Raw genomic sequence first — 60,948 nt, forward strand, 5'->3', positions numbered from 1 at the left:
GCATTTCCCTCTGATCAAAGAGCAAAGCTGAAATGATGGAGCCCTTCAATCCTGAAGGGGAATAAACTTCGTGAGGGAGCTGCTCATTGCTTTGTTATTCACATCCTTCTCGTGGATGGTTTTTAATACACATTTCTCTTGATGTTTGAGTCAAATTGGCATAGAGTGGGTTGAGAAGCATCATGAGACCATCAGCAATCCCTCAGCAGAAAGCACAGAACAGTGGAATGAAGTTTTATATTTAACTTACATCTGAGATAAACATAAACAGGAGAGTTTTGCCGGCCAAGGAGTCCTGAGAAAGCTGAATTAAAGGGCAGCTCCTGTGTGTGCAGCCCTGCATGTGTCTGCTGTGCTGTGTGTCACCAGAGGCTCCCTGTGTGCACCCACCCTGCTCCAGGGACAGTCCTGGGCTGCACAAACACACATTCCCCACCCCAGTGCCACCATCCAGGGCCCTCTGGCTTCAGCCTTGGCATGGGCAGCTGCTTGTGGAGCAGTCCCAGCCCAGCACATGCAGGATCCCCTCCTGTGGCCTCAAATGCATGTTTTTATTTGCAGGGACACGGGCTCTGTGAGATACTGCAGTCACAGTTAATGAAGTCCTTAATGAACTGACAGCCCTGCTCTTATCTCACTTATGCCAGATTTAAACCTATGTAACTCCATTAACTTGGTGAGTTGATCCTAATTTTACATAAGTGTAAAAAAGATGAAAACCAGGCGTTTTATGTTCTCATTATCTAAGAGAATACAAAGTATGGAGTTCTTGAAAATCTTTTTTCTGTTTTCTCTCAGTTGCAAAGAGATTTAAGGGCTCCTCCACCTTTGACCCTCCCCACTTTCCCTATCCCTGCAGCTCCTTACTCTGTTTCCCAAGTTAGTCTGATCATGCAGGTTTTGATCTCGTTGTGGTTTGGTACCTCCTGAAATGAGTTTTGTAAACTTTGTTCCCAGTGAGCACATTCCTCCTGGCATGAATCAAAACTCTGCATTCTTCCCCCCTTCCCACGGAGCCTCTTCTAAGAGTTCAGCCTCCCCCAGAACATTCATGGCTTTCTTTAATGCAGAGAAATTACCAGCACAGAAACCAGTCACACAACTGGGGTGTAAAATTGTGGAACTGAAGGCAAAATCATTTTCCTCCTCACAGGTTACCTCTGGAGATGTTTAATCTTGGCCGCTTGTTCTCAGCCAATTCTGCTGAACTTTCTCTGCCTGCAGTAGTTTACTTTGCACTTGAACTCTGGAAGATCAGTTTTACCCCAAGGAAACACTCTGTGTACACAGAGAAAATTATTTCAGATGTTTTTGGTTGGCTTTTATTGTGTTTTGATATTGATACGATTTCCAATAGAGCCTTGCAGGGCTCTGCCTCCACAGGCAGGCTGAGATGGCAGTGTGAGCCTGATCTTGCAGAAAGCCAAGGCAGGGGGGAGCTCAGTGCCAGCAGGTCCTGTGCCAGCTGCCTGCCAGCACAGCCCCCAGGGAACGGCAGAGGTGGGCAGCACCACCCAGCCAGACATGTGAAATGCTGAAAGCACGACTCCCAGCTGACCTCCCGTGTCAGCACTGCAGGAATGCCTCTGACTTTGATGGAGTCACTCATAATTTACAGCTCTGGGAGATCAAACCCGCAGCCCAGAGTACAGAGATGTTAACAGGGACAGTCCCTGTCACAGGAGGGCTGCTGGATCTAATGGTACCTCCTGTCACTCAAGCCACACGCTGCGTGTCACTTCTGGGGACAACGGGTCACCCTTGTCCCTCCGCTCTGAATGGGATTAAAAATATCAAAATGAGAGGCAGAGTGGGGGAAATGAACTATCAGGAAAATAAATAAGAGGACTGGAAAGCGAAATCAGGAAGAGAATGAAAGGCAGGTGCCCTGCAGAGCCCCCAGGCGATTTCCCCGGGCTGGGCAGAGGGTGAGGGGCTGCTGGTGAAGCCCATCCCTCAGCTGGGTCACAGCACCCATCCCTCACTGCAGCCCCAGGGCCAGGCTCCTCCAGGCAGGGCCACGGCAGGCAGTGGGAGCTCCAGCATCCCCCTGCAGCCACAGCCAGGCAGGGAGGAGGGCAATCCTCCTGTCCAGGAGAGCTGTGTCAGAACTGTAAATCACTGCCTGGACAAACACCATTCAGGGAGCCAGCTGAAGGGGAAACAAAGCAAATTTGGGATGTGAAATGCTGACCAGGTGGTTGTTTCCCCTCTCTTTGGTCCTGCAATGTGCCCGACCCTTTCCATTTCTCATGGCAGTGACCGAAGGTTAAAGTGAAGGCTGATACCCCTTTTGGGCCCTTTAGCATGAATTAACACGACTTTTTTTCTTTTCCTGGAAAGAATGAGAGGGCTCAGGTCCATTGCTCATCAGTAGACTTCTCTGTACCCATTTTCAGTCCTAGACGTGCTGAGAGCTCGCATCAGTTACAGATCTGTGACCTCTGCTCTCTGCCACAACCTCCCAAAACTGCCAAAACCCCTGAGTCTGCAGGGACTGCAGCAGGATGGGCTCAGCTCTGAGCCCCGTGGGAGGAGCAGCTCTTGGGAGAGCTCCGGGAGCCTGCAGCTGCTCCTGCAGCCTGGGGCACTCTCTGGGGGGAGCACAGCCCTGGAACACTGCTGGGACACAGCTCTGGCTGGGATTTTGAACCTCTGCAAGGTGCAGGAGATTCCCAACAAGGCAAGGTGGGCACGATGAGGTTTTCAAAGCTCAGCAACACCTGGGTATGACCACCACCACAGAGGGGCTAATGCTGCTGGGCAATTCCCTGGGAGGTCTGTGCAGTAGAAGTTCAGTTCATTAACTGCTGCTGCTACCTCCAGAAGTCAGTTCAGGCTGGTTTCCTGAAATCAGACCTGAACCCAGGTGGCAGAGGTGAACCTGCCTTGCCAGCCTCCACCAAGAGAGGATGCAGGTTCAGAAACAATATTTATACTCCCAAATCTCCATCGCTCTCTCCTTTTCAAGCTTATTGAAATTAAAACCTTGACCTGCCACATTACATCAAAACATGATGTAACTTCTTAATTTTAAAAAAGAGCTTTAATTTATGATTTTGTATTATGCCACAAAAAGCTTTTGTTTTCCCCAGAGAAACTATAAATTTTTTCCAGTGACTCTTTCCCCAGTATCTTTGGCAGACTGAAGCAGTGAGGTTGGCAAAAAGCAGATATTTAACAGCTCCTGACGAGCAGCTCATGAATCACCAGGCTGGGCTGCTGGCACACAGCTCCTGCAGGTACTCTGAAACCCCCCAGCCTCCTCCTCCTGCTCCCTGCAGTGACCCTGGGATCTGACTGCCCCACAGCTGACCCTCTGCAGCCTCTCCAGCCCCTGATTTCTGCAGGAAAGCCTCTCTGCTCTAAGTGCCACTGCAGCCCCTGCCAGCAGCAGGGTCCAGCACGGATTTCTACTGATCAGGAAAACGCTTCTCGCTGCCCTTGGCATGAAATGTTCTGCAGGTAGAGGAGTGGAAATGCCCTGTGCAATCCCTGCACCTCTGCAGCTCTGCACAGGGAGCTGAGGCAGCAGGAGGTGAGAAAAGCCAGCTCTGCCCTGCTGGTGCCTGCACCTCCAGGTGATGGATTCCTGAGCAGCCAGGACTGGATGGATTCCTGGCTGCTCCTCGTGCCCCTGGGCCAGCCCAGGCCATGGAATGGGGTCTTTGCTGGCCTGGGGCTCTCACAAACTGATGATTTTTTTGGGAATGCTCTGGCTGAAGTGAAGCCCAGTGGAATTGAGAACAGGGATTGTTGCTGTCCAAAGCAGGGGTCTCAAGGCCCTGCTTTCCACACAATTGCTTTATGGGCATGGTCAGGCTGCCTTAACTGTCCCACTCAGGCTGGGCTTATTTCTCACCAGCTGCTAAAAGCCAAGACACTGTGCTGGCTGGGCTCAGCTTTCTCTGAGTCCCAGGGGGTGATCCATGGTGCCCACGAGGGGAACAAAGCCTTCCCAAAATCACAGCCCCTTTTCCTGGGGCACAGTGTGCCTTGAGTTACACTGAGCCCCCCAAACACAATTACTGCTGGGCCAGTGCTGTGAATGGATCTGTTTGGGGTGGATATTCCTCTTTGGAAGGGTAATTCTAATCCTCTTGGTGATCACTGCTTGTACTGAATAACCTGAGAGGGCTGGGAAAGGTCCTGGCGTGCTTTGGGTGTAAATGTGCACAGAGATCTTGGGGGAAAGGGGCCAAGGTTGTGTCAGGTTCGTGGTGGAGGAGTCACTCTGGGTGCCCCACTGAGAGCCAAGGCACAGGGTTTGTGTCCTGGAGAATCCTGGGACATTCCCTGTCCCACCTCAGGGTCAGCCCGGGGAGAGTTCTGCCTCCACCCCCTGCCCAGGGGCAGGAACCCTCCCCTGGTGCCACTCCTGCCTGGAGCCCCTTCCCCACGCCTGCTGTGTCCTGCACTGGGGGCTGGGAATCACCTGGGGGGTTTTACACCATCACACCTGAGAGGTGCCACAAGGGCTGGGCAAAGCCTCAGCTGCCAGGGCACCAGGCTGAAAGGAGCTGGGGCTGCTCCAAACCCAGCTGGGAACCCACAGCTAAAGTGCTTTGTCCCTCCACAGCCTGGAGGACACTGAGAGGAGAAGGAAGGGCTCTCAGGTGAGTGGATGGAGCCAGGCTAAAAACCTCCAAACTCTCTTCCAAACGTGGAAGGAATTGTCTGGGATGAGTCTCCTCTTGACTTGACATAGGAGGTTTCAAGTTTCATGGCATCTTACATTATTGTTTAAATTTGTTTCAGGCAAGAAACACACTTTTTAAGGCCAGGAATACAGATTTGTGAGATGCTAAGACACCTGAAATGCAAGAATACAGATTGTAGGATGAATATTTCACAGAGTAATTATTTAAATATATTCAAGTATGAACATCTTTAGATCCTAAATTTAGTATTCCTTAAAAACATAATATTACAATAAAATCCAGCCCGCTCTCACATTGCTCCTCACATCCCAATTCTCTGTTTGAACCAGCTGGGTTTTTTTTAATTGTGTCTTGGTCGCTTATTTAAAGCATCCCACTGATATTTTTGCCCCAGACTTCAATTTTTGGCATGGCAGTGGCACACGTGGTGCTGCTGTGTGCAGTGTGCTGGGTGTGCAGTGTGCAGTGTGTGTGTATGCAGTGTGTGCAGTGTGCTCTGTGTGTGCAGTGTGCTCTGTGTGTGCAGTGTGCTCTGTGTGTGCAGTGTGTGTGCAGTGTGCTGGGTGTGCAGTGTGCTGGGTGTGCAGTGTGTGTGCAGTGTGCAGTGTGTGTGTGTGCAGTGTGCTGGGTGTGCAGTGTGTGTGTGTGTGCAGTGTGTGCAGTGTGTGCATGTGCAGTGTGTGTGCAGTGTGTGCTGTGTGTGTGTGTGTGTGCAGTGTGCTGGGTGTGTGCAGTGTGCAGTGTGTGTGTGCAGTGTGTGTGCGTGCAGTGTGTGTGTGTGCAGTGTGTGTGTGTGCAGTGTGTGTGCTGTGTGTGCAGTGTGTGTGCAGTGTGCTGGGTGTGTGCAGTGTGTGTGTGTGCAGTGTGTGTGTGTGTGTGCAGTGTGTGTGTGTGTGTGCAGTGTGTGTGTGTGTGTGCAGTGTGCTGGGTGTGTGCAGTGTGCAGTGTGTGTGTGCAGTGTGTGTGTGTGTGTGTGCAGTGTGCTGGGTGTGTGCAGTGTGCAGTGTGCAGTGTGTGTGTGTGCAGTGTGTGTGTGTGTGTGTGCAGTGTGTGTGTGTGTGTGTGTGTGTGTGTGTGTGCAGTGTGCTCTGTGTGCAGTGTGTGTGTGTGCAGTGTGTGTGTGTGCAGTGTGTGTGCAGTGTGTGCAGTGTGCAGTGTGTGTGTGCAGTGTGCTGGGTGTGTGCAGTGTGCAGTGTGTGTGTGCAGTGTGTGCAGTGTGCAGTGTGTGTGTGTGTGTGTGTGCAGTGTGTGTGTGTGCAGTGTGTGTGTGTGTGTGTGTGTGTGTGTGCAGTGTGTGTGCTGTGTGTGCAGTGTGTGTGCAGTGTGTGTGTGTGTGTGTGCAGTGTGCAGTGTGTGTGCAGTGTGTGTGTGTGCAGTGTGTGTGTGTGTGTGTGTGTGTGTGCAGTGTGTGCAGTGTGTGTGTGCAGTGTGTGTGTGTGCAGTGTGTGTGTGTGCAGTGTGTGTGTGTGTGTGTGTGTGTGCAGTGTGTGTGTGTGCAGTGTGTGTGTGTGCAGTGTGTGTGTGTGTGTGTGTGTGTGCAGTGTGTGTGTGTGCAGTGTGTGTGTGCAGTGTGTGTGTGTGCAGTGTGTGTGTGTGCAGTGTGTGTGTGTGTGTGTGTGTGTGTGCAGTGTGTGTGTGTGTGTGTGCAGTGTGTGTGTGTGCAGTGTGTGTGTGTGTGTGCAGTGTGTGTGTGTGCAGTGTGTGTGTGCAGTGCGCTCTGTGTGCATGTGCAGTGTGTGTGTGCAGTGTGTGTGTGTGCAGTGTGCAGTGTGTGTGTAACATCAGGGCCAGAGAATGCTCAGCAATTCTGCGTTTGGGCCCAGCTCTGGCTTTGGTAGCTCAGTTTTAGGGAAGGAGCTGTTGGAGTCACAGGAGCAGGCCCAGTCCAGCCCAGAGGTTGCCATTTGGAGCTCTGATTTTTTTTCCCGATTTGTTTCCCAGTTTCCAAGCCCTGCACTAACCCAAAGTGAACCTTCCCTACCAGACAGGCCCTTTCTCCTCCCAGCTCAAAGCAGAACTCTGAGTAATTTCAAATACAAATGTGCAATGAGATCTCAGCCTGGGTGATGCTATGAGAAGGAAGAGTGTGCAGTTTGCTTTATGTGCTTTTTGCTGTTCTACCCTACACTGCAACATGTGCACCCACTCTTGTAACCTTTACTGCTGTGCAAAGATGATCTGTCATTTCTACAGGAGATATATATATATTTATTTATATATTTATTTCTTCCCAGGCAGCTCCGAGTCCTGACTGCCCTCTAGAGAAATTCTGCTGCAAAAGCTCAGAGCCACAGAGTCAGCAAAAAATAATTGCAGCCCTAATCTTGAACTGCAGCAGCTGCACAGGGGGCGGGTGACAGGATCTGGAGGAGCAGAAATGCACTCCAAGGATGATTCCTCCCACTGTCCTTGGGAGCTGTGGCCAGGCACAAAGACCCCAACCCAGCCACTGCCTGGGAAAGCTCAGCCAAAACTCCTCTTCCATCTTCCACTGGCTGAAGTGGAAAAGAAATGAAAACAGTTTTGGTGAAGAAATTAAAAGCTGTCATTCAATTGTCTGGCACGTGATGCTTAAACTCTGGAAGCTGCACACCTGAAACTCTGTGTTCCCACCTTGTTCCCACCTTGTTCTCACACTGAATGTGCTGAGGACGGGCCTGGCTGTGATTTCCTCTCTGCAGACATCCCAGCCCCTCCTGGATGTGTTCCTGGTGGCCCTGCCTTGCACTGGAGCATCCCCAGAGCTCCCTCCCCCAAATTTGGGGTTCAGAGAGGGGCTGAAGGCCAGGTGAGCTCCCACAGGTACCCCTGACCCTGCAGGGACTCCAGGAGCAGCTTTGGGCAAGATTCATTTGTGTCAAGATCACAGCACCAGAAGAGAGTGCACGTTTTGCAGTGCTGGGAGATGTTAATCCCCATGCTTGGGTCAGCACAGGGAAAATGGCATTTCAGCCATGAGGAACAGTGCAGAGCAGCTCAGGATGCACTCAGCAAACTCACATCCTCTTTGGACCTGACAAAAAAAGAGAGAAAAAATGTAAAATGTGTGTTTCTGCATGTATTTTTTTTTCCAAAACAGCCAAATCCTGCTGTCCTGCAGGATCTTCCTCATGGACCAGGCTGTCACTGCAGGTTCCTGTGCAGAGGGGTCTGCCCTGCCCACACAGAGCCCAGGAGGGGTGAAAGGTGGCACAGGAGCCAGCCTGGAGCAGCCAGGGCAGCCCTCTAATGGCACCTGTGCCTGGAGCACACCTGGATCCTGCTGGGATGTGCCAGAGCACTCCTGGATCCTGCTGGGATGTGCCAGGGCACACCTGGATCCTGCTGGGATGTGCCAGGGCACACCTGGATCCTGCTGGGAGGTGCCAGGGCACACCTGGATCCTCCTGGGAGGTGCCAGAGCACACCTGGATCCTGTTGGGATGTGCCAGGGCACACCTGGATCCTGCTGGGAGGTGCCAGGGCACACCTGGATCCTGCTGGGATGTGCCAGAGCACACCTGGATCCTCCTGGGATGTGCCAGAGCACACCTGGATCCTCCTGGGAGGTGCCAGAGCACTCCTGGATCCTGCTGGGATGTGCCAGGGCACACCTGGATCTTCCTGGGATGTGCCAGGGCACTCCTGGATCTTGTTGGGAGGTGCCAGGGCACACCTGGATCCTCCTGGGATGTGCCAGGGCACACCTGGATCCTGGATCCTGCCTTGTAGAAAAAAAATGCTCCAAACTTTTCTGAAACGTTCGAGAGGTTCTGCTCAGTTTGAGGCAAAGTTGCACCCAGGGTTTTGCTTTATCTGAACCACCTTTTCTTCCCTAGATTTATTAATTGTCCTTTCCATTGACTCCTTCTCCTCTTCTCCACTGAGTTATGTGGAAATCTGCAAAGGCTGAGTGGAAGGTTTGGGCTCAGTTTGAGTTGTGTAGACATTTTTATTTATTTCCCCAGTATTTCTGATTTGAGGCAAAGGTTGCTTTGCTCTCTGATTTTGTTTTCACTGCTTAAAAATGCTTCCTGAAGATCCCCTGCTTTTTCCTCAGAGCAGTTCAGAAGCAAAGCTCCTGTTCCAAAACTCCTGCACCGACTTGGAAAGCCCAGATCTGAAAGGACCTTGCCCTGCCTGGGCAGGAGTTCCAGAGATGCCCACGGGAAGGGACCAGGATTATCTGGTTCCACCTCACAGGAACTCCTTGTCCGGGCTCCTCACCACTGCAGAGGTCAGGAACACCTCCCCAAACATTGACTTTTTCCTGTTTTTCCCAACGATTCCCCTTTGTGCTGGGCAGTGTGGGGGTGGGGAGGGCAGCTGGAGCAGGGGGTGTTGAACTGGAAGTGGTGAGGGTGGGCAGAGGGGCTTGCAGCTAAGTCAGCCCTGAGCTCCCCTGGATCCATTAGCACCCCGGCCCTGCTGGGAGGGGAATTACAGCACCACGTTTCTGCTTGCCCTGCCACCAAAACCAGCAGCAAACCCCTCTGTTTCCTGGAGTGGCACTTTGGCAGTGTCCCCTTTCTCCAGCAAGCAGGAGTGGGTGAGGGATGGACAGTGGGACAGAGAATGCACTGGGAAATACTCCAGAAATTGGGATTGCTTCTTCATTTCTCTCTGTTTGCTCTGTGTCAGGAGGTCATGCAAAAGGTGAATTTTAACAAGCATCCAACCTCACAGAGGCATCTGAGCTCACGTCCCCAGAGCTGGTGAGTGACTTACCTACCATGGGTTCTGTGGTTTTGCTTTGGACTAGAAAATCTTCCTGAAGCTCAAAAAACCCTCCTGGCAAACACTTATGCCTTTCCACACAAGAAAATGGTTAAAATAATGAATAATTGGTATAAATAGGTTTAAACACTGAATAATTCCCAGTGAAAACTTGTTCAGGCAAGAAAACACCCAGCTAGCTCTATTAATTGACCAATCCTGCCCTGGCAGTGCCACCTGAGCACAGCGTGGGCAGTGCCTGCTCAGCTCACTGGGAGCACAAACTGACCCCAGAGGAGCCTTGGCTGTGACCAGTGTCCCTCTGTCCCTCTAGAGGAGCCATGGCTGTGACCAGTGTCCCTCTGTCCCTCTAGAGGAGCCATGGCTGTGACCAGTGTCCCTCTGTCCCTCTAGAGGAGCCATGGCTGTGACCAGTGTCCCTCTGTCCCTCTAGAGGAGCCATGGCTGTGACCAGTGTCCCTCTGTCCCTCTAGAGGAGGCATGGCTGTGACCAGTGTCCCTCTGTCCCTCTAGAGGAGCCATGGCTGTGACCAGTGTCCCTCTGTCCCTCTAGAGGAGCATGGCTGTGACCAGTGTCCCTCTGTCCCTCTAGAGGAGCCATGGCTGTGACCAGTGTCCCTCTAGAGGAGCCATGGCTGTGACCAGTGTCCCTCTGTCCCTCTAGAGGAGCATGGCTGTGACCAGTGTCCCTCTGTCCCTCTAGAGGAGCCATGGCTGTGACCAGTGTCCCTCTAGAGGAGCCTTGGCTGTGACCAGTGTCCCTCTGTCCCCAGAGGAGCATGGCTGTGACCAGTGTCCCTCTGTCCCCAGAGGAGCATGGCTGTGACCAGTGTCCCTCTAGAGGAGCCTTGGCTGTGACCAGTGTCCCTCTGTCCCCAGAGGAGCATGGCTGTGACCAGTGTCCCTCTGTCCCCAGAGGAGCATGGCTGTGACCAGTGTCCCTCTAGAGGAGCCTTGGCTGTGACCAGTGTCCCTCTGTCCCCAGAGGAGCATGGCTGTGACCAGTGTCCCTCTAGAGGAGCCACGGCTGTGACCAGTGTCCCTCTGTCCCCAGAGGAGCATGGCTGTGACCAGTGTCCCTCTAGAGGAGCCATGGCTGTGACCAGTGTCCCTCTGTCCCTCTAGAAGAGCCATGGCTGTGACCAGTGTCCCTCTGTCCCCAGAGGAGCATGGCTGTGACCAGTGTCCCTGTCAGTGACCCCTCCTCACTGCAGCACCCCCAGCAGCCAGCCTTGGCCTCTCTTTGTTTCCCGTCCTGCCTCCCCTGCCTCTGTCCAGTCCCGTTTCTCTGACCCCTTCCTGGCCCAGCTGGGGGCTCACAGCAGTGTGGGATTTGTTGCTGAGGCCATGCTGAGTGGCAGCTCAAACAGGAACTGCCTGGGGTCTCCCAGAGCAGCTGGGGCTGCCCCTGGCTCGGGCAGTGCCCAAGGCCAGGCTGGACAAGCTGGGCTGTGGGAGGTGTCCCTGCCATGGAATGGGATGGGATCCCAGGTCCTCCCAGCCCAAACCATTCTGGGATGTTATGGTTCTGTGACTGAATTTCTGAGGCATCCCACCCCTGGCCCGTGATGTCAGACATGGAGTAAATTGGGTGCTTTGGGGTGGAGTCCAACACTGGCAAATTTTCTTCATTGCACTTGTCAGCTGCATTATTCAAAACAGCTTAATCCTGTCTGGCTCCTTGCACACAAATGTAACATGCTGATAATATCCATTCCCTTTCTTCTGTACCTTTGTCTCTCTCCATTATCATAATTCTGTCTTCCAGCTTTTTCCTCTGCTGAGCTTTCAGAGACCTCCCTAATCAACATTTGACACAGAGGGAAGATGGGTGGCACCAGGGTGGGTAAAAGGCTGTGCTGCAATTTGAGGGGCTCTGCAATCATCTCCAGGAGTGACAGCACAACCCAAGCAGCAGCTACAGCTCCCTCACTCTGGGGAAAAACTATTTGATTTTAGCTAGAAATGTATTTATATTTATGTGCATATGCTTGTACACGTCAAATATTAATTTCTTTTATTCTAATTTCCTCTCATTTCCATCAGTCCCTGCTCCTCATCAGGCTGGGGCTGGGCTGGCTCTGCTCAGGCTTTGCTTTGAGGTGGCACAGAGCATCATTCCAGGCAGGAACTGTCCCCAAAGGGCCACTCCTGCTCTGTCCCCAGCAGGGGCTGTGGGGCCCTGCTGTGGCTCTGGCACCCAGTCAGTGCTGGGAACACTGGGAGAGGAGCTCTGGGACCAGCACTGGGAGGAGCTGGGGCTGCTGGGGAGAGCCCAGAGGAGCTCCAGGATGGGCACAGGGATGGAGCAGCTCTGCTGGCACAGCTGGCATTGTTCACCTGGGCAGGAGGAGCTCGGGGTGAGCTCAGGGTGGCCTGGAGGAGCCAAGAGCAAAGGTGGAGAGAGGATTTCCAAGGGATGGTGGGACAGCACACAGGGAATGGCTTCAAATGGACAGAGAGGAGGGTTAGAATAGAGGTAAGGAGGGAATCCTTCCCTGGCAGGGTGGGCAGGCCCTGGCACAGGGTGCTCAGAGCAGCTGTGGCTGCCCCTGCATCCCTGGCAGTGCCAAGGCCACCTGGGACAGTGGGAGGTGTCCCTGCCATGGCAGGGGTGGGTGAGGTGATTTTTAGGGTCCCTTCCAAGCCAAACCCCTCCACGGTTCCATCCCAGGAGCAAGGGAGCCAGAGCCCCATGGGCTGTACCCAGAGCCCCCAGAGGTGCCAGGCTGTGCCCCCTGCTCTGGAGGGGCACAAGGAGATGCCCTGCAGGGCCTGGAGCAGTGAAGGCAGAGCAGGAGCCCCTGGCCAGGCTGGGAGCCCAGCCCTGACCCCACAGAGGGACTGGCCAAGCCCAGACATTACATGTGACCCCAACACCTCCCATTTCCAGCCCCTGTGGTTTGTAACCCTGTAACAAATGTTCCCATCACTTTTGATGTGTGTGTGAGATCCCTCCTGGCCCTGCAGGGGAAGGATCACCTGGCTCCCTGCAGGTTAATCCCTGCTCCAGGCACGGATAAAGAGGAGGAGGAGAGGAAAGAGCAGGTCAGGCAGTGGCAAAGGTGGAGAAGCTCTGCTTTAAACACTTCATGGGGAATTGTAAAACTTCTAAACAATTTAATGGATTAACTTCCCCTCTCAGTGGCATCAGTAAAGCTGAATTATCATCCTCCCTTCTAACTGATGCCCAGGCCCAGTAGCCATCCATCAGGGATCACTACTGATGAAGCAATCAATCCTGCCCGGTGCTCGGGGGACAAACTGCTCCAGATACCATCACCAAATGTCCTCCCCACCCAGAGCTCTCGGGAGGCTTTGGCAGTGAAAGTGCATTTGTCTGCCCTTATCTGCTGCAGGAGATGCAGAATGCAAAGGCAGGAAGGGAAATCTGCATTTGATGGGCAGGGGCAGAGAGCAGCCAGCCTGGGGGCTCTGCCCTGCCAGGGGCTGAGCCCAGCCCCTCCCCACCATTCAGGGACCACCCTGCAGAAACACACCACGGGCAGGGCTGGAGGGGAAAGGAGAGAGAATGGGGGAAAAGGTGTTTCTGTTATCCTTGGTTTAGGACATCTTCCATGACTTGAGCCAGAGCCTCTAAAACCCCAGTTGTCTTCTCAGAGATGCAAACTCTGAGTTTGCATCTCTGACTCCTCCCTGGTACCAGGTTTGGGCTGGATGTTTGCCTTTCTCAGCTATTAAAAGTCTGGTTTATTTATCTTTATATCTTTCAAAAAGAACTGGGGAAATTTATGCAAGTTTCTGTAACTATTTTAATCAGCAATTGGATTGTGTTAAGGTCTGTCCTAATGAGCACAAGTATAATTTCAATAAATAACTTCAAAAATATTCCTCTTACTAAAAATATCCCCACTTGTCCATTTCCACTACAAAACAGGGAGATTTTTGGCAATAGGAAATCGTGTTTGACTGAAACATAGAATAACTTATTTGCTAAAATAAGAACGATTTTTAAATGATTGATTTTCCTGCTCATTGTAGTTGCATTTCTCTATTATTTGACCATAAGGTACAAAATCAGAGCAAGTCTGTTTCTCAGCCAGATATGAACTGTACTGACACCAAACTCCTTGGATATTTGTGGATGATAATGTGGCCACTGGAGCAAAGAGAAGTTGGGATTTTCATCAACAACCAGGTCCAGGGTAAATTAAGAGGTTCAGTGTAGCAGAGTTCTTCAAAGGCTTTCTGGTTGTTCAAGTCCAATTAAAAGTCAATTGAATTGGACATTTCATTCCATTTGTGTCTATGAAAATCTCTCTTCTGCAATGTCCTGGGTTACAAATCTGAAAGAGCTGGAAAAGCAGGGGCACAAAAATGTGTAAAGAATGCAATGAAATATTTGTTTTGGGCAGAATTATGGTATTTACAATATTTAACAAAGAGCATCTCCACAAAACCACACACACCACCAGATAATAACAAATTAAGATTTTAATATTTGTATTTATGTGTGTGATCTATCAGCCAAGAAATTGTGTGGGTTTTATGTCCAGAAAATAGGTTTTCTGTCGTGTGCCAAAGGCAGCTGATGGAGGACAGCCAGCACAGCCCTGCTGGTGGCACAGAACTGAGCAGCTCTTCCAGGGAATTAACAGGGGCAGCAACTGGAGTGGAGCTCAGAAGTGATGACAACAGAAAACTCTTCAGGGAAGACAGTCTGACTCTGCAGAAAGTTACTGACATATGTAGGACAGGAGGAACAGCCCAGCAGCAAACACAAACCCTGCCTGAAGGTGCCGTGGTGAGGTGCATCAGAAGGAATCACAGGAAAGATGCAGAGGTAAGGAGCCAGGCAGGGCTGTGTGTGCCTGCTGCAGGGAACCCAGCAGGGCAGAGCAGGGCAGGGAAACCAGCAGGGCAGAGAACCCAGCAGGGCAGAGCAGGGCAGGGAAACCCAGCAGGGCAGAGCAGGGCAGAGAACCCAGCAGGGCAGAGCAGGGCAGGGAAACCAGCAGGGCAGAGAACCCAGCAGGGCAGAGCAGGGCAGGGAAACCAGCAGGGCAGAGAACCCAGCAGGGCAGAGAACCCAGCAGGGCCAGGACAGGGCAGGGAAACCAGCAGGGCAGAGAACCCAGCAGGGCAGAGCAGGGCAGAGAACCCAGCAGGGCAGAGAACCCAGAAGGGCCAGGGCAGAGAACCCAGCAGGGCAGAGAACCCAGCAGGGCAGAACAGGGCAGAGAACCCAGCAGGGCAAAGACGCCCAGCAGAGCAGCCCTGGAGGGTCCAAGCCCACCATTCCCCCCAAACACCTCGGGGTGTTCTGTCTCTCAGGGGGTGAGCAGCCAGAACTCACCGTGGGGATTCTGATCTGGGGAGAGATTCCCAGGGGCTGAAGGATTTCCCTCCCTGAATCCTGGGGTGTGAGTAAGGGATCCTCATCCCCTGGGAACTGACCAGCAGCAGCAGATTTGAACAGAGGAAAGACAAATATGAAAGAGGAAAGGCTCACAGCAGATTCCCAGAGCAGCCCAGGGCAGTTTCTGTGGTTCACTCCTCACAACAAACCCGGGGCTTCCACCAGGGCTCTGTTTCTGTTCAGTTCAAGAGGGAAGACCCAGCGTGCCCAGGTGCCCCCAGGTCCCATCCTCTGGGGCTCTGGCAGCAGGGCTGTGTGCTGAGAGCCTGGAAACCCCAGCCTGGGACAGAGTCTGCAAATGCACTCTGCAATAAGCACCATTTGCATACACCAAGCTGACTTCTGGCATCAATAACTTTCCCCTGAAAATCTGATCCAGACTGTCTAGACAAGTCAAAAGGCTCACTTGTACTTAATGTTTTATAATTTATTATTTTGTCTTCCATTCAGATTAATTTGGAAAGGGCTCCTAGCAAAGCTGGAGTGCTGGGAGGATGTGATTTTTGTGATTCTTGTGATTTTTGTGTTTTTTGTGATTTTCCAGGCCACTCACACGATCCCCCTGCTCTGGTCAGACAGACCCTTGGAGTTTGCTCTGGAGCTCACACACAAAAGCTCAGCCTCATAAATCTGACTCTACCTGCACTTCAGACATCCCCAGTCCATCCAAAAGCACACATTTGCTTTTTATTTCCTCCTACCACTTTTTTTTCAATAGGAGCTTTGTAAATGTTTCAGCAGGTGAACATTGTAGAGCCAAAAGAAATCTCAATGTGCCTCGTGTTTGCTAAGCAAAGATACCCTGGCAAGACACTGCCACACCTTTACAAGGGTCTGTCTCCCTCCTTCTTACTCAAAATAAGCTTTAACAAATATGACACCTGAAAATTAAAATGTTTGTTTTGAAAGTAATAGCCAGGATCATGACTGATGTTTCTGTGATCATTAATGTTTGAATTTTGAATAATGTATACTTAGATATACATCCACCAAAGGATGCAGTGTGGGGTTAAAGTCACATTATTTCCCCTGTACCAAGTGCAGGAGCAGCTTTATTTGCAGGAGTCCCTTGCAGGGATGCAGTAGCAGATTACAGATTAATTCTTTGTTTCCTGGGGGTATCCACGTGGGGCTCTGTCCCTCTGCACCCACGGGAGGCCCAGACTCAGAACAGCCTCTTTTAAAGCTGGCTTTGAAGCAGCTCCTTCCCGAATCCACTCAGTGCATGTGCTCCTCCTCAGAGCTGCTCCTCAGCACAGGTTTTCTCCCTGGGGAGCACAAGCCCTGCCAGCAGCCCCAGGGATGGTCTGCCTGTGCCTGGCAGTGCCAGGGGGTGACAGGGGGTGACAGCTCCTGCCCCGTGCTGCTCCAGGGTGAGCACAATGGCCAGAGACTCAAACACGGGACACTCCCTCCCCAGCCAAGCAGCCTGTGGCCAGACAGGCTCTGCAGCCCTGCCAGGAGCTTCCAGCAGGGCTTCCACAGCTCCTGATCTAAACTCCAGCCTGGGAGCTTCCAGCAGGGCTTCCACAGCTCCTGATCTAAACTCCAACCTGGAGCTTCCAGCAGGGCTTGCACAGCTCCTGATCTAAACTCCAGTTGTAAATAATTGCAGGTGAAATGTGCACCCTTAATTATTGTTTTGCTCACACACCAAAAAAAAAGCCCTGCTGGCATTTGATCCTTCCCTTTCTCTTGTTTTTGTTACACAGCACAACCTTCCCTCTGCACTGTGCACAGACCTTTCACCCTGGGAGCCTCCAAAGGAGCACCACGCCCGGGCAAGGGGCCTGGTTGCTGTGTCCAGGTGAGTGTGCAGGTCCTGCAGGAAGGCAGGAGCAGCCCTGGGAACCTCCCTGTCCTGCTGGAAGTGCCACTGGGATGCTCTGTGCAGGGACGTGCCCAGGGCGCTGCCGGGGCTCCGGCAGGGAGCTCAGCTGTGGGGCTGAGCAGGGCTGGGGCAGCTGCTGCTCTCCCCAGCCCCACACCCCGAGGGCTCAGCCAAAGCCTGCCCCGTGCATCACACACAGCTCCGGGCTGGGGGCAGTCCCAGTCACTCCTGCCAGGGGTGGCTGAGGAATTCTCTGCTCAAGAGAGCAAATCCCATCCGTGCCTTCACCTCTGCTTTGCCAGAGTCCCTAATTAAGGGGGTGCTGCTCAGGAATGAGCACTCACAGAGCACTCACAGACACACTGAGGCAAGGCAGACATCTCTGGTTCCTCTTCACGTGGATAGGATTTCTAAAAATTCACTGTAGTAATCACAAAGAGCTGCTGCAGAGAATTACTTGAGAAAACCTTCTGAGATTTCAGCCTACCTGGTCCCTTTGTTTCATAACTAGACTGAGCATAATGAATGCAAAAACTCTGTGAATAGAGCTCAGCAGGGCCTACTTTTTTCTCCTGGCTCCTGTGATAATAATAATTTGATTTTATAGGTGTCTATCCTCAGACCTGGCGAGGGAGCAATCTTTACTGAGTCATGAACTTTCACATCATTAAATCCCTCCACATTTATTTTAAACATATCAAAAGTGTCAAGTAACTTTAGATCCACTAAATTTTATGTGCTCTGGGTGGAATGAAGTTTGGCCACTGGGGAAAAGGAGTGGGATGGTTTCCTGAGCAGCTGGGAAGGGATTTGGGAGCAATTCCAGCCTCGGAGCAGAGCAGCAGGTCCCTGCACAGGCCGAGTGTGCACAAGGACAGGAACCTGAGTAATCTCCTCCCAGGCTGAAGGGAATATTAAACTCTCCTGTCAGTTGGATCTATATTATTTATGGCCCTTTTTTTATTGTTGTTGTTGTTGATTTCAAAAAATATTTCTTTGTTGGTGCAACGCTGACTCCCGATAGAAAGTGATGAAATGCCCAATATGTTAAAAAACCTTATCACTAAATCAGAGGCAGAACTATAAATTTGGGCTTTTGAAACTGAACTGACTGTTGAGGATCATTTTGCTCCTGAAATATTACAGCAGTGATCAATTTGCTGTAAAATTAAGCAGTTTAGCTCTGCAATCTATAGATGGAAAACATGTTGTTCTTGAGCAAAGTTTATGCCCTGCCCAAGGGATAAATTAAATTTTATGGGTAAGACATGCATTATTATACGCTTATCTGTTTAACATATCATTCTTTTCCACATCAGTATTATAAATATTTTTAATCATACATTTGATCTCTTGTGCATATAGCGATATGGTAATTCCCCCTGCCCCCCTCAAAAATGCAACCAAACACAGCTAATTCATCACAGAATGGGGGAGAATATTCTAATCTTCCCCAGAAACGGGCTGAAGGGAAGCTGAGCTTCTTGGAATTGGGGCCACTGTGCAATCACTGAGTGGGATAAAATTTTCCTGAAGGAAGGGGTGGAACTGCGTTCCCAATTTTTATTACAGGTGTTATTATTGAATATTTCTCTCACAAGGCTCCAATCAAACCTGGGGGCTGCAGTCCAAGACAATTCAGTCACAGAAGTTTGGCCAAGTGGTGAAATATGTCCATTTAGCAAACCTGTCAATAATGGTTTTATAGATTTCTGCTGGTTTTCCTTGAATTCTCCAAATGGGAGCCAGAGCTCTCAGACTGGCCCAAGCCCTGGCTTCCAACAGTGGGAAGTGTGTACAGAAATGGATCTTCTGAAGGCAGGAGGGGGAGGGAGAAGCTGGGAATCCTCTGCCTTTCCCAGAGGAGAGAGCAGAGAGAGCATCAAAAAAAAAAAAAAAACCAGGGAGAAAAAAGTGTCTTGAAGAAGAAACCATCCACCTGTGGAGAAAACATTATTATTTATATTACACATCCACTGTATATTTACAACTGAACACGTCTGGAATTTCCCACCTGTCAAAGCCATCCTGCAAGAGCTGCTCCATCCCCAGCTCCTGGGGAACCTGGGTCAGGACAAACCCCAGTTACTGCAGCAGGATGTTGGCAAAGCCCAGCCTGCCACTGAATTCAGCTTGCCACTGTCCTGGATTCTGGAACGAGTCCCCAGCTGGGACAGCAAAATTCCTTCAGGCTCCTCTTTGTCTCCTGGAGGAGAGCAAGACAAAGGAGGTGGTTCCAGACCCAATATCTCACACAACTCAACTACACTTGATTATTATTTGCTTCTCTCAGCCTGAAAAGAATCCCACTCCCAGATTTGTCTGTCTCAGCCCTGCTGAAGCTCAGCACTTTCATACATATGTATGGATAGCTTAAGTTTTTATGAGCATAATTTGGGCTTTTCAAAATAGTGACACAATAACAAAGCAAAATTGAGACACGCATGTAATTTGAATACTGATTTGGTTTTATCTTTTCCTGGTGCTGGCACTTTTGATGCTGCTCTTTTCCACCCCATCTTCCCTCTGCTCTTATTTCCCAATGAATGGGATAAGTTGGGAGGGCACCAAACCCAAGCCCAAGCCCAAACCCAAGCCCAAACCCAAGCCCAAACCCAAGCCCAAACCCAAGCCCAAGTCCAATCCCAAGCCCAAACCTAAGCCCAAACCCAAGCCCAAACCCAAACCCAAACCCAAACCCAATCCCAAACCCAATCCCAAGCCCAAACCCAAGCCCAAACCCAATCCCAAACCCAATCCCAAACACAATCCCAAACCCAAACCCAATCCCAAACCCAAACCCAAGCCCAAGCCCAAACCCAAACCCAAACCCAAGCCCAAACCCAATCCCAAACCCAAGCCCAAACCCAATCCCAATCCCAAACCCAAGCCCAAACCCAAGCCCAAGCCCAAGCCCAAGCCCAAGCCCAAGCCCAAGCCCAAGCCCAAGCCCAAGCCCAAGCCCTGCTCCATGACCTCCCTGGGGTTCTGGAGAGCTGCTGCTCCCTGAGAGTTTCCCAGCAGCTCTCAGATGCTCCTGATGCTCTGTCAGACAGGGACACCTCTGGCAGATGCTTCTGGCCCCGTTCTGTGCAGTTCCAAAGCACAAGCCCTGATTTTCATTTCTGCACTCTGAGGGTGCTCCAAGGACCTTTGCTGGTTGTGTTTTGGGTCCTACACCCCCAGAGCTGTTTGCATGCCCCTGCAGGTGCAGGACAGGATTCCCAGTGCTCCCCAGCCAGGTGAGCAGCACAGCAGGAGCCAGGGCTGTGTCTGGGGCATCTCCCAAGCTCGGAGAAGCAGAAATGCTGAAGCTCTGACCTGTCTCCTCACCCTTTTCTGAGGTTTCTGAGGCAAACCCCCAGCCCTGTCACACCTGAACAGCAGCACAGAGGCCCCTCAGACAGATCTGAGCAGTTTTGTGTCGTGGAGAGTCTGATCCTCAAAATTATTCATTAAAAATACCCACTTAATAATTTCAAAGAGAAAGCTGAAAGATGCTCAGGGGCAATCTGCGAACAGAAAAAGGGGGTTAAATTCACCTAATGAATTATTTGCAGACTGAATAATTCATGGGAAATCCAAGGCACATTTAGAGGGGTTTGATGGGGGCTGTCAGCTCCTCTGGAATGGGAAGACACCTCAGAACCTGGCGTTTTCTGAGGCACCATTTCAGTGCAGCAGAATTTCCACCTGGAACCAGACATGTGGGGGAAGTTTCCTGTCCCTGACCCCAGCCAGTGCCTGGTGGCAGAGGGAAAGCCATGAAAAACCTCACAGCTGGTTTATCCTGTCCCCATCTAACTGGAGGCTCCTGGCAGAGGGAGAAATGGGAATGAAGGGTTTGGTACAGCCTGGCAGCCACGTCCACGAGCTTGAACTTTACCATGAGCAGATTAAATCTGAGCAGATGTGGGACCCAGTGTGAGGGTGCAGGTGTGGATCATTTCCTGGTCACCTCCGGGATTGCTGTGCCACAGAGAGGCTTCAAACTATCAGACAGAAATGTAAATGAAGATCCAAGACCTTTCTGGAGGCTTCCTCTCGTGGCAAAGGGTTAAACCCAGCACTAGCACTGGGTTTATTTTAACTTGGGATAAAGTTTCCAAGAGGTCCATGAAAATAAGCTGAGGTTTGTCCAAATGCAATGGAAAACCTGGAATTTTAGTACATGAAGCAGGCAACGAAAGCAGCACATGAAACTTTGTAAACAGAGGTGTTAAAACACATTTAATAATAGACTTTTTAAACTCCTAGATCACTGTCAGAGTATATATGTGTTAAAAGACCTATAAATATATTTTAAAACAATCTATTTTCCTTTCACTTAGCTGCCAAGATCTCCATTAGGAGGTTTGTGTTTCCTTCCAACATTAAAGAATCTCTCTAACATCTGTAGCGATGAGCAGTGAAGAGTGTCAGCTCTGCTTCTGAAACAAGCAGTGCCACCATCTGAAGGAGGAAAAATGTGAAATAATGAATATGCCTCTGCAGATCAGGCTGCTGTGTGTACCAGGAGATGTGCAGAGCCTCGTGCCAGCCTTGATCTCCCGAGTTTCTGCTCTCCACCTCTAAGGACTGCAGGTAATTATGCAAAACTTGGAGAAAGTATTGCCCAGAGATGGGAACCCTGGCACAAAGAGCCACAGAGCACTGCACAGCCTGGGCTGGGTGCTCCCCTCCTTCCAAGGCCTGAGCTTTTTTTGGGATCACCAGGACAACCTGGCTGCCACATCCACGTGTTTGAACCTGATAATGGGAGCAGGTTAAAGTTCATCAGATGCAGGACCAAGTGTGATCATTTACTGCTCCAGGTGTGGATCATTTCCTGATATCTTCCTTCCAAGGGCGGTGCTGGGTGTTCTCTTCCTTCCAGGAGAAGAACAGAGAGGGATCCCAACACAACAGGAGCCAATATCAGCTTCACTGGAGCAGCCATGACTTCAAAAATTCTCTGCTTCTTTCCATGAAGGTTCCCAGGCCCCAGGACAGCAGCGTTGGATGGAGGGTTCAGGAGGTTTGGGAATGTTATTATTATTATTATTATTGCTATCACAGAAAAATAGAGTGAAAGGGACCTGAAAGCTCCACCCCTGCCATAGCAGGGACACCTTCCACTGTCCCAGGCTGCTCCCAGCCCTGTCCAGCCTGGCCTTGGGCACTGCCAGGGATCCAGGGGCAGCCACAGCTGCTCTGGGGATTCTATTCTATTCTATTCTATTCTATTCTATTCTATTCTATTCTATTCTATTCTATTCTATTCTATTCTATTCTATTCTATTCCTACCCACCCTCACAGGGAACAACTTCCTCCCAGTCTCTGAAACAAACCTTTCCTCTGGCAGTTTGAAGCCATTCCCCCTTTCCATCACTCTCTCCATGTTCTTTTAGGCTCCCTTCAGGCTCTGGAAGGGGCAGTTAGGTGACCCCAAAACCTCTTGCAGCAGCTCTGCCCCTCAGGAAGGGAAGCACCCCGTTTTCTGTGGTGCAATGACTGATCAGGTGGATGTGGGAGCGATGGCTAAGAGCTGAGGCCCTGCAGGAGCAGGAAATGTCACACTGCTCACAGTCACAAACACTGACAGGAGCTTTACCCCAGCTCTGCCACCACAGCACAGGCAGGACTCGTCCCCACAGGTACCTGCCAAAGGAAAATGTCTGATCTAGACCCAGAAGTGTCACAGGACCTGCAGGACCTCCTTGGCCAGCAGAGCTCACAGACACCTCCAAGCACAGACCTTGCTCCTCACTTCAAGAAGGAAGGGCAGAGCAGCCCCTGGGGGTTTTGATCTCTGTAAATGGTGTGGAATGCTCAGGAGACACAGCTGATAAATGCTCGTGCTGCCTAAAACTGCAGCACATTTACAGCATGAGGATCTGCACAAATATCACAGATATCCCCAAGTTTTATGCTGAAAATTGCAATTATGCATGGAAATGTCTCTTACTTAATCTAGACAGGGTGTCCTGCCACTTCAGCAGGGGAGAGAGGGCATGGACTGCAGTGAGACTCAAAGAGAACCAATTTTTAACAACTTTCAACAAAATCTTCGGTTGTATTTAACCTCAGGACTGTCTTACCTGGCAGTACTCATCCTTTCAGCTGCCCTGAATTGGAGAGTTTTATACCCAAATGCACAGCTACCACGATGAGTGTGTGAGATGTAATTTATAAAGACATAGGGGGATTCAAACCACGACATTTGCAAATCTGAAGGTTTTTAAAAGCTGATTCCCAGGACTCCTGTGTCAAAGCCAGAGGTTCAAAACCACAGTGGTTTAAAAGAAGAGAATAAACTGCTCACTACTTGACCTTAACTACAGTGAAGAGGGAAAATCAGTGTTAATCTTGCTACACAAACCTTAATCTATTTTATTTTTTGCTGAGCTTTCCTTTTTTCAGCATCCATATAATTTTATACATAAGATATGCAAGGGTTTACATTTATTATCTGTACATACAATCAGCCCAAATTGCTAATTCATCCTTAATTTTTTTGGTTCAAGTTACACACTCTGTGTTATTTTAACATAAGGCTTTTTTGTAATGTAATGATATTTAATTTGCATTAGCACAAGTGACATACAATAGATCATGCTATTATCATGATTGATATCAGATGAACTGGCATAAATTCAACGTTATAAATTGAGCCTATAAATGAAACTCTGATTTTACAGGAATTACTGGAGTAGAAAGGCTAAGGACCCTCAAGTCAACCTTACTCAAACCCACTCTTTAGAGCTTTATATGTTTTATGCCCGCAATAAACGCTTTTGTGAAAGCCCATAACCTGCAAAAAATAGAAAAAAAAGTCATTGGAAGTCTATTAATTATAATAATCCCATCCAAAAAGCTGTGAGGGCTTATTTTTGTGACATCACTCTTTGATTTCTTACTGCCTTAAATTATCCCTTTGTTGGCTGGGTGAGGGTAACAGTCATACTTTTGTCATTAAATATAAGGAGTTTTAAAGCCTGATCCACCCCAGCTCTAATTGATATTGCTTTCATTTGGCAGATAGTGACCTGATTTATAATTTAAATATGCATCATTATATGCACCTCTTCTGTATAATGAAAAAGTGAAGTTACTCTCATCTTCTCCTGCAATGTTAACATCAAGGAAAAGTATCTTCCTTTTTTCCCCTTTTATACTTAGAGCCTAATTGAAAACTGTTCATTGAATTTCAACATGATAGAAAAGTCTTTTTATCTCTCAATTTGTCCATTAGCTATTATAATTGAAGTATCTGCTCCACTGCTGAATTGATATTGTTCTTGTTTAAATTCGGGATTTCTCTAAATCCTCCATGAGGCAGCAACTCAAACAAAGATTGGGCTTGGGAGGAAGGAGTGGGCCTGGGGTGTGAGCCCTGAAAGGGACCTGGAGCAGCAGAGCCCACGTGCAGAGCTCCCCAAGCAGGGAGCCAGGGCTTCTCCTGGAGAACGTGTTGCATAATAATCCCACCAGCGTGGCCAGAAGGTTTGCTAATTGCCACATCTGTTCAACAGCTGTCAGATGTTTGCCATATGCTGCCATCAATATTACAGCAGAGTACATTACAGGGAGTTTTATTGTGTTCCACTGTTATTTATTTGCCACAGACATTACCACAGCCAGTGACGTCTGTTGGTGTTAGATCACTAATTATATTTTAGAAGCTGCATGCAAAATCCCGGGGTTTCAGCCTCCTCAGCCCCCATTTCTGATGATGTCAATGAGAATGTTTCTCCTACACATCTCTGAGCTGGTTTATAAACTTCTATCTCTTCTCATGGTAAATAATTCTTCTGCAAAATAACTTATTTATGTTGTTTTTGAGGGATGTCTCTAAGCCCGCGTTATGTTTTAATGGTGATGCTTGTAAAAACTCAAACTTTTCTCAGAACCCACTTCATTCCATGGTTTTTTCCATCAGGGCACAGGGCAGGGATGGAGGACAATTCAGCTTTGCAGCTCAGAAGGCTGATACCCCAATTCTGCTCCCAGACCTGCCACTGACTCATCCCATGGCCTGGATTCTTGGTGTGACCCTGATTTCCCAATCTGTGAGCCAAAGCCCTGCTGTGCCCTCAGAGCTGGCTCCTGGGCAAACTGTGGGGTGAGCCAGCACCTCCCCAGCCACCAATCTGCCTGGGTTTGCTGCTCTTTTCAGCGTTCTTGCAGGGAGTTTGGAGACAACTCTTTTCAAGTGACTTTTTTGTCACCACGGCAGGGAAAGAGGAAGCAGAGATTGACAATGTGCAGACGAGGCAAAATCTGCATGATGTGATTTAATGTGAGTTGATAGGTGTCACTGATCTCTATTATAAATAGACTGTGTGAATTCCATATGATGTATTATTTATCTGTTGTAGATGCCTTTTTGTTTCATTAATAAACCTGGAAATCAGACGTATACATTTCCAATGATGAGATTTTGGCAATACAAGGCATTGTGACATTTGTCTGCAATTGCTCAATTATTTTGATGATTTTCTTCTTCTTTCTCTATAAATGATTAATGCTTGAGATGTTTGTTCAAGATTCTCCTGATTTTAGCTCATTTGTCCGGCTGAGTTCTTTTTTCCCCCTCTAATTAGGGAAGATTATTGCAGTGTAAGGACTCCCAGTGTGACCTGGATTCCAGTTCCTGGGAGATGCTGCACTGGAACACACGACAGGGGCCCCTGGCTGGGGTCTGGGGGGTCTGGGACATCCAGGAAATCTCACATTAACCATGAGGTTTTCATTTAAATCTGCCTCAGAGCAGAAACTCCTCTGCTGTTATTCTACCTACGCTTGAAAACATTTCCATGGTATTCCTGTGCTTGAGAAAGTTCAGAAAACACTTTGCTGTTCACTCAGATAGCAAAGGACTTGAACTTCTCCCTTTTCTGCAGAGAACAAAAAGCAGCAGCCGGAGCCTTCCACTCGTGCTTTCTGAAGGAGCACAAGGACATCTCTGAAGAAAATCCAGGGCAAAGAATGGTGAGGAAAAGGTAAAGCTGGGGGTTGTTCCAGGAGCCAAAGTGACACAGCTCAGGGTCCCTGGGATGGGTGAGGACAGGGAAGGAGGGAAATGAGGCTGGGAGCTCAGGCTGCATGTGCCTGCAGGAGCAGGAGGTGCTCAGCTCCCACGAGGAGAGGAGTGCCTTGCCCAGCTGCCTCCATCAGTAATCTGAAATTTGTCTGCCTTCTGCATTTGATCTCCTCATTTTCCTCTTCTATGCCTTTTTAATGCTGTTTGTAGCCATTTCAATTATGTGATTTCCTTATCTGTGTACCATGGAGAATACTGTACAAGGCTTTATAAACAGCTCCTAAGTTTATCTGCCTGTCATTTGCTTTTCATTATGCAAGATAACAATCTTCCTCATATCTTATAAGAAGATAGAATGTGATTGTTTTGAAATGGGGAGGGGGAAAAGAGTCTGCTCTGCATTATCCTCAGCCCATAGCATTTGTAACGTCACCAGTGTCAGCACAATCTCCAACATTTTTCCTTGCTGTGGTCCAGGAAGAATTATCTCCGTAGTTTCTTGTGCCTGCTGCTATCTCCTCTTTTTCTCCATTTTAGACACAGCGAGGTTCTTATCTGGAGCGTGGTTCTGCAGCTACAGACTTGCCTAAGTTCAGTGTGATTGCTCCAAACCCTTTGGAGGAGCTCCTGCACCGAGGGGAAGGGTGGGAGGCAATTGTCAGCAGCTCGCTGGATTAAATATGGACAGATATTATTCATGTCATTTGACAGTTCCTGACTTTCAGCTGTATAATGACAGAGCAACAGTAGGAATTCCAGCAGCCCAGCTTCTGTCTTACTTCAAGATAAGCTTATCAACCATAGCCTGAATCCATTCAGCTCCTCAGCAGATCAGAACTCGTGTCAGGCTGAGCTGCTGTGCTGATTCCTGCTGCCTGCCCTGCTCTGCACGTCCCTGTGGGCTGGGCTCTGCCAGCTCACAGCTGCCTTGCAGGGTTTTTAGCAGACAGACTGTGCCCTGTCTGTGCTCAGCCCCGTGTCCAGGGCAGCCCTGGAGCAGAGCAAGGCAGGGAGGGACCAGGGGATGGCCAGCCCTGCTGGGGTTTGCTCTCTTCTGCAGCTCCTTGAGCCACAAAGAGCACCTGCTTTGTTTGGCTTCTTAAGGTGCAAACTTCATCCTGAGGTTTCTCCTGTGCCATTCATCCCAGAGATTCAGAGGGATCTCAGAGCAGTGCAGGAATCACAGCTGTCACTGCACACTCCAGTTTAGGTTAAGAGTTGACCACGTCTCTGGAATTTCTCTGTGTGCCCCCCACATCACAGCACTTTCCAAACTTGTGGGACTGGTGTCAGGGGAGAATCGTGGGTTCAGAGAACTTCTGGTAGGTGAATGTTCAATTTAAAAAAGAAAAAGCAAAGTTGTGAAAGGAAATTCAGTGGGTTTGAGCATACGGGGTTTGATCAGCCAGAGTTTGATCCTACAGGAGCTGGAACTCCTCCAGGCTGGGATTATCATTCTGGCTCTGCCTGTACAATGAAGAGCATAAAACATACAAAAATGTACAAATGTTGGCACTGGCTGTGGCCACAGGCCAGTGTCCAGCCCTTGTCCCCTCACTGCTGTGCCCAGTGTCCCCCTCCAGCTGGCAAATCAGGGACACCAAAGAAAGTCAATCACTCCAGACTTCTCCAGAATATTTTCAAATCATTTATTAAATCCTTGGTGGTTTGGTTTTTCTGCTCTGAATGTGGTCACTTTTTGAGGAGCAGCAAACAAAAGTGATCAGAAAAATGGAAGATATGGAAGTTTTTGCAGTTTCTTATCAGTGGGAAACTCTTTGCTGCTTGACTTTTCCCTGGAATACGTTGGTAGAAATATGAGTTCGTGTTTCAGAATTAAATGCACGCCTCAACAGCTCAGTTTATGCACTCATAATTATATTTACAATTAGAAACAATGTAATTGGGGATAGAACTTTTTTTGTTGGCTGAGTGCACAAAATTTGAGTCGTGGAGAAAATGTCGTTTTAAGCCGTGCTTTCTTCCCCACAATTCAGGAGCATTTAAGCTTCATCTCCGACACACATGAGGAAATTAGGGGCTAATTAAGTCCACATGGGGCAGTACTCGGGTGAAAGACTGCTGGGTCCCCCCCGAAATTCCCTTCTGCACAGCAAAGCCCCAAAGGCTGGCACACGACAGGACACACACCCACCCGTGCCGTGGTTCCCGGCAAGGATTTTAATTCTTTCAGAGCAGAAAAGCCAAGCTTTAAATGGAAATGCAGATGGGGAGAGGGCACGTGGCACGGAGTAATTGAGAATTCCCTGCCCTGCCAGGCGGGGTTAATGGGCAGTGCCCTGCAGAAATCCGGCTCCTGCGAATCCTTGAAATGTCACAGCGCTACAAAACAAGGCGCTGATCCAGGTCCTCGCCGTGCTAAGTGGAGGCTGCAGGGCAGCTCTGAACCCAAACGCATAATTTGTAGACACAGGATGTCATTTACGATTGCTTACCTCTCATTAAAACTAATCAGAGCGGCTTTCTGGTAAAAAATTGATTTTTAATTGGAAAAGTTACATCTGTGAACCTGTTTTCTGTTCCCCTGAAAAGCTGGGGACTGATGGACAATGTCCTTGTCTGCTGAGAGCCTAAAGAGCTCTGAATGACCTTTATCCCCTTCAGATTTTAGCCAAAACTAGCATTACAAATATTTGTTTGTATGCTTTGCAGGATGATTTTAGTGAAAAAAGTTATTTTCTATTAAAAAAAAAATTTTTCCAGGGACGTTTTCCCTTGCCAGCTTGGGAAGCACATGGATGCTGGGATGCAAGCAGGAGGGCAGGACCCTACAGTGGCTTCCACACTTCTCAGGTACCTTTCACCAGGTCTGTCACTGGCAGCACAAGGTGCAGCAATGTCACTTTTAATTAAAACCTTTTGTTTTAGCTCACACAAAGCAGCTGCAGCATCCACAGCAAGGACAAGGCAGGGCTGTGGAGTGGAAAAGGAGACATTGGTCATGGGAAGCCCCCCAAAGCTGGTTTGTGCCAGAAATCCCAGAGAAGGCTGATCACTTCTCCCTCTCTGGGCTGGTGGCCAGCTGGGGATCAGACAGGATGATTCTGGGAAACAGCTGGAGGGCTCGAGTTCTTTGGGAATTTCAATACAGACCCCACCACAAAGAGATGCTAGCTCCCATTAGGTCCCTGAGGTGTGCCAAACCCTGAGGGTGACCCTGTGGGAGAGGAGGGCTCTCTGAACCCTGAGGGTGACCCTAGGGGAGAGGAGAGCTCTCTGAACCCTGAGGGTGACCGTGCAGGAGAGGAGAGCTCTCTGAACCCTGAGGGTGACCCTGCAGGAGAGGAGGGCTCTCTGAACCCTGAGGGTGACCCTGCAGGAGAGGAGGGCTCTCTGAACCCTGAGGGTGACCCCGCAGGACAGGAGAGCTCTCTGAACCCTGAGGGTGACCCTGCAGGAGAGGAGGGCTCTCTGAACCCTGAGGGTGACCCTGCAGGAGAGGAGAGCTCTCCTTGCCCCACTGCTGGAGTGTGCACCCAGACCTGGTGGGGGCCCAGGAGCTGTTTTGGGGTGACTGTCACAGGCCAGCAGGAGCTGCTCTGTGTCACTGTCCCTGTTTTACCCATCCCAGCCGAGCAGGGTGAGAACTCCCTTGGAAGCAGAAGGGTCCTGCCACGGCCCAGCCAGCTCTGGGTGTTCCAGCCCTGCCACCCCAACTCAGGCAGGGACCTCACAAGATCCAGTGGGGCAGGGAGTGTTTCCAGGGCTGGCCCGGGTGCTGGAGGTGGGAATGTCCCCACAGGGAGCGGGGACAAGGACCTGGAATGGCAGCTGGAGCACAGGAGGAGGTTTGCCCCAGCGTGGCACTGCCAGCTCCCCTCTCCTCCCTTCCCAAAAACAGGTAAACACTCACCTGCAAGGGGGCGAGGCTGTTAATGAGATAACAACACTCAGGTTATTTTAAACAGAACAACTGCTGTGCAAGGAGGGTTTATTTCTTTGTTTTGCTGAGATGTTTTTTCCCTTTGTGAGCGCTCCCAGAAACCTCCTTGCAGGATGTGCCTCTCATTTTCCCGAGGATTTTCTGAAGACCCCAGGGAACAGAAGTCTATTAGCTGAAGTCACCTTTCTGTCACTAGAGCCAGGTAACAGCCAGGCAGGAGACACAAAGGACCTCTGGAATTTAAACTTCCTTGGTGTTCTGCTCAACACAGCTGAGCAAGAATTTCTGCTGGCACCGAAGTTCTCACAGCTAGGCTGTGCTATTTAAAACGGGATTTCGTCCTAATGAGCCTAAAATAAAACTGTGTGTGGAAGGAGATTTCAAAGTATCCCCAGTCGGATGGGGGGCTCGGGAGAAGGAGGAAAAAACGCCAAAGCCAACCAAAGAGCACCCTCTCCTGGACACCGCGCCCGCAGAGAACGGCGAGCGCTCCTCCTGCGAAGCCGCCGCTCCTCAGTGACAAGGTAAGCTGCCCTGGAGAACGCTTCCCATCCATCTCCCGCGGAAAACACTGGAAATATCCACCCGCTTTGATTTTTCCTCTGGGTTTTCTTTTAAATCGTGAAAAATCACCAGAAGCAGGGGCTCAGTTTGCTGTAAAAGGAGGTGTTGGTTATGAAAGGCTCATTTTCAGCACGGTTTTATCATTAGTGGAAGATCTTTCAGGTGGGTCACTCAGCACATCGGGGTTAATCATTTCCTGTATCCAACAGACTCTGCATTTTGACCCATTTCCAAGATTATTATAAAAAGATTTTTTTTTCCACTATAGAAAAATAGCTTGTGGAGATACATTTTATTTTGTAATACTTTAAGAGAAAATAGCTTTTATTTATTTGATATTCTGCCTTCTTCAGGAAGATTCTCTTCTGTTTCTGCCTCTTGACCAAACAGATTTGATGGTGAAGTTTTCAAAGCACATTTAAAATCTGCTCTCCATGAATACCCTGCCACGTTCTCTGAAATTCACAGATGAATGAATTTTTACAGGATTCCTGGAAAGCAAACACATCTGACCACAGGGAATATTAGCTTGATAAAGATTTAATTGTAAAATGACAATGAGCAGCAGTTGAAGTTCAGATAGTATTTCCCTGGCTGTCATTTCTGCGTGCAGACATTATTCTAATAGCAAACCCTCTCATCTTTGTTACCCTTTTCATGATCTTTTCAGTGCCTGAAAAAGTCAAGTACCAATATCTTGTGACATGAACACAAAGCAGAAGCCTTTTTTCCAGAAGGATTATTTTTTTTTTCTTTTTTTCTTTTTTCTTTTTTTTTTTTTTTTGTAGTGGGTGATACAGAGTTCATGAATAGCAGCATTGAGTTGTGATACTAAACCAAAATTTATTATTATTATTATTATTGTTGTTGTTGTTATTGTTATTATTGTTATTAATTTCACACCAGGACTGACTAAGCTAAATACCTGCTAACTAAGGACCAGTAAATCAGATTTTTTTAGCTGGAATATCCCAGGATGCTCTGTACAACAGCAAAGCTCAAATTAATTTCTGATGAAGAACATGTGCAGTCACACTAGTTCTCTGTGCCATATCTGAGTAAATTAAAATCTGCACACAAAGAAAGTGTCTCCCATACTTTGTTCATCATTCTAACATTATCAAATGTCATCCAGAGTAGCATAAATAGAGATTCAACTCCTGGACAAAACCACTAAAGCTAGCACAGGACTTTCCTTCCTGTAGCTCCAGTGCTGTGGGAGGTGGTATTTAATAACTGATGGATAATTAGGGAGTGCAAAAGGAATTCTCTTTCTATCTACCAGCAGCTCGTTCAGTGAGGGAATGCTGTCAGTTAGAAGCTGGAGAGGGCAGCTCTACCAGGCAGGAAATGAGAAGTGCTGCTGTCCCTGCCAGTGAAACACCCCATCTCTGACCCCACAAGGTGTTTCTGTGCCTCATTGACAGGCACTGCTTGTCCCAGAGCTCTGCAGCCTTCTGGAAGCACAGACCTCGTGAAGGAGGGCAAGATTTATAGAGCAAAACTGAAGGCAGAAGATTATTTTTTGTAAGCTTGGGAGTGCATGGATTAATAAATCCTGGTTGTCCCAGCTCTTAGGAATTCCATTCTGTCTAAATTTCAGTTTGGTTTTCTGCTTTCCCCCCCAGTAGAGCTGAACCTGGGAACAGCATCACTCAAAGGCTCGTTAGTTTGATGAAGTGGCAAAAGTGACTCCAGCTCCCGTGGGTACTCCCAGCTCCGAAACATTTACACATCCCAAGGGAGTTCTGAAAAACACCACCAAGCCTTTAGGTACTGAATCACAGGAAACTATTTTGAATCTTTAATTTTTTTTTTCTATATTCTTTTCTATGAGGATGTCAGAACTAAAATATGGAATATGCTTTTCCCACTTGGTTCCTATTACTTGTAAAGCATTCAAAAGCTTCCAGAATAAAATTACCTCTATGCCCTGCCAGGGAGCAGGCAGAGCTCCACGGAGTATCAAGGGAGTCCCTCTGCTGGTGTTGCTTTCCATTTTTAACCCAAATATAATCATAAAAATGACTAAATGTGAGACTGGAGCTGTACAGCCTTAGATTCAGCATTTATTTGTTATCATGTTCATCCCAGTGGAGTTTTACAGTGCTTTTATATTTATACAAAAAGTGCTGAAATGTATTCCATAAATTAAGGAGTTCATTTTCAGGTGTGACATATTCATCATCACCACCATCATCATCATCATGTGAGTTTGTTTTCAAACTCTGCTCGAATGAGAGCAGCCAATTTGCATTTAGGGGAAAAAAAAATTGAGAGAAATGCCAAGAGATGAGAGATGCAGGAAGCTGAATTCTGCCCTGAAATGATATCCCTTCCTTTTCTATCCCAACTGCACATTTTCCATGGGGGGAAAGGCACTGAGGCACATTTAACCCCATAAACACCTGACATTTCCCCTGGGTGGATTTGGGCCTGAGTCCTGACAGTGAAGAATTAAACAACTCAACAAAAAATACATTTCTACTTTGTTCCAGTATTCGTTTGAGGCTTAATCACAGTTGTCAATGTGCCACTGCAGTGAATAACATTTTCATATTGAGTTATTTTACAGTTCCTACAGCAGTAAGGAATATCTTAGGGTACTAAACTGATTGTTTTGGGTTTATTTATTGTACAGGAAAGCAATGACATTGAAAATATTGTATAAACAGCAAATACACTGAGCAGCAAAATCCCTACCCTGCATTATGAATTGAAATGACATTATTTTAAAACATTTGGAAAAAATCATCATAATTATATGTTCTCAACACAGAGACAAATTACCTATTATTTTAACATAATTAATTAGAGCTCAGAGCATTTATGTTGCTGTGTGTGTCATTATCCATCAAAATGCTAAAAATTGGGGACTGAATCTTTAAGGTTTTTTCTCCAAATCTATCATTTATTTCTCTCCACCTTCAATACCTTTAAGTTTTAATGGCAGTTGACATTTCAGTTTGTTGTCTGTCCCCTAGGCCACATTTCCAAGCTCACTTGGGATGATCTTGCACCAGGGCCTTCAGGAGAGAGCTCTCCCTCTTCAGTGACCTCAGGTTTGTATCCCTAGGATACAGATGGGGTTTTAGGGTTTTTTGCATCTTTTTGGTATATCCTGATCGTTTATTCATTTATACTGCTGGTTAATGCACTTTTCTCTTTCTCTTTCAAGCGCACCCTCCTCCCTCTGACAGGCAAAGGGAACAATGAATGGTGTCACACTTCAAGGGTCGGGTTTGTTCTCCTGGCTGCCCAAACAGGTACCTCTCTTCCCAGCACCTGCACCTGCCCTGGGCTGCGTTTTCTCTGAGCTCAGGGAGGGATCCGCTGCTCCTGTGTGGTCTGGGGTGACAGGAGATGGATGGAAGCTCTGCATGAAGGCAAAAGCCACCCATTTCTTGTTGTCCTGTCTCCAGGAGAGCACTGAGGCCACAGCTGTCCAAACTGTGCAGGGAAGGCCTGTCTCCGAGGCTCTGACGAGCTCTGACTTTTTTATGCCTCTGATTTCCTTCTCCCTTGTCTCTCATGATTGACATTTGTCGTTTCTGGGCCTTGTTTGCTTGCACTGCACTTGTGGGGAGCCTGGAGCAGAGCAGTATTTTCATGTCAGCGGGGTTAAGGGTGAGGAACATTACACATGCACACTGATTTACGCCTCAGAGGCTGCAAATCGTGTCAAGTGTGATCTCAGCACAGCTCTGCTCCATGACTCAAGTGCTCAGTGCACTCTCAGACATCAATCCTCAGCCAGGCAAGGGAGAACTCCTCCAGAGCATCCAGAAAGTCCTGGGCTGGGAGAGTTATTAGTTATTCATGAGATAATAATGGTGTTTGCAATATTCATGCCAAAGCCAGAATCCCATCATCACTGAGGCTGGAAAAGACCTCCAAGCTGTGCCCAGGGCCCACCCTGTCCCCAGCCCGGAGCACCAAGTGCCACCTCCAGGAATTCCCTGGACACCTCTAGGGATGGGCACTCCAACCCTCCCTGGGCAGCCCCTGCCAAAGCCTCACCACCCTTTCCAACAAATTCCTCCTGATGTCCACCCTGAGCCTCCCCTGGCACAGCTTCTTATCCTGGTCCTTCCATAATTCTATTTTGCAGGGCCATATGTCAGGAGCTCCTGGGGGTAGCTGTGGGTCTAAAAGCTGCTTTTCTCTGCAGCAATTTCTTCAACATTTCAAGCTCTGTGTTGTGTTGAAATCAGTGCCAGTGACCAGTTTTTCTCCTTCTGATCATCCCTGTAGAGAACAAAGCTCAGAGAGAGGGATTTGACAGTCACAATTCCCTCGGGACACCGAAGGCCTTGGCCCACAGGCGCCTGCCCAGCCACTGCTGCTTCTGCTGCTTGTGCCTTCTCCCTTCTGCTTTTAACCACATAGAGCTGCCACGACCTGAAAAACCTTTCCCAGCACAGCCTTTATCAAATTCAGCAATCTCTATGAAAAGCATTAACTCGGCCCCACCTCATGTTCTCCCTGAAGGAAAAGAGCTGAGAATTCCCACATTTGCAGCGTGCTGGGAAATTCCCGAGGTGAGAAGCGCAGCACAGGGACCGAGCAGCGCAGCTCGCTCCTGAGCGAGCCTTTCTGCAGGACAGCAGGGAGGAGAGATGGAAAGGGTGCAGGAATTCCTCTTTGCCATGCCACAGCGGCTCAGCTCCTCTGAATCTTCTCTATGTTAATTTAACACATCCCGTTGGTAGTGTGCTATTAATAACGCAGCAAGTAATGCACCAGCACACCGGGGGTTCAGCCTGGGGCCGGGGAGAGCTCGGGGTTCAGGCTGGGACCGGGCACGGCTCTGGGGTTTGGGCACGGCTCTGGGTTCAGGCTGGGCCTGGGCAGAGCTTGGGTTTCAGGCTGGAGATGTGGGCACGGCTCTGGGGTTCAGGCTGGAGATGTGGGCACGGCTCTGGGGTTCAGGCTGGAGATGTGGGCACGGCTCTGGGGTTCAGGCTGGGCCTGGGCAGAGCTTGGGGTTCAGGCTGGAGATATGAGCACGGCTCTGGACACCGGGCACGGCTCTGGGGTTCAGGCTTGGCACCGGGCACGGCTCTGGGGTTTAGGCTGGAGATGTGGGCACGGATCTGGGGTTTAGGCTGGAGATGTGGGCACGGCTCTGTCTGTGTTCAGGCTGGGCAGCGGGCACGGCTCTGTGTTCATCGCCGCCGCTCCGCTGCCTCACGGCCCTGACTACCCGGGCCGCCGACGGCCGGCACCGCCGCAGCCTCACGGCCGCCACTGAGCATGCTCGGCTCCCGCACATCCGCCGGCGCCCGGCGGCCTAGCTGGGGGAGCGGTGCCGGTGCCGGCGGGCTCGGCCCGCACAGGAGGCGGCGGCGGGGCCGCCATGAACCGCGGCGGGGCGGGAGCGGCGCCCGCCTTCCCCGGCCCCGTGCAATGTAAGTGCTGCGCCATGCGCGCTCCGGGGCCCGCGCCGCGCCAGCGCGGGGGAACCGGGGCCTGCCCGGGCCCCGAAACCTGAGTAGCGCATGAAACGGGCGGGAGCAGAGCCCGGGAACCTGGCTGGGGGGCGGGGGGGGGAACCCGGGAATCTGCGTGAGCGCCGCGGGCGCCGGGCGGGCGGGGCCGGGGGCGGCGGGGCCGGGACGGTGGGCAGGGGGTCAGTGCGGCCGGGCGGTGGTCCGTGGGTCCTGGTGATGGGCTGTGCATCCCGGACGGTGGCCCATGGGTCCCGGGCATGGATGCTCCATGGGCACTGGGCAGTGGTCCGTGGGTCCTGGGGGATTGTCGCCGCTCCCTGGGCACTGGGTGGTGATGTCCGTGTGTCCCGGGCAGTGATCCGCGGTCACTAGATGCTGTCCGTGGATCCTGGGGGATTGTCGCTGGGCGCTGTCCGTGTGTCCCCGGAGGGCTCCGTGCAGCGGTGCCGCAGTCCCTGGGCAGTGTCCCCGCGGGACCCCGAGCCCCCTGGGGCTGCATCCCCTCGCCCGGGGGTCCCGGGCAGCAGGATGTCCTTGTGCCACCCGGAGCGGTGTCACCCATCCCCGCCCCACGGGCCGAGCTGACCGCGCCGTGTCCCCGCAGTCCCCGGCAGCACCACGGTGCTGGTGGAGCTGACGCCCGACATCCACATCTGCGGCATCTGCAAGCAGCAGTTCAACAACCTGGACGCCTTCGTGGGGCACAAGCAGAGTGGCTGCCAGCTCACCAGTGCCACGGCCGGCGCCACCAGCACCGTCCAGTTCGTGTCCGAGGAGACCGTGCCGAGCACACAGGCTCAGAGCGCGAGCAGGACCATCGCCTCCGAGACACAAACCATCACAGGTACCCAGAGCTTCACAGGTGCACAAACCATCACAGGTACCCAGAGCTTCACAGGTGCACAAACCGTCACAGGTACCCCCAAACCATCACAGGTACCCAGAGCTTCACAGGTGCACCAACCCTGCACAGGTACCCCCAACCCTTCACAGGTACCCAGCCATCACAGGCACCTCCATGTCACCTGTCAGGTGCCAGCCCTCTGTCCCTGCGTCCCCATCACCCAGCTGAAATAACAGTTTTCACATCACTTGTCATGTAACCAAAGAAATGAAATAGTGCTGTACTGCCTTCTTGGGTTTCTTCTAACAATAGTTGCTTAATTTGCTAATTGAGGTACAAGTTCTCTCAGAGAATTGCTCAAGTCTATTGTGTTGTGGAACCAGCTTGTGCAAATTAATTAAAATTGTCGATACTTACGAAAAATACTGAAATTACTATGCATTTTATTTTTTTTAAGAATGCTCTAGATGGAAAACACACACAGAATTGCTGTCAGGCACCCATCCAGACCTTTTTATGTGAGAACACTGCATTCCCTAGCACTGCTCCCACAACTAATTGGCAGGAAAAATATTACTCAAAATTTCTGCCTGTATGAAGACTCAAGTGAGGTCCTGATCCTGGAGACATTTAAATAAAATTAGGATCTTGTTCCATGTGTGAAGCTTTGCCCTTCTATATATAGTTTTGTTTTATTTTGGTGTGGGACCTTGCTAAACCCCAAATTATTTGACTCTAATTTGGATAGACAGGTTAAGGCAGGGAATCTGGAAGAGCAGTGAAACAAACTGAATTCAGGGCCCACTTCCAGGAATTTTTGTATTATAATCCCTCAACTCAGTGTGGGTTTTGGGTGAGTCATTTTTCTGCTTCATATTTACTCATCTTTAAAATGAGGACAGTTCTATCCATTTGCCCTTTTGGGCTATAGTGTTGGTTAATTGATTTAAAAGCTGTTACTTTGGCTGAGATATTTTCACCTGTTATTCTTGTGAGTAACAGCTAAAAACAAGTAGAGTTAAAAGAGGCTGAACTTTTTTAACAATTACAAAAATAATTTGTGTGATGCCTTTTGACAACATTTGCCAGATAAATAATGATTTTTTTTTTCTCATTTGGGCTGTAACACAGACAGAGTTGAAAAACAAATATATCTTTATTTGGTATTTGGAAGAGAAAAACCTTTTTCCTTTCCTCCTCTCCCAGGTAAAGAGCAACCCAGGAACAAGAATGTTGCTGGGAAAAAAAACAGAATAGAGAATTCATGAAACTAGACAATAATTTTTTTATCTGATTAGAGAAGTTAATGCTCTCACATGAAGTTTTTTGTGTGTTTAGTTTCTGCCCCAGAGTTTGTTTTTGAGCATGGCTACCAAACCTACCTGCCCAGCGAGAGCACGGAGCCTCCAGCTGCCGCTGTCGTCTCTACACCGCCAAAAGCAAGGTCCAAGAAATCCTCCTCCTCACTGCCCCTGAAGAAACTCAGCTGCCTGTACCCAGGTGAGATGGGCATTGCCCCAGTTTTAACGTGGAGAGCTTTCCTCTAGTGGCACTCAGGAGGTTTGATACCTGCAGCAGTTCTGGAGTGAGTTGCTTCTAAGGGGAAGCATTAGAAAACTCAAGTTCACAGGTGAGCTGGTCACTGTTGTAAGCAGATGTGAGTAAACAAGATGAGAAATTAACTTTCTGTTAACAGTGAATATTAAAGAATTGTTGAAAATAAACATGTCCAGAATATGGTGATGTATTTTTTATTATTTTGCTAGATTTTCCTTGAATTTAATGATCTTTATCCTCCTGTTTTCAGGGTGCCAGTTCAAGACTTCCTATGGTATGAAGGATCTGGAACGTCATCGGCGAACACACACAGGTTTGTGTTCCTGTATTTGCTTTTGGGTTGGTTTCCTCCTTTCAGCTTTTTCACAAAAGCCATTTTCCTATGAAGTAATGTCTCTCTAAACAGGATGTAGACATGTCTCTACTTTCTAGCATTGTCCTGGCCTGTGCCTGAGGAACTGCCTGTTGGGGACATGCCCTGTCAGGCACAGCTGAGAACACTGGAGGTTGATTTGAGGCACAGTTTAACTTCTGAGTGCACACCACGAGTGTGCTGGCAGTGCACACACCTGCTTTGCTCCTTATATTATAGCAGTTCCATGATTTTAGCTCCCAGTTTTGGAGTTGCAGAGGGAGAAGGCTCCAAGGCCCTGCTGTTTGTCGCAGCTACGCCTGCAGCTCCTACAAACAACGAGTGCCTTTCCTGGTCAGTCTGTGCTTTCTGCTTTACCTCCCCGTGCCCCGGGCTGAGTGTGAGTGCTGCTCTTGCAGGAGACAAGCCCCACAAGTGCGAGGTGTGCGGCAAGTGCTTCAGCCGCAAGGACAAGCTGAAGATGCACATGCGCTCGCACACGGGCGTGAAGCCCTACAAGTGCAAGCACTGCGAGTACGCGGCGGCCGACAGCAGCAGCCTCAACAAGCACCAGCGCATCCACTCCAACGAGCGCCCCTTCAAGTGCCAGATCTGCCCCTACGCCAGCCGCAACTCCAGCCAGCTCACCGTGCACCTGCGCTCGCACACAGGTGGGGCTTCACTCACAGCCATGGCTCTGAAGGGTGCAGGGTCACAGAGCTGGTTTTAAGTCATGTTCAGATACCCAACAGGGACAATTTGAGTTCCCAACAAATTCCCCTTCAAGTGCCAGATCTGCCCCAAGCCAGCTACAGCTCCAGCCAGCTCACCGTGTGCCTGCGCTCGCACACAGGTGGGGCTTCACTCACAGCCATGGCTCTGAAGGGTGCAGGGTCACAGAGCTGGTTTTAAGTCATGTTCAGATACCCAGCAGGGACAATTTGAGTTCCCAATGAGTGCCCCTTCAAGTGCCAGATCTGCCCCAAGCCAGCTAGAGCTCCAGCTAGCTCACCGTGCACCTGCGCTCGCACACAGGTGGGGCTTCACTCACATCTATGGCTCTGAAGGGTGCAGGGTCACAGAGCTGGTTTTAAGTTATGTTCAGATACCCAACAGGGACAATTTGAGTTCCCAACAAGTTCCCCTTCAAGTGCCAGATCTGCCCCTACGCCAGCCGCAACTCCAGCCAGCTCACCGTGCACCTGCGCTTGCACACAGGTAGGGCTTCACTCACAGCCATGGCTCTGAAGGGTGGAGGGTCACAGAACTGGTTTTAAGTCATGTTCAGATACCCAGCAGGGACAATTTGAGTTCCCAATGAGTGCCCCTTCAAGTGCCAGATCTGCCCCAAGCCAGCCGCAACTCCAGCCAGCTCACCGTGCACCTGCGCTCGCACACAGGTGGGGCTTCACTCACAGCCACGGCTCTGAAGGGTGGAGGGTCACAGAGATGTTTTTAAGTCATGTGTAGGTGTTCAGATACCCAACAGGGACAGTTTGAGTTCCCAACAAGTGCCCCTTCAAGTGCCAGATCTGCCCCTACGCCAGCTACAGCTCCAGCTAGCTCACCGTGCACCTGCGCTCGCACACAGGTGGGGCTTCACTCACAGCCATGGCTCTGAAGGGTGGAGGGTCACAGAACTGGTTTTAAGTCATGTTCAGATACCCAACAGGGACAATTTGAGTTCCCAACAAATTCCCCTTCAAGTGCCAGATCTGCCCCAAGCCAGCTACAGCTCCAGCCAGCTCACCGTGTGCCTGCGCTCGCACACAGGTGGGGCTTCACTCACAGCCATGGCTCTGAAGGGTGCAGGGTCACAGAGCTGGTTTTAAGTCATGTTCAGATACCCAACAGGGACAATTTGAGTTCCCAACAAATTCCGCTTCAAGTGCCAGATCTGCCCCAAGCCAGCTACAGCTCCAGCCAGCTCACCGTGCACCTGCGCTCGCACACAGGTGGGGCTTCACTCACAGCCATGGCTCTGAAGGGTGCAGGGTCACAGAGCTGGTTTTAAGTCATGGACAGCTTGTCCGAAAGGGATGATTTGAGTTCCCAGTGAGCACCCCTTCAAGTGCCAGACCTGTCCCCACAACTCCAGCCAGCTCACCGTGCACCTGCCCTCGCACACAGGTGAGGTTTTACTCACATCCACAGCTCAAAAGGTTGGAGGGTCATGGAGATGATTTTAAGTCATGTATAGATGTTCAGATACCCAACAGGGATAATCTGAGTTCCCAATGAGTGCCCCTTCAAGTGCCAGATCTACCCCCACAACTCCAGCCAGCTCCCCATGCAGGTGGGGTTGTTCCCTTCTAACCTGGGCAGGTGAGCCCTGAGTGAGCACCTGGGAATGCTCATGGCTCTCTGATATTTCCAGCAGAATTAGATTTCTGTGTCATTCAATATTCCAGTAGCTGGGAAGGGATTTCAGACTAACCTGTCTTTTTGGCATTTCAGTCTGTAGCATCTTAAGCAATTGAGTTATGCTAAAACTCAAGCTTTAGTTTTGTTGCTTCTTCTATTTTTCCAAAATTTATCTTTTTTTCAAAGCTGTCATGCGCACACAACCAATTTTAGGAGAAAAGTAAGACTGGTATATAGACTATATTTCTTACTGGAATTAAATTAATAATCCTCTAGAAGGTGAGTGTAATCCCCATTGCTCAGAGCGAGATCATCTTCACTTGTTGAACTAGTCACTAAACATCAGCTTCCTGGTAATTTGAGTGAAACGACTCCTAGAACTAATAATCCTGTAGTCAGACACAAATTTTTATCTAAATCCTGGCAGTGTCAGTTAGGGATGGGCAGAAATGTAAAGAAATACAGAGTAGACCACTCTTTAAACAAACAGAACCAGCATTTGCTGGATTCTTTTTCATGGATATTGTGCTACCCTGTATATGAAAATTAAGTCATTGAAATATGAACTGTGCCTTCATCAGCAAAGCAGATAAAAATTCAGTATCTGATTGTGCAGCTGAGGCTGTAAAATAAACTAGATGAACAAACAGTGCATCTTCATTAATAAAGTCTGTTTAATACAGATAGTACACCATGTATCTCAATTATTAAACAGATACATGGATTAGCACAGTAGGCCACAACTCGATTTGAAAAATATGCAGCTAAACCTATGACATATGTAGCTGGATAAGCAAATTATGCAAAATTATACAGCTCTCACAAACTCTATAAAATATTAACTTCTAAAATAAATCAGCCATTTGCAGTTTGATTATTAAGGAGGATAAATGCTTCTTGAACTAAATACACTTTCTTTTTCCTCCTTTCACCAAGAATGTCTTAGAATCTAAAAGCACAATTCTTCTACTTGTTCAAAATAATGCCTACCTAAGGACTTCATCCTTGGGTGAAAAATTCAGAGAACTGTATTTTCAGATTTAAGAAAGAAAAGGGAGTAGTTATTTAGTTCGGTTGCTAAGTTTGCTTGGGATTTTTTTTTAATGGCTTTAGAACAGCCTCACTGGAATGGAGGAGGGATTAGCAGAGCTCCACCTTAACGTGGTCATGGATATTGTGACACCAGCCTGCAGATACAGAAAATGCAGAATAACGGGTTTAGATGCGAGTGTGTCAGACCAGGTGATAATCCTACATCACAAAATTTCTCCTGACTTTGAGAGCGCGTTGGGAGTTCAGGACGAGGCAGCTGTAGGGGCTCCATTCCAGCAGTGGCTCCCGGCGTCCCCTGTGTAACCCCTGCCTTCTGTTGGCAGGAGATGCCCCTTTCCAGTGCCAGCTGTGCCCCGCCAAGTTCAAGATCAACTCGGACCTGAAGCGGCACCTGCGGGTGCACTCGGGGGAGAAGCCCTACAAGTGCGAGTTCTGCGAGGTGCGCTGCGCCATGAAGGGCAACCTGAAATCCCACGTGCGCATCAAGCACAGCACGGAGAACACCCTCAAGTGCCCCGAGTGCGACTTCCAGTGCGGCAACAAGACTAGCCTGCGGCACCACATCCGCAGCCACCAGCCCGAGCAGCCCGTCAAGTGCTCCGAGTGCAGCTACTCGTGCTCCTCCAAGGCGGCCCTGAAGGTGCACGAGCGCATCCACGGCAAGGAGCGGCCCTTCAAGTGCGACCTGTGCAGCTTCGACACCAAGCAGCGCAGCAACCTCACCACCCACGTCCGCAAGGCCCACGGCGACAAGGCCAAGGGCAGGAAGCGCTCGCCGGACAAGAAGGAAGGAGAGAGGCCGAAGCAGGGCGGCTCCAGGCAGGTCGCCAAGCTGGACGCCAAGAAGGCCTTTAAGTGCGACCTGTGCGACGCGTCCTTCGTGCGGGAGGACTCTCTGCGCAGCCACAAGAAGCAGCACAGCCTGTACAACGGCTCCAAGAGCGGCGAGCTGGCCGTGCTGCAGCTCCAGATGGATCCCGGCCGCCAGCCCGGCGCCCCCATCGCCGTCAGCCACCTCCAGGTGCCGCTTCAGGCCGCTCAGGTGGCCCCGTACAACGAGGGCAGAGTCAAGATCATCGTGGGCCACCAGGTGCCAGCTCAGGCCAACAGCATCGTGCAGGCGGCCTCAGTGAACGTGGTGCCCCCGGGGCTGCTGGGCGCGGGGCAGGAGGAGGTGCTGGGCGGCGGCCGCCTGCAGCTGCTGGGCCAGGTCAGCGTGCTGGCCCCAGCCCCGGCCGCGGGGAGCGCGGGGGACGCGGGGCCGGGGGCAGAGCCGGCCGTGCTGCTGACCGCCCACGAGCAGGGCGAGGCCAGCGCCCTGCACCAGGCCTTGCTCCCTGCAGCTGCCCCTGGGCACGAGCCCCCCGCCGGCCAGGCCTTCATCGCCGGCTCCGGCATCAGCTGCTCCGACCTGGAGGGGCTCAACGCCCTCATCCAGGACGGGGCCACGGAGGTGACCGTGGTCAGCGATGGCGGGCAGAGCATCACCGTGTCCACGGCTGCTCCTCCTCCCCCCATCTTCTCGTCCTCATCCCACTCTGAGGGCCCCAAGCAGAGCTACTCCATCATCCAGAGCGGGGCCCACACAGCCCTGCTGTGTCCTGCAGACTCCATCCCCGATTAGGGGCTGCTCCGGGCACAGGGGCTGCTCGTCATGGAGGCTGCTCTGGACTCAGAGGCTGCTCCAAGCACTGGGCTGCTCTGGGCACTGCTCTCTCCTGGGGCAGTGCTGGGCCTGCCAGGAACACACAGCACACAACTGAATGCAGGGTTGGTCCTCCAGAGCCAAATGCCTTCCACTGCCACGCTGTGTTTGTACACTGAAGCATTTCGTGTGCGAGGAGGAGGAGGGTGTGTTTGTATTTCTGCTCCTCTGCTGCAGTCAGAGGCCCTGCCCCTTGGGAAGCAGCTGCTGCCAGTGTCCCCAAGCAGTGACACCCCTGAGTATGGCTCCTGTACTGTGCTGCCTGAAGAAGAAATCCTCCCCTTGTGCTGAATTACCTCCAGAGCAGCCTTGCTGTTTGATGCACACCTGAAGAGACGATAACCTGAGCCCTGGTGGATTTTGCTGGACCTAGGTCTCAGTTCTGTGCTCTGTGTGCATTCAGTGCTCCTGGCTGGGCTCTGAGGAGCCCCACTGCTGCTCCAGCCCAGGTGAAGGCTGAGGGGCTGCTCCTCAGGATCTGTAGAAATCCGTAGCCCCTGGCACTTGAGATGCTGGCGCAGAGAGCAGGTGATTGTTTTCAGAAAGTAGAAGAATGCTGCCCCTCTCTCAGTAGTAACTAACTCTGTTAGCAGCAGCACAAATCCTCTCTGGCGTGGTGATGGCTGTCAGAGTGCCTGTGAGTTACAGAGCAAAACAACTGGAAATATATTTTTTACAAACACTACTTACCCTTTGTTTTTATTTTGATGCTGACTCTTGGGAGTTGTATGGGTGATAAAGGTGTATTACAGTTTGGGTCTTCTTTTCATGTTAAAGGAAAACACTGAATTTAATTTAAATTTTTTTTTAAATCTTCTAATCCAAGTTTGTCACTCCAGCAGAAATTCAGGTTGGCTCACAAGGAGATGGTAATTTATTATTATCTTTATACTAATATATATAATATTTATTCTTTTTATTAACTATGATTAATTAGTTAATTTATTTCTATAGCTAAATAAATTAATCCGTTTGATTGAGTAAATAGTATTATTAATAATATATATTTATATATATTAATAAATCTATAAATATAAATATATTAATAAATATTTATAATAATTATTATTTTAGTAACTATAATTAATAAAATTAAATAGATTAATCCATTTATAGAGTAAATATTAATAATACTTAATTTATTATTATTTATTAATTATTAATTATATTTCTATACTTTAGTATGGACATTTCTCTGATGAAAGAATTCCGGGCTGTATTATGAACTCTGCAATTGCCCATGCAAAGGTAGCACAGACTAAAGACGGTGGATTTGCCGATCCTCGGTGGTGGAGGTGAGCTCTGCCGGCAGGTTTTCCTCAGCTCCCAGAGTTCCCTCTCATCCATAGGTGGTGCCAGAGGCCCAGGGAAGCTCTGGGGTGTGCTCTGGCTCCTGGATGATGTTTCCTCTTTAACACTTCTCTGTAAAAACAGTTCCAAATTCAGCTTTTTAAGACGTAACCAAAAGCTCAGCTGTGAAAATCTCACTTAAGAGAAAAAGCTGCAGATAAAAAGAAATGCCCAAATTTTCTGCAAGAAGCAGATCTGTGGCCAAAACCTAACCTGACAATTTATGTTAAATTGATAATATTTTGCTGCCTGGTAATGAATTTCACCCTGTTCATAGTTCCCCCTGTACAAGTGTCAGGCACTACAGGAATGAAACACCCGAGGGATTTTGGCAAAGCTGCTGGTTTGCAGTGCAGGTTAGCCCTGCTTCCCTTGGCCAGGAGTGTCCCCTCCAGTCCAGGGCCACCCTGAAGGTGCCACAGCTCTGTTATCTGCACTGCAGCTGCTCACAGAGCCTCGAGAACCTTCTCGACTAGGAAACCAGTAGATCTGTCATATTGTAGAGACTCACCTTGGTACCGGGCCTCCGAGATAAACAGGAAAGATAACGAAATGGTGTGAGTGAATAGAGCTCAGTGCTGCTGCTCCAGCCTGGTTTGGCTGATTGCATCCTGTGAGCAATCTAGAGACTTCTTCCTGCACCCTGAGAAAAAACCAGCTGAGAACCCAGGCTGACACGGGGGCAATTTCTTTTCACTTTTCTCTTCCAGTATTCTGGCCTGATTCCTGTGTGTGACAGTAATGGTCTGTGTGGTTTGGAGCTGGCAGGAGCAGATTGTTTTAATCTCTGCTGTTCACTTAATACATTCTTCATGTTATCAGCAGAACCATCCCAGGAGAGAGCCTGGTAATTCAGAACAAGTGTCTCCTGTAGAGCTCTCCTGCTTCTGAGCACATGGTAAATAATCCTATCCCTCCCTCCCCGGAGCTCTGCCATGGCCTCAGAGCTCTGAGCAGGCTGGCTCTTTCCAGGACCAAATATTGGGATGGACTTTTGTTCCTGCTGCCTGGAGATCCCCAGGCTCCCCTGGTGAGTGCTGGGCTCAGGAGCAGAGCTCAGCGTTCCAGTGCTGCTCACCCAGCACAGCCCTGGCTCCAGAGGGAAGGGAGAATGTGGATATCCCACCCAGCACAGCCCTGGCTCCAGAGGGAAGGGAGAATGTGGATATCCCACCCAGCACAGCCCTGGCTCCAGAGGGAAGTGTAAATCTGGATATCCCACCCAGCACAGCCCTGGCTCCAGAGGGAGGTGTAAATTTGGATATCCCACCCAGCACAGCCCTGGCTCCAGAGGGAAGGGAGAATGTGGATATCCCACCCAGCACAGCCCTGGCTCCAGAGGGAAGGGAGAATGTGGATATCCCACCCAGCACAGCCCTGGCTCCAGAGGGAAGGGAGAATGTGGATATCCCACCCAGCACAGCCCTGGCTCCAGAGGGAAGGGAGAATGTGGATATCCCACCCAGCACAGCCCTGGCAGGCTCTGCTCTCTGCACAGGTTTTTCTCAGGTTGCCCGTGGGCTCCCAGGTGTGAGTTTATGGTGTGTCACAGCCTCCCTCCTCTCTGGGGATGAACTTCTGCCTGCTCAGAGATCTGAGGTTAAGATGGGCAGGCAGAGGTACAAAACCTGTGTGCATTTCCAATAAGCCAACCCCAGGTCTTGGGCCTTCCCAGCCCTCTGGGGTTTGTTGCTGTTCCTGATGCTGCTTTTTAAAGCCAGACCTGGTTCCACATGAGCTGACCCTCCAGCAGACCTGCTGAAATGTGCTTTTCTGCTGTGCTTTTGTGAGGCAGGAATACACAACAGGAAAAAAAGCTGAAGAAAAATGTGTTTGGACCCTTTTAACTGTGTTTTGGGAGGCTGGTTCTGACTGAGCCCCAGCTCAGTGTGCCCAGTGGGGTTTGAACTGATTAAACCTTATCAGTGGTGCTGTATCTTTTAGGTGGTTTTGATAAAAACTTTAACTGTTATTGGCATCAAAATGGGAGATTTCCTGCTCCAAACCAGCCTCAGGTGTCCCGTGCAGGGGGGATTCCTGGATATGCCCAGGAAGCACTCCTGGCTGAGTGGATGGGACTAATCCCCCACCTCAGATGAGGCCTAAAAGCAGCAGAACTTGGCCCAAAGCTCCTCTGCTGGGAGGAAAACCAAACTTGTATTGAATACACATGGGGCTTGCAATTGAAAAATTGTCATCAAAATATTTCCCAATCATTTTGGGAATGAGCTCTCTGTTCCTGCTGTCCTCTGACTGCCCTGGAAAGTACCTTCTGCTGTGGGCTTTAAAATGTCAGAGACATGCCAAGACATTTTCTCTACAATACAAAAAACAGGAAAAGCTTGGGTTTTTTAAACTTAGACACCTTTATTTTATTCTGTCTTTCTGATTCTTTATTTGTGTTTGAAGTCAAAACATAGTCAGTCATCCTTTTTGCACTGTGCTGTTCTGGTGACCGCAAAAATATTTTCTGTGTCCTCAGTGGCAAGACCTCTATCCTATAATTTCAGGAATATTGACTGGCTCCTCTAATGGCCTTTTACATCTCCAGCTGGAAAATCTTTAGCCTTGTTATTTAAATTTTAAGAAGAGAAACCAATATTGTTACAAGAAACTGATGTCTCCTGTCACTTCCCCAGTGACCTTTCATGAGGTGACAAAGGTTTCTATAGTGACCTGAGGAAAGGATGTCTCAGGTATCAGTGTGAATTAAAAGTCTGTGGCAGGAAAAGCTTTCTTTTCTCTGTCTCTCAGGTATCCAGTTCTGCCTTTGTCTTTATTCCAGTGGCTGGACATGGAGAAGGACTCATGAAACATCCAGGATTTGGTTACATGGCTGTCTTAGAGGCTTCACAATGTTGTAGGGAAGGAAGAACGGCCATGGCAAAGCAGAGGTGGATTTTTTACAAGCTGTGTCCATGGGGCCACTGAATTCTGTAAGCTGTGGGATCAGCCAGTTTATTCCACAAGCCTCAGGAGCTTTTGCTTCTCAAAAACCAGGAATTGTCATTGACTGCAGATTCAGCTTTGACAGAGGTGTTTAAGTTCCTCGATTCAGACCGTGTGTAAACTTACCTTTAATTCTGAAAGTGAAAGCTCTTGGTTAGTGAGAGTGGCTGCATTTTGTAGGTGAAAGTTGAACATGATCTGGGAAATAATTAACTGAGGGCCTGCAGAGTGCTTGGAGGTATTTTTATTTGGTTGTTGTCTTTTGGGTTGGTTTTATTTTAAAGACACAAGGATGCATTTCTGCCTTCTCGTGCTGCTGGTTGAAACAACCTGTTATCAATGTCTTCCAGTTTATCCAGCCTGATGTGAGACACCTAAAAAAGCCTTGGAGAAACCTCCAGCATTTTCAGCTTGAGTTTCCCATTGATGTCCTGCAAAGTGAAGGAAAGCTGATAAACCTTTGTGCTCTCTGTTCTGGCAGGTTTGAAATCAAGGCTGGCCCTGCTCCCTGGTGCTCTGAGCTACCAGACAATTTTCCATCATTTTGCTCCCCAAGCCCTGGGCTAGCAGAGGCAGAGCAAGGCCAGCCCTGAGCCCTCATCTCCTCTGCCTGGTGGTTATATTTGCACTTTCTAGATGTCAGACTGGAAGAAAAAATCTTCCCCACATCTTTTCCTAGCACAGCTCACAGCTCCCTCCTCCCAAAGCGTGGCTGCACTTCCTGCCATAATTAATTACTGACCATAATTCCATCAGCAATATCAGTATATCAGATACCATTCCTGCACTGGAGCTGTGCTGCTGCACTCCCCACCTGGAGCAGGTGCCCCCAGAAGGATATGGTGAGGATGGGAATAACTGGGATACCTCAGTGATGAGCCAGATGCAAATTCCCAGATAGATCCTGCAGATAGTCACATCTCCTGATGGCCCAGAGGAAAACCTGAAAGAACAGGAATGCATAAAGCTCAGCTGCATAATGCATGGCAGTCATAATTAATAGATTAAAGTTCTTGGTGAAACATGGTTTTTTATTCTAATAAAGGGAAGGGACTACAAATGGTGACACAGTTTTAACACAGCAGCAATGTGAGATGCCATGTTAGAGTTGTAAAGCTAAAGAGGTGATAAAAATGTACCTCGGGTTTAAATTTTTACAAGGCTGATGTAAGACTTATTACCTTAAATAGCAGCTCTTTTCCTTGTCTCTGGGCACGTTGGATCCTTCTGGTTCTCAAAGTACATTGAATTGCTGGGGCATTATTAAAAACTTGCCAATCCTTGCTGCTCAGTTCCTCCTAAAAAGTTCAGGATTCATCCTGTGAATCATTTTGCCTTAGCAATGTTAAATTTTGCTTTTGTTGTAAAATCATGCAGATCAGCCATTGATAGAACTTTAATTGGCCGGGGATGCTCATGATTTTTTTCCTTTAAAAAAAAAAAAAAAAAAAAGCCTGCCAGCAAAATTGCTTTTTGGTGATGACTCTGCTTGAAAAGTGCTCTGCAGGGGCCCATTCCCAATTGATTATCTTTCACAGCTAATAGCTTCAAAGGCTGTTTGGTGGACAGTCCAGTTTTACATTTAAATGTAAATCTCGATAGCCTTGACAGACTGATGGTCAGAAAAAAGAAAGGTAAAACCAGTAAAATGGATGTACAGCTGCTATAACTTTCACCAGCTCCTCCAGGGGCAACTGGAGTGAAATTTAAATGGTTTTCAGTCTGACAAAGCTCTTGGGAGGGGATGGAGGGTGGGAATTCCCTGGGATGCAGCATTAATAAGGTGCTGAGTGGCCTGGCAGCCCTGAAAGTTCAGTGTGGTGTCAGTGGCTCCCATTTGTGCTGCCTTTGGGGTCAGGAGGGGAGTTCAGAGCTCTGGAGCCACCTGGGCAAAGGCAGAGCTTGGATGGAGCCACAGCAGGGACTTTTCTGGCCAGGGGAGGGGGACACACACCAGGGGGCTCAGCCCTGCTGGCCTGGGCATGGCAGAGGTGCCACAGCCCCCTGGGAACAGGGGCTGCCTGGCAGGGCTGAGCTGGCCCTGCCTGAGGGGAATGTGAGTTCTGACAGCCCTCAAATTCCAGAATCACTGGGTTGGAAGGGACCTCCAGGATCATCGAGTCCTGCCCAGCACCTCAGCCAGACCCTGGCACCCAGTGCCACACCCAGGGATGGGGACTGCACCACCTCCCTGGGCAGCCATTCCAGAACTTTATCACCTTTCTGGAAAAAACCTTTTCCTAACATCCAGACTAAATTCCTCTTGGCACAGCTTCAGAATCCCCAGAGTGACTGATGTCATTCTCATTCATCCTCCCTGGGAGGAAAGGGGGACAGGGATCTCCTCAGCCCCCAGACACCTCAGCAGCTCTGAGGAGGTGCCTTTCCCCTCATTTTTGATCTTTGTTGTCGTGGAAACAGAGCACAGACACTCACTGCTCCTTCCCACTGCCTGCTCCTCAGGGCCAAACAAGTCCAGAATTTTCCAGGCTCCCAAAGGAAGGGAAAATAAAGGAGAGGAAGGGAGAATGGTCAGTGTAGAACCCATTGAGAAACTGGAGGTCAAGGAGGGAATGTCTGACTAAGGAAAAGAGGGAGGTGGTTCAGGGATACCTGGGGATGGGAGGGTGTTTGTCCTGGGGGACTGGCACCCTGGGAAAACACCCCTTGTCCCCTACTGCCATCTATGGATTTCTGGAATCTTCTGCAGAAAGTAAGAGGAGAATGCTTTTGTTTAAATGAAGTTTAAATTCCACTCCGGTGGCACAATATTCCTGTGCAGTGGAGTAAAGAGCATCTAAACACTTTTCTTTTTTTTTTTTTTTTTTCCCTCTGGTTGTTTTTTTGTTGGGTTTTTGTTTTTGTTGCTGTTGTTTTGGAGTTTTTTGTTTTTCTTTGTTTTTGTTGTTATTTGACTTGGTTTGGGGTTTTTTTGTTTTGTTTGGTTTTTTTTTTTTGTTTTTTGTTTTTTGTTTTCAACTTCTACAACTCCTTAAATCCTCTGCACCAAATGCCAAACTCCCTCAGGAGTGCTGTCCAGCACATTGATCATGGCAAAATGGGATCAAAGCCAGGCAAAACCCACCTGCCTTTCACCTGTCCTTCAGGGCAGCACCACTCATTAACAGTGATGCCCCCCGTGAAATCATCTCCCCCTTCCAACACCAAATCCATAGAAATGCATAGCACATGTTTAACAAAAACTGACACTTGTTCCTCCTTCCCCTGATAAGGTCAGTGCCCCATTTTTCATTTATTCAGGATGCACAAGGCTGAGGAATCAGCAGAGACCCCATCAGCCACGTGGAGAAGGTTTGTGCCAGGCAGAGCTCAGGGGATGGGATGGGATCCATGGGATGGGGATGGGGATGGGGATGGGGATGGGGATGGGATCGATGGGATGGGATGGGGATGGGGATGGGGATGGGATGGGATGGGATGGGATGGGATGGGATGGGATGGGATGGGATGGGCAGGACTGGCAGCAAAGCAGGGGCACCCCTGGCAGGGGCTGGGCAGGATTTTGAGGGAAGGCCTCAAAAGGAAGGTGGGCACAGGGAGGAAAGCCCAGCTGGCCTCTTGCAGTGCCTGAGCTGCTGCAGAGCAGTGGCAGCAGAGTATTCTGGTGGGAATAAATCCCCTTTTCCTCCCCAGGTCGGTAAGTCTGAAATAACAAATCCAGCTATCAATCCAGAGGCTGTGAAAGGGAGGATCCATAAAACCCATGGGCAGAAATACAAGTTTCTGGGCGTATTAAGCTCTGAATAAATTATCCACGTGGCCACTGAACTTTGCAGTGATCTTTCCACTGACTTCAGGTCAGATCCCTCCTTAAAATCTGCTCTGTGAAATGACTGGTACAGAAACCAGAAACGAGCAGGAGAAAAAACGTGACTTGTTCTTTCACCTTTTGGCAGCTTCCTGCTCTGGGTTCAGCTTTCACCGATTTATTCCAGAGGCCTTTGGCCCATTGGTGCAGAACTGGTCAATTTGCATGTGCAAATTTCTGTTCTTTGTCCTGTCTCTGTTCCATTGTGAGAGTTCAGTTTTTGCATTTGGTAAATAGAAATACTTTGTATTTGGAGAAAAAACTGGGCCACACACACAAATCTTCTGTTTACTTCAAGTAACAGCAAGTAGTAAAAAAAAAAAAACAAAACAAAACAAACATGTTCCCCATTAAATCAGTAAAATCGGTATTAATTCACACAGAAAATCCACTTCATCAAAAGTTTTCAATTTTGTGTCTCTCCGTGTTATAAAGATGTTAATTTCTTTAAATCCCAAGGACTATCATTGTTTTAGCTCATATTTAGACACAGAGACTGTACCATAAAATTAAGAACATTCCTCCCTTTCCTTCTGCATTGTCATTAGAGGGAAAAAAATTACAAAGCTGAATTTCCTTGAAGGGGACTTCCCCAAAACTTTTAAATTTGTAAACATTTAAGAGTCGTACATAATTTAAATATTGAGTATAATTTCCTGTGTTCATGCTGGGTAAAAATCTGGGTGTTGATTACTTTTCTGTGAGCTGTTTTTTCTGAAGGAGCACAGTATCACTGGGGCAATCAAAGCAGTTTGGGGCATGGGGCTGTTTAGCATCCTGCTGATGAGTTATGCCATCAATACCAAACTGATTTCCAAGATAAACCCGACTGAGGCATAACAAAGCCCGAGTGATGGCCAACTGTGCTTATGTGATCATCTTACAGTGGTTACACAGCTCAGAGCTGCTTTTATCACCGGCCTGCTGATGCATTTATTGTGGCCTTTGCAGAGAAAAGGATTCAATTAAAAAGGCATCGTGGTGTTATCAGCCAAATTCTTCAGCTCGGCTCCTGGTCGTTAAAGCAGTTACTCAGTTTACACTGAATGAATCGAAGAAAAATGGAAGCAGGAGTGATTTGTTAGAAAAGCAAATAGATGTGGGTACAGTTGCAGGAGGAGGACGTGAGGCCCGGGGTGAGCACAGCATCTCCCATGTACAAACAGCTGCTAATCTTATCAATGCACAGATGCCTCCGTGCTGCATTTAAAAGCAAGCTGCCTTTATTCCAGCTCCCACTCCATTGAAATCTGCTATAAATACCGACTTTATAACACTGACCCAATGTATAAATTGCTCAGTTCAAAAGAAAAGCTTTTTTGGAGGAAGGGGGGAACGGAGTAAACGCAGTGTGTTGTAAAAGCTAAGTGGTTTTATTGGCACTTTAAAATACCCTTTCTGCTGGACTCTGTCAGCTCTGATTATATATAACGACACTGGTTATGTATTAAAAATGTGTGTCAATAGCTGTGGTAGCACTGTGATTTGTCATTTGTGTGCCAGAGGTCCCAACAGGCTCGACTGACAAAACGTGGCTGTGGCTCAGAGGGATGGCGTGGGGGGATGTCTTTGGCTGGTAGATTGATAAAAGAGGAGCTATCTCAGTGATTTAAATAAGAAACTCATGGGAATGGCAGTGCAGGCTGCACTTGCACACCTGTGCCAGCCCTCTCCTGATGCCACCGGGGGAGCAGAGGCTGCCACAGCGCAGGAGGTCCTTGCAGGAGTTTGTCAATCAGGTGATGAATGAAACCTCGAGTAAAGAGTAAGGGGAAGTGAATTCCTGTTCACATAGGATGTGCAATGCGTGCCCTCATGGGTAGAGCTGTGAACTGCTGCTCCCAAAGCCCTCTGCACAGGGAGTTGAGGTGTATTTGTGTTACACCTTGTGTTTTCCACTGGTGACTGGCTCAAAAGTACCAGACAGTTTTTTGTGTGAGAGTACAGCCAGGATGGAGCCCCTCAGACCTCTCATCTCTCCTAAACTCCCTGAAGAAGCAGCACTGAAAGCAAGCTGGATCCAAATAGCTTGCAGAGAGCAGTCAGGCTTTTCAAAGCCTGCTTTCAAGCCAGGAGTGGATATAAAACAGGGAATAAAGCCTCCCTGCACTGGACACGAGCAAAGCTGTCCTCAGGCAGCAGGTGTGGAGCCTGTTCTGTGCAGGGAGGGCAACCTCTGCTTTTCAGCAGCTTGTTCTGCCTGCGTGTGAGCTCACAGGCTGGGAAATGAAACATCCCCCAGGACAGCTCCCCCTTTGAATCCTCTCAGCTGTATCCTACATAAATTACACTGAGCTGAGACTGGTGGAAGTAATTTAATGCTGGAACTCTGCAAAGGCTCTGGCTGCTGCTTGTGCTGAGGTGTAGCTGTGTTATGCATTACAGATAAACAGGGACTTCTGAAGACCCCCCCTCTTCCTCGTAGTCTCCCACGGGGGTGAGATCAGTGAGTTTTTGTTGATAATTGCTGAGTACTTTGGTTTCTTTTCAGACCATCCTCAGGTGAAGGCCAAGCCCAGAGGATCACCCAGCTGCTCCTCATCCTGGCTGAGCTGCTTTGGCCAACAGGCCACAGGTGGAGAACATGCAGTTCCTCCTTTTCTCAGGATATTCCAGCTCCACCACCCCCAAACCCCCTCAGTGCCTCCTCCAGGCACTGAGCAGTGCCTGTGTGAGAGAGCTGCTCCCTGCTTTGCTGCCCTCCTGGGCAGGGGCACCGTGTGGTGCCTGCAGCACTCACTGCCCTGCTGCTGCTCTGACCCACCCCTCTAAAGAAAATGGTGTTATTGTGGCTGGGCCAAGCTCTCAGAGCCCCCGGGAGAGAGCAGGAGCAGCAATGTTTGGAACCACCTGGGGGAACCTCCCGGCTCTGGGACAGAGCCTCCTGCCCAGTATCAGCCCTGGCTGATAGCACTGACTCCTCTTGTGGATGGGAAACGCCAGGATTATCACTGCAGGGTGATAGAAGTGGCCTTGTTCTACTTATAAAGCACCTACTGCTCTTCCAGTGGTGTGCAAATAGAAGGTAAATGAAGTCATCTTTTGAAACCATTTCTGTTTTAAAGCTTCTTTAATAACCTGGCCATCCAGAGTGATGGGGACAGTCACAAAGGCTGGGCACTCCCCCGTGGGGCTGCTCCCATCCTGCCTGCTCTCTCTGAGCACAGGGAAGCAGCTTTCTCCGGGCTGAGTCAGAGCAGTGCCAGCTCCGAGTCACCCTTGGGAAGTTTCTCCTCCGCACTGATCCACAGCCCAGTTAAACTCGGCAGCCTGAGCCGGGCTTTGCAAACGCTCCCTGGAAGGACAAGAGATGTCTCAGGCACGCCCTTCTCTCCTCACTGCTCGGCTCAGAGACCCTGCTGGTCAGTTTACAAGTGCAAAAACTGTTAATAGTAGGGAGAGGTTATATTTTTATTATTGTTATTTTCAGACAAGTTGAACTTTCTTTGTAAGCTGCATATTTTGCCGCAGTCTCTGGGTACCCAGCCCGACCCCGAGCAGTGCCCAGGTGTTTGTGGCTGAGCTCTGTGCCTGTGTAACACGAATCCATCCCCCGAGGTCCTCGGCCAGTTCTGTGAGCAGCCTTAAGATGTCACTGCCCGCCTTGGCCGGGCTGCGGCCGCTGTGTGCGGCAGGAAACGCGCTGTTATTTTTAACACATCTCCTCCTCCGGCAGTGACAGACAAGGTGCTGATGGCAACTGCCTGCTCTTACAGGCATTCATTAACTCGGCTAAAAGTCCCTTTCGTTTCCATTTCCTTCTGCTGAGCCCAGCGCTGGGGTGCCCGGAGAGCTGGGAAGGAGAGCTCATCCTGGCTGGGCTCTGCCTGCCCCTGCTCCTGCTCCTGGAGAGCTGGGAAGGAGAGCTCATCCTGGCTGGGCTCTGCCTGCTCCTGCTCCTGCTCCTGGAGAGCCGGGAAGGAGAGCTCATCCTGGCTGGGCTCTGCCTGCTCCTGCTCCTGCTCCTGGAGAGCTGGGAAGGAGAGCTCCTCCTGGCTGGGATGGAGCTGGGCTCTGCCTGCCCCTGCTCCTGGAGAGCTGGGAAGGAGAGCTCCTCTTGGCTGGGATGGAGCTGGGCTCTGCCTGCCCCTGCTCCTACTCCTGGAGAGCTGGGAAGGAGAGCTCCTCCTGGCTGGGATGGAGCTGGGCTCTGCCTGCCCCTGCTCCTGGAGAGCTGGGAAGGAGAGCTCATCCTGGCTGGGCTCTGCCTGCTCCTGCTCCTGGAGAGCTGGGAAGGAGAGCTCATCCTGGCTGGGCTCTGCCTGCTCCTGCTCCTGGAGAGCTGGGAAGGAGAGCTCATCCTGGCTGGGCTCTGCCTGCTCCTGCTCCTGGAGAGCTGGGAAGGAGAGCTCATCCTGGCAGGGATGGAGCTGGGCTCTGCCTGCTCCTGCTCCTGGAGAGCTGGAAAGGAGAGCTCATCCTGGCTGGGATGGAGCTGGGCTCTGCCTGCCCCTGCTCCTGCTCCTGGAGAGCTGGAAAGGAGAGCTCATCCTGGCTGGGATGGAGCTGGGCTCTGCCTGCTCCTGCTCCTGCTCCTGGAGAGCTGGGAAGGAGAGCTCCTCCTGGCTGGGCTCTGCCTGCTCCTGCTCCTGCTCCTGGAGAGCTGGGAAGGAGAGCTCCTCCTGGCTGGGATGGAGCTGGGCTCTGCCTGCCCCTGCTTCTGGAGAGCTGGGAAGGAGAGCTCATCCTGGCTGGGATGGAGCTGGGCTCTGCCTGCTCCTGCTCCTGCTCCTGGAGAGCTGGGAAGGAGAGCTCCTCCTGGCTGGGCTCTGCCTGCTCCTGGAGAGCTGGGAAGGAGAGCTCCTCCTGGCTGGGCTCTGCCTGCTCCTGCCTGGCTGGGATGGAGCTGGGCTCTGCCTGCCCCTGCTCCTGCTCCTGGAGAGCTGGGAAGGAGAGCTCATCCTGGCTGGGCTCTGCCTGCTCCTGCCTGGCAGGGATGGAGCTGGGCTCTGCCTGCTCCTGCTCCTGCATCCATCCTCCCTGCGAGGGCTGAGCACCTTCCCTGGCAGCCCTATCCAAACATCCCTCTGCCTTTCTCTCCCCTCTCCCAGTCCTGTCCTTTCTCCACGTTCAGCACTCTCTGCTCTCCCTGTGCTGAGCTGCTGAGCCTCTCCCCAGGCTCTCCTTGTTCCCAGAGGTTCTTTGCAGCTCCCTCCTGCTTTTCCACAGCTGGATCCTGGCTGGAACTCGTTTCCTTGGGGCTGTGGTGCTTTGTAGTGCCTGCACTGAGAGGGGATGGCTGCAGTTGGGCACAGGGAAGTGTTTGGAGGGAGGATTGGGTTGTCCTGCTCCAGGGCAGGTCCTTGCAGCTCCTCCTGCCCCGGGATGCTGCAGGGAGGCTTCTGGGGCCTGAATAAACCCTGTGAGTCACTAAAAGTCTGACTTCCATAATAAAATTATCAAAAATGATAAAACCCTTATTTCTCATGCAGCAGGCTGCTGGAGCTGCCTGCAGGGCTGGGCAGTGCCACGCTGTGGTCAATCCCAGGGTGCAAACCTGTGAGAGCAGTGCTCACTCCTGTGTCATTGCCATGGGCAGGGACAGGCTGTGCAAAGCCACGGTTGAGTGCTGACCTTTAATATTTTTTTTTATTTTTTTTATTTTTATGTATTTATTTTATTTATTAAAAATTTTATTTTAAAATTTTGTTTGTTTGTTTTGGTTCTTTGGTTGGTTGGTTATTTTTTTGGTTTTTTTTTTTTTTTTTTTTGCTATTCTACCAGCTCTTCCACCCTCTCACACAGAAACTTTTTCCCTATAATTCTACCACTGCTTAACTGGGCTCTGGTCTGCATTTTACTTCCTCACCAGTACAATAATTGAGCTGGTGGCTCCTGCAGGAGCTCTCTGTTGTTCCTGCACAGCACATCCCCAGCAGGCCAGCAGCTGAGGTGACAGAGTGCCATGGACAGAGCCACCATCCCACAGCTCAGGCTGCTCCCTTCCCACCCTCTGAGCATTCCCAGCTCATGGATTTTGGCAGGGAACCCTGCTGCCTGCCAAGGGACTGGGCAGTGAGGGGAGCTGCACCCCTCTACCAGTGCTCATTAATTAGGAATATCAGTTAGGGTGAAAAGAATTGCCTTGGTGTGGAGGAGTGCAACGTTGAAGTGTTGCTGTTAAACGTTTAGATCTCCAAGAAAACAATCTATCCACATCTTATAAAATTTATGGCTTTAAAATAAAACAAGCAGTGGATGGTAAACAGCAGAGTGTGGAAAGGCACAGCAAGGGAGGGTGTGCTGGCTCTGGGGCAGAGCTCTTGATTCAAGGTTTACTACTCGACCATGGCTTCGGGAACCTTTCTGTGACCCCGAGCAAGTTACTCCCATCTCACTATTCTTCCATTTCCTCTTTCTGTAAAATGATATTAATAGCACTTCAGCTGCAGAGCAGGTTTATTGTACAAGGCTTAATGAATGTTTGTCTCCCTGTGATTGAGATTCTTTCCTGCTGGAGGCAAGAATTTTAAGCAGGTTGATTAAGTAGAAAAGGTCTCTAACTGAAGCTATTATTAAAAGCAGAAGGAATTATTTCTTAGGGAATTTTTAATCTTATGTGTATTACAATTGTCAAAATACAGCAGCTTTAGTTCCTCTGGTATTTAGCAACTTTAGTTTTGTTTCTGCCAGAAATTCTGCTGGGGGATGCTCTGAGCTTTGAAATGATCCAAGGCAGACCCTGCTAAATTCTTCTTGCTCTGAGGAGCAACAGTTACACGGTGAGAAAATGTGTCACTGTACCAGCACTGCACACCCAGCTCTGGAACTGTAGGAAAGAGGAATTTTGGGTGCTCAGACAGATCCAGTCCTCCTCCCTAAGGCTGCTCCTGTGATGCTCTGAGGTTTGAAGCTCTGGGACATGCAAAACTTGGTGTTCACAAGGAGCCAACTCGGCAGCCCACAGAGGCTGGGTGAAAAAGGCTGTGCTGGGCTTGGAACACCAAATCCATCCAGAAGGGAGCACTGAAGGCAGCTCCAGGACACCCTGAGTGCCTCAGGGAGGCAGCAGCACCCACCTGTGCTCACCTGTGCTGGAAATCCCAGCAGCATCCCAAACGTCCTGGTCTGGGAAAGAGGATTGCCACAGTGCCAGGCTGCCCGAGCTGTGGCTGTGCCCTCCCGTGCCAGCTCTCTGCTCACACTCTCATTGACCAGCCCCCCCTGACCCAGAGCTTTGTTAAAGATGCCCCTCCCTGCCCACCAAGGAGGGCTCACAGCCTGAGGTGCCAGGAGCAGCTGTGTGAATTTAATCTCTGCTCTGTGGTGTGATGAAAAGCTTGGCAAGGATTTGGGCAGTGCCCACGGGAGTGCTGCAGAGCACCATGGTGGGGCAGGATTCTAAAGCTGCTGCTGGTGGCAGAGACAAAAGATGGGATGTTTCAAGGGTTAGGCCCAACAGTATGCACAGAGCTGCCATTCTTATACAAACAGGGCTTTAAGTCCTTGTCCTTCTCCCTGATGTGTTCAAAGCAGTTGCTCTGGTTAATAAAAACCAGGGACAAGTTTTGGGGTTTGTCAGAAAATGGAGTGGCTGGAGCCTCTTCAGAAGCTATGGGATGTAATTTTGTTAATAAACTTAGAGCTGAGAAAAAGAGTTCCCTTGTTAGAGGTGAAATGGCCAACAGAGGCTTTGTAAAACCTGCAGAGAGAGAGAAAACAGGGGGCTGTATCAAGGAATATTTTAACATTGGCCAGCAAGTCTTCCTTTTTGTCCCTCTTTACTTTGATCCAGTGCCCTGATGCTTCCTCCTGAGCCTGATCTGCCTCCTGTTCCTGGAATCAGCTGTGGAACAGGCAGATGCAGTCAGGAGGCAGCAGGGTGGTGGGGACACTCTGAAAGGGCTTCAGAGATGCTCCTGGGGGCACACCCAGCACTCCCAAGGGACCTCTAAACCTCACAGTGGAGTTGTATTTCTCTTTCTGCAAGGCTGTTTAAGGATAAACTGTCTAATTAAGAAATGCTACTTACATTATTTTCACCTTAATTCAATAACTAACTACTTGTGTTTTGCAATGTGGAGTTTTTAATCTAATTACACAGTGCCACCTAAACTCATGAAGAAGAAGGTGAAGAAGAAGGACTAGCTTCCATATTAAAACTTCCATCTTGTTTTATATATATTGCTATATTCTAAACCTTTAAACTCTAAGTTTTTTACTATGTGATACTATACACTTCTATTCAAACTCCACACTCATAATCTCAGTTTTATTATTTCATTTTGGAATTTTTCCTTATGGCCTCAGGTCACGTGTAGTGTTCTCTGGGGGGTCAGTGTCTGCTGCTGCCCCTGCCCTTGCCCAGGGCCCAGCCTGGTGCCACCAGCCTGGTGACATGTGCAAGGAGCAGAGCCTGGAGCAGAGCAAGGGGCTGCTGTAAAACCCATCCTGGGCCAGTTTTGCTGGGGTTGGATTCAGGTAACAAATTAGGCTCAGCTCTGTGAGGAGACTTTTGAGGGTTTAAATGAATTCAGGGTTTGCTGTTGTTTCTGTGCTAGGAGTAATGTGTTCTTTCTCTTTGGCAGAGCAGTTAAATGTTCAGTGTCAGCCTAATCCTTCTGATGTTTGGGAGGCTTTCATTTATGAAATCCTCAGGTTATTCACATCCTGCTCATGTAGAAGTGACTACAAAATTAGCATGAAATCTCCCAGCAGAAATCAGAGGTTTCATGGAGCTTTTGCAATGAAAGAACAATAACAACAATCATTTCTTGAAGCCTCTTCACAATGTCATACTATATTTAGGACGTGTTTAAAACATCAAATAGATCTTCCCTGTCATTCAGTTCTTTCCAAATGAATTGTGAGAGTCTAATTCAGAGGGGGTTCTGCATTACCTTTTGGCATTCTAAGGCTATGATAATCTCCCCCATGCAAAAATATGTTTAATAAGCTATAAAACTGCATTCTGTCCTCTCTCCCCTGTTATGGGGATCCATCGGCATCAGTAAAGAACTGCACACATAAAACATGTACTCAAATGGAACCTGCGGGGAAAATCAGATTTACCATCTTCTTTAACAAAGAATCATGTTTTTCTCAGGCTGTTTGCAGAGGTTTTAGAGCCCATTAAAAACAGAGCTCCTCTTTTTCCATCCTTAGTCCTTAATTTCTCAGGCGTGGGTAGAGTGTTTGTGTCTTCCTAATAACGTTGCAGGGGTGGTTTGGTGGGAAACTGCACATTTATGCAGACACTTTTGTGCAGCTTTTAATTCCAAGTTTATTAAAGACAGTTCTGAAAAAAGAATCCATGCTTGCACTTTTTCACGTTAATAGTTTAATTACTGATTTATTTCAGCTGCTGACCTCTCCCTAACTATTGCATCCCCAATCACTTTTCTGCCATCTGAGGAAACAATCAGAAAAAGCTGCCATTGCCCCTCCAGGTTTCTCCTTGGCTAATTGGA

At 49.4% G+C, this 60,948-nt stretch overlaps 1 protein-coding gene and 1 long non-coding RNA gene across 3 annotated transcripts; both read left to right on the forward strand.

Moving 5' to 3' along the window:
* Positions 1-35,348: 35,348 nt before the first annotated feature.
* Positions 35,349-44,095, forward strand: ZFP64 (ZFP64 zinc finger protein). Of its 2 annotated transcripts, none has more exons than XM_059862581.1 (6): positions 35,349-35,493; positions 36,140-36,415; positions 37,718-37,879; positions 38,187-38,249; positions 38,708-38,959; positions 42,029-44,095. In XM_059862581.1, exons 1-6 carry the CDS (start codon positions 35,442-35,444, stop codon positions 43,327-43,329), a joined length of 2,106 nt encoding a protein of 701 aa, XP_059718564.1. In that variant the 5' UTR covers positions 35,349-35,441; the 3' UTR covers positions 43,330-44,095. The 2 variants fall into 2 exon arrangements, with proteins under 2 accessions (XP_059718564.1, XP_059718565.1); XM_059862582.1 differs by having other exon boundaries at positions 36,140-36,379.
* A 6,582-nt stretch (positions 44,096-50,677) lies between these two features.
* Positions 50,678-53,004, forward strand: LOC132335740 (uncharacterized). Its single transcript, XR_009488727.1, has 2 exons — positions 50,678-51,021; positions 51,364-53,004. It is a non-coding gene; the product is annotated as an uncharacterized LOC132335740 (long non-coding RNA).
* Positions 53,005-60,948: the final 7,944 nt, after the last annotated feature.

The sequence above is a fragment of the Haemorhous mexicanus genome, chromosome 18 (assembly GCF_027477595.1).
Source record: "Haemorhous mexicanus isolate bHaeMex1 chromosome 18, bHaeMex1.pri, whole genome shotgun sequence".
Taxonomy (NCBI): domain Eukaryota; kingdom Metazoa; phylum Chordata; class Aves; order Passeriformes; family Fringillidae; genus Haemorhous; species Haemorhous mexicanus.

Bases quoted from the DNA above. Each gene is read 5' to 3' on its own strand.
- ZFP64 (XM_059862581.1), top strand. From the start codon at position 35,442: ATGAACCGCGGCGGGGCGGGAGCGGCGCCCGCCTTCCCCGGCCCCGTG. The intron at 35,494-36,139 runs GTAAGTGCTGCG...GTGTCCCCGCAG, and splicing joins CTTCCCCGGCCCCGTGCAAT to TCCCCGGCAGCACCACGGTG. The intron at 36,416-37,717 runs GTACCCAGAGCT...TTGTGTGTTTAG, and splicing joins AGGTGCACAAACCATCACAG to TTTCTGCCCCAGAGTTTGTT.